This window comes from Zea mays, chromosome 2, assembly GCF_902167145.1.
Source record: "Zea mays cultivar B73 chromosome 2, Zm-B73-REFERENCE-NAM-5.0, whole genome shotgun sequence".
Classification (NCBI taxonomy): Eukaryota; Viridiplantae; Streptophyta; class Magnoliopsida; order Poales; family Poaceae; genus Zea; species Zea mays.
In genome coordinates, this window is record NC_050097.1 from 27,628,320 (window position 1) to 27,700,408 (window position 72,089).

The following is a 72,089-nucleotide window of genomic DNA, read 5'->3' on the forward strand; positions in this document are numbered from 1 at the left end:
CGGTCGTTGAGCTTTTGTTGTCGTTTGTTCTCCTGCGATCCGTGTCCGCCGAAGATGACGTTGACCTCCCTGTCGACGCGTGGGAAAGCTCCTCCTCCTCCTCCCTCCTCTTGCTGATGGGGTTGTCGTGGTTCATCTGGTCCTCCCCTTGGCGGAGGAGGAGGTAGAGGTTGGAAGGGTCGGCCGTGCCCGATGGAATGCTTGAAGTCCCGGCAGTTGCGAAGAGTGTGGCGCATGTCTTTGTGGTACGGGCACTGGGTGTCGAGGATGTCGTCCAGCGTGCGTTCGCCTCCGCGAGGTCCTCCTCGGGCGCGAGAGGCAGGTGGTCCGGCGGCGTGTACTTCTTCGCGAGGCCTCTTCTCCCATCGTTTGTCGAGTTGCTGGTTCGCGTCACGTCGTGGTGCTGCCGGTGCGGGCTTCATTCCTCCGATGAGGTCCTGGGCCCGCTCGTCGGCGGTGATGTAGAGGTCGGCTTCTCGGAACAGCTCCTCGGAGGTAGTCGGCGCCTTCTGTAGTATGGCTCGGACGAAAGCCGAGTCGTTGGATCCTCTGTAGAAGTCCTCGATCACGGCCGCCTCCGTGACCTCGGGGATACGATTTCTCATGGTCTGGAACCTTTTGAGGTACGACCGGAGAGTCTCATCCCCCCGGCGCTTGATGGATTTGAGGTCCCATGGTTGCGCCGGCTTGTCGGAGAGGGACTGGAAGTTGGCGGTGAAGCGTCGACTGAAGTCTCCCCAGTCGTCGATGCAGTGTCGGGGTAGATGTCGCAGCCACTGCAGCGCGTCTTGCCCAAGGACGATGGGCAAATACGCGGTCATCACGTCTTCGGACGCCCCGGCAGCTCGAGCAGCGGTGGTGTAGACGGCTAACCAACCCCCTGGATCCTGCTTAGGTTCATATTTGTCAACATTGGATACCTTGAAGTTGGGAGGCCATTGAATGGCCCTAAGGCGCGGAGTAAGAGCGGATACTCCGCACGTGTCCTCCTGTCGTCGGGGACGATGTCTGTCCCGGGGAGGGGAGTTGTGGTTGCGGTTCCTCGACCGTCCCCGGATGGTCCCGCCGGTTGAGGCCGTTGCCGACTCAGTTCGGGTGGCCTGGCTCTGAGCCGGGACGCCATGATCCCTGTCGTACTCCTCCCGACGGTGAATCTCGTTCTCATGCCGCCGTTCGCGCGAAGCGTTGATGGAGCTTCGTGCATCTCGGCGACTGTTGATGGCGTGTCGTAAATCGTTCGGCGGGTGAGCAAGCGGTAGAAGATGGTTGGCTGCCTGGGTGAACAGACGTCGGTAGCCCTCAGCGTCGGGAGTCCGAGGAAGTCCATCAGCTATCCGAGCTAGCACCCCTCCGACTTCGCTCGTCGTGTTCATGGCTCGGGCGAAGTCGGGATTCAGGTTGCGCCCGAAGAATGGATTCTCCTGGCGTTGCCTTGCATCTTGCTCGGCTTGTTCCTGAGCCCGTCGGCGATCACGTCGTCGGGAGTTCCTTCGTTCTCTGAAGACGCGTTCTTCTGGAGTTTCTCCTATCTCCGAGACCTCGTCTCTCGAGACAGGTTGCTCCGGATCCCGTTCTCCGGCCGCGTGATGTCGTCGAATGTTCCTGCGCCGATTCCTCCGTCGGTGGGATTCTCGTTGAGGCGGTTCTTCTCCGGGTGCGGTCGGCTCGTCGTCGGAGACGGTAGGCGACTCCGCTCTCCCGATGAAGAGGACGTCGGGGTAGAATGGTGCTGCTGTCGTGGCGACTTTCTTTCCATTCTCCTTTGAGGCCGGAGGAACGGAAAGAACAACTTGCTTCTCCCCGATCTCCTTCTTCCTCGCGATCCGTGTCCATTCTTTTGTCGGGGACGTGGATAGTGGGGTTTTCCGGGTCAACGAGCCCTCGGACCCTGACTTTCCGGAGATGATCTTTTTCCGAAGAGCTGGAGGTTGCGCTTCTTCGGTATTTTTGGAGTTCGTTGGAGGAGACTTCTTTTCCGGCAGATCCGCGATACGGTGTAGAATTCCCTCTTCATCCGCTACAGATGAGATTGTTCCGAAGCAGAATACGGATCCGGGGCGCAGGGTGATCTTGCTGTAGAAGGTGACGACCATTAAGCTAGCTTGGATCGTCGACACACCCCCTACCTGGCGCGCCAGCTGTCGGTGTTTTGGGTCCGACCGCACACCCGGGGTTGCCCCTCGAGGTGTTTTTAGGAGTAGGACGGTGTCGACGACTGTAGCAAAATGGTTCGTGCCGATCGCACGAGGAACAGTGGACAAGGTTTACAGGTTCGGGCCGCTTAGAGATGCGTAACACCCTACGTCCCGGTGAGTATGCTTGGTGAATGTGGTTACAAGAGAGCTTCTCTGGATTGAGAGTAGAGAGAGTTGACGTGGGTGGCTAAGTAATCCGGTCGATCGTTCTGAAGGGGCGCCCCCTAGGCCTTATATATTCGACCGTGGGGCAATACATGTGGATATGATAACAACAAGTAGCTAAAAGATAGTGAACCTCTTGAGTTTATCCCTGCGTAACCCTCGCCGACTTATCTTTGCATGGCTTCGTCGCATGGGGGCTCCGGCGCGGGAAAGTCGGATTTCTGTTTTGGTCATTCGCTCGACGTTGTGGGCCGTTCGGGTTTGCACCAAACCGGCCTCATGTCGATCTACTTTGCTGGTTGCTTCTCCCCAGGCCCACGAAAGAATGACCTCACGATTTATTGGGCCCTTGGGCCTTTCGTGGGGTCTTTTACTCTTTTAGTGGACCCGGGGGATATCTATCCCCCACAACGGTCTTCCCCAGACAAGTTTTTTTTTTTGAATTCTCTCTTAAACTTTAGAGATGGTAGGTCTGGGTTGGATTTAGGGATGGATCCGGATATTTATTCGGATGTCATTTTTTTTGTCTCCTTTCTTCGATTGTGAACAACTAATATATAGAATTTGCTATGTAAATTTATATTCTTGTTTTTAGCATTGAGACTATTAATCTTCACAAAAAATAAACATTAAATTCATTCTATATCTTTTTAAATAATTCATATAAAATTCGGATGTCTATCCGAATACGGATTCAGATGTTTTTTCACCTTTTTGTTGTAGGGAGAAAATAATGTACATAAAAAATTATACAAAAATTTATTTAAATACTTCGTAATATTCTTAATAACATTGCCAAAAATTAACTTTAAATTACATGTATATCTTTGCTAAAATATTAGATTTGTGATACAAGTCGGATGTTTTAGGAACATCCCTAGTTGGATTGTTTTAAACTGCTTGCTGCTGGTTATTGAGCCCTGACATGAAGGGCAGGAGACCAACCGATAGGTGGAGCCATGACTAGTCAGGTCAGCAGTCTCTGTCTCCGTGGGGTCCCACCACCACGTGCACCTGCTACCCACCTTCTGTTTGGGTGGTGTCTGGTCTATGCTGTGTGTATTGTACTGGCGCTGTGCATGCGAAACAACTTTGTTTTTCTCTCTCGTTTTTTAATATATATGCGTGTAAAAAATGCCAGGAGAAAAGTCTAGCCTGTATCTGCAGTTGTGCATTGCATGATTGGAATCAGCCTCCAAGCAAGGAGAAGGAGGATGAGATGGAAGCTTCGGAATCATTGCAGATGCAGCGAACAAATGAAAGGAAGTGCAAGTGCTAGTACGTATATAATAGTGTGGTCCAAACTCCAAATAGCACTGGCAGGCCAACTATTGGCCCAGCCATACCAAAGCCACTGAAACGAGACGAGAGGGGCCCACCACCAGCTTACCGCTGTTCGTTCCGCTAAACCATAATAAACATTATTCATCCCACCCGTTTCTGTTTGGAAGTTGAGTATTTTTTCTGTTTTCGAATAATATTGTAGTATTTAAGATACTATTATATTTTTTCAATATAGTGTTTGGTACAATCTTTAAAATTTTTGTTTTCAAAACTGCAGTTTTAGCTATGCTGTAGTATTTTCACATTTTGGAAACTTATCTCTAAACCAAAGTTTTCAATACCGTGGAAAAAAAATGTAAGTATGTCTTAGCATTTCAAAACTATAGTATTCTAAAATTGTAGTTTTCAAATACTTTATTTCCAAACAGAGCCTTTGCTAATTGGCGGATCTAGGGGGTATGCCAGGTATGCCCTAGCATACCCCACGTACACAGCGTATACACAATATATGTACAAAACAATAAACAAAATTAACATAAAAAGATGTTGTGATAATAGTCTTTTAAATTATGTTTCCTTTGTATTTAGGTTATGGCCTCATGATGTATCTAATAAATTCTTGAAATGATTTGTTGGACAGACAATACAATCATAAATTGACGATTCAATGCTTGACCGCTCGTATTCTTCACGAAATGTCGCTGCAGACTAGACTGCTTGGTAGGCTCGCGAAAAAGACAAAATGTCAAATAATTTTATTGTGGTCTTAAGTTTCTAAAGTCGAGAGGCAAGAAAGGATCGAGATTGATCAAAAACTCGGTATATTATATAATTGTTTATATATCCACATGCGACAGCTAAGAATCTAACTCGTATAAATATAACTTATTTAATCATTTTGTATTATGTTTTTTAAGTGGATGAAGATACCATAATTAAGATATTGATTGTGTCCCTTAGGAAGTCTCAGCTACATATTCATATAAATATAAGTATAATTTTGCATCTATTTATATTGTAATTTATATCCTAGATCTTGTCACTCTCTTTGAGCAACGGATGTGGAGAGCATTTCTCCGACGATGGTTTACGCGGGGACACTTCCGGTACCCTAAGGGTTAAAGGCTAGTTTGGAACCCATTTTAGATAAATTAGAATTCACTCAATAAAGTAACTTATTTAGTTTGGAATTTGACATTCCACCACTTTTCAAAGTTCAGATATAAGTCTATCTTAAATTCACGGGGTGCAAGATGAGAAATCATTTTATGCATTAGTAGAATTTGTTTCTACTATATAACTTACATGGCACTCTTCGTCTCACTCCTCTATAGTAAAAATGTAGCACATAAATATCTCCGACATCTTACTAATAATAGTATACAAATATATTTATATAAAACTGAATTAGCTTAATTGATATACGCCTAAATTACTATTATTAGAATGAAATTCGATTCCAATGATCCAAACGTGATGTAAAGGATTTTCATTTTCCCCAGGAACAATTAGTTCATTTTTCTTGAGAAAATGGAGTTATCAAACTAGCCCCATCTTTCGGCTAACCTAGCCTCCTCTGTCCCTCCGTACCAACAAGGGGTAGTACAGGAATATTGACCTGTTGTCCATCGACTACGCCTTTCGGCCTGATCTTAGGCCCTGACTCACCCTCCGTGGACGAACCTTGCGGAGGAAACCTTGGGTTTTCGGGGCATTGGATTCTCACCAATGTTTTCGTTACTCAAGCCGACATTCTCGCTTCCGCTTCGTCGACCCCCGCTTTCGCGTTTGCTAACTCTATTTTTCCAAGGGCTTCTCATTTTCACTTTCAAGGGAACATTAACTATTTTTTTTGGGAAAATGAAATCTCTTAGAAAAATGTGGTTCCTAAACTAGTCCTAAATATATAAAACTTCAGCATGAAAATGGTTGCAGGGCTCTACTCTATGTCTTTCGGTATGGTCCCGTAGCTACAGTGGTCTGCTATATATAGCGCAAACAAAATTCTTGCGGTACTTGTGCTGTCCGCCTAAAATCATATGTTATGTGAAGAGAGAAAAATATAAGTAGTTTGGATTAGAATATAGATAGAGTATGTAGTAGTTGATATAGATGGAATATGTAGAGGGATGTAGCCATGTAGGTGCGGTGGAGTGTAATATAGAGTAAGGAATTTTGGTAACTAGATTATAAATAGTGATATAGAGATTATAAATAGTGATATAGAATAAGGCTATATAGTAAATCACACTACAGAGTCTTAAAATCGTTTAATTAGCGATCTCGTTAGCGTATAGCGAGGCAAAAGGGAGGGGGACAACAAGACAGTTAGAGGTGCGAGAGTGAGAGGAGAAAGGAAGAGAGAGAGAGATGTGAGAATTTGTGTCGGCCAGACGGTGGCCCCATATGTTCAATGAAAGTTTGGGTGAAAATTTTGACGAAAATTACTGGTTTTCATCGGTGAAAATCAACAGCAGACAAATTTTATTATTTATTGTAGGGTGTTTTGTTCAGCTGACGAGAGTTAGTAATTTACTGGTTTTCATCGGCGAAAATCAACCAGCAGACAAATTTTATTATTTTTTGTAGGGTGTTTTGTTCAGCTGACGGGAGTTAGTAATTAATTTACATATGCTTTCTGGTTTCAGTTTTGCGAACTAAAATAAAGCCCCACAAAAATTATTGTAGCCCACACCAAATTATTTTTATTTGTATGTGTGGTTTCTTGATCCTCGAAGGAAAAGCTAGTACCACCTCGAGGGGAGGAACGACCAAATGAGGATAGAGATAAAATAGTCTACGTGTGATTTCGTCGTACGTTAGAATGTTAGATACAACACAAGCAGCTTCACCGTCATCTCTCGTGCATATTCCAACCGCCTGGTCTGGTCTGCCTGTCTTTCCAAATTTCAGGATTTGGTTAATGTGGTGCGTTCCCTTTAATTTGTTGAAAATAATTCATAATATTGTTGAAAGTATTATTAGTACTTAATGTGGTGCGTTCCCTTTAATTTGGTTAGTTGCACAGAGCTAGCATGATTGGTATACGTAGTAGAGCTGCTAGTACGTAGCTACAAATATACGTATACGCTCTCTCTGAATCCGCCCAACTTCACTAATAATATAAATATAATCACCCGGCGTCCGCAAAGATTTGAAGATTTGAGCGAGGTATATATATTACTTATTAGTCATGTTATAAATCAATACAATACAAAATAGATTAAAAACAGAGAAGACACATATTAAACGTAGAAAACTTCTCAAAGGCGAAGGAGAAAAAATCATAGACGCCGGTCAGCAACAATCTCACTATTTTTGGATGGTTATAGATTACAGGAGACTTACAATAAGATAACTATCTCCTACAGCTTACAAGTTTTCTTCATAATTTGAATCACAAACTCGAGAAGTCAGTCACAAGGCACCTCACGTTGCACTTCATTCCCGATCCTTCACTATATAAAGCATTCACTATATAAAGCACAAGGTTCAAGAGGATTTAAACTATGGTTATATTGGCTTCAAACATATATTGTATGAACCTAACCAGCATAATACATGTGTATCTTTGTGTTTTATATTCTGTAGCCAGTTGTCGGCGTTTCGAGACAGGGGGGTCCCTAAGCCGACGAGTGAGTGTGCTGCGTGCCCCAGCCCAGATGGGTCGAGCGCGTGGGCGAGCGCGAAGGGGGGAGAGGCGAGGCGGCCGGAGCCGAGCGTGAGAGAGGTGGAAGTCCCGCGGCCTTCGTGTTCGTCCCGCGCCCAGGTCAGGTGCGCTTGCAGTAGGGGGGTTACAAGCGTCCACGCGGGTGAGGGAAGCGAGCGGCCCCAAGAGAGCGCCTGTCCCGTCCTCGGTCCCGCGCGGCCAACCTTCTCTGAGAAGGCCCTGGTCCTTCCTTTTATAGTCGTAAGGAGAGGATCCAGGTGTACAATGGGGATGTAGCAGAGTGCTACGTGTCTAGCGGAGGGAGAGCTAGCGCCCTAGGTACATGCCAATGTGGCAGCCGGAGAGATCTGGGCACCCTGCTGGCGTGATGTCGTGGCTGTCGGAGGTGCGGCGGAGCCTGACGGAGGGACAGCTGTTGGAGCGGTCGAGTCCCTGCTGACGTTGTCCTGCTTCCGTAAGAGAGCTGGGGGCCGCCGTCGTCATAGAGCTTGTGGAGCGCCATCATTGCCCCTCTGGCGGAGCTGGCCGGATGAGACGCCGGTCTTGTTCTCCGTGACCCGAGTCGATTCGGGGTGGGATGATGATGGCGCCTCCTGTTGACGTGGCGGTCTGTGCCCTAGGCAGGGCGACGTGGGGGTTCCTCCGAAGCCGAGGTTGAGTCTGCCTCCTGTTGCCGTGGCCGAGCCCGAGCCGAGGGGTCGGGCGAGGCGGAAGTCGTTCGGCCGAGGCCAGGGCGGAGTCCGAGCCCTGGGGTCGGGCGAGGCGGAGTTTCGTCGTCTTCCGGGTCTTAGCCCGAGTCCGAGCCCTGGGGTCGGGCGAGGCGGAGTTTCGTCGTCTTCCGGGTTTTAGCCCGAGTCCGAGCCCTGGGGTCGGGCGGAGCGGAGTTCGCCGTCTTCCGGGTCTTAGCCCGAGTCCGAGCCCTGGGGTCGGGCGGAGCGGAGTTCGCCGTCTTCCGGGTCTTAGCCCGAGTCCGAGCCCTGGGGTCGGGCGGAGCGGAGTTCGCCGTGGCGCCTTTGGCAAGGCCTGATTGCCTGTCAGACTCACTCTGTCGAGTGGCACTGCAGTCGGAGTGGCGCAGGCGGCGCTGTCCTTCTGTCAGACTGGCCAGTGGAGCGGTGGAGTGATGGCGGTCACCTCGGCTCTGCCGGGGGCGCGTGTCAGGATAGAGGTGTCAGGCCACCTTTGCGTTAAATGCCCCTGCAATTTGGTCAGTCGGTGTGGTGATTTAGTCAAGGTTGCTTCTGAGCGAAGCCAAGGCCTTGGGCGAGCCGGTGATGTGTCCGCCATAAAAAGGGGGCCTCGGGCGAGACGGAAGTCTCTCGAGGTCGGCTGCCTTCGGCCGAGGCTAGGCTCGGGTGAAGCGTGATCGAGTCACTCGTGTGGACTGATCCCTGACTTAATCGTGCCCATCAGGCCTTTGCAGCTTTATGCTGATGGGGGTTACCAGCTGAGAATTAGGCGTCTTGAGGGTACCCCTAATTATGGTCCCCGACAGTAGCCCCCGAGCCTCGAAGGGAGTGTTAGCACTCGCTTGGAGGCTTTTGTCGCACTTTTTTGCAAGGGGACCAGCCTTTCTCGGTTGCATTTCGTTCCGGTGGGTGCGCGCGAGCGCACCCGCCGGGTGTAGCCCCCGAGGCCTCGGAGGAGTGGTTACACTCCTTCGAGGTCTTAATACTTCGCTTAACGCTTCGGCTGGTCTGGTCGTTCCCTCATGCGAACTGGCCGTAGCCCGGGTGCACGGTCGGGGCCCAAGCTCTCGGGCTGGTATGTTGACGCTGTCAACGATTTGGCCGGAGCCGGTTTTTGCGAGAGCAGCCCCCGAGCCTCTGCACAGGGCGAGAGGACGATCAGGGACAGACTCGGCTTTTTACATACGCCCCTACGTCGCCTTTCCGCAAGGAGGAGGGGGGGAGTGTGCCATGTTACCCTCGATGGGCACCGAACATGGTGTCTCCGGTGAGCTGCAAGCGGGTAATCCGAGTGGACGTTCGTGCCCCGTTCGTTGGGGGTCGGCTAGGGGCCCAGAGGCACGCCCAAAAGTACCTGCGGGTGATTTGCCGGACCCGGTCCCCTGGCGACGGGGTCCGAGGGCTCGATGCCTCCCTCCGATGGGATTCCGTTACAAGATCGTTCCCGCTAGTCTCGGAAATGTCCTAGGGTACCTCGGGAGCGCAGCCCGAGCCTCGGTTATGTATCGAACGTACCCCTGGTCATCCCTCGCTCGGTGTCTGAGGCGACTGTGAACCCTTCGGGGGCCAGCCTTCGAACCCCTGATCAGTAATGGGCGCGGAGCCCGAGTAGCCTGAGGCGGCCATGGAACCCTTCGGGGGGCTGGCCTTCGAACCCCTGACCAGTAGTGGGTGTCGGGCCCACGCGATCTGAGGCGACTGTTGAACCCTTCGGAGGGCCAGTCTTCGAACCCCTGATCAGTAGGGGGGGCTCGGAGCCCGGTTCCTTCGCAGAGAAGGATCCTTTTCGGGGTATCCCCCTTTCCCGGTCCCTGTTGCAAGAGATAGAGAAAGAGGAAAAAGGAAAGGGATACGAAATCGAACGACGTGGCGTACCTCTTTTTGACGCGGTTATTACGGCGAAGGCGAAGCGTCGCGCGCTTCTCCCGCCAGAGGCGCCGCGTGTCCCGCCGCGGAGTTAATGCGACGGGGCGAGTGGTTGGCGGGGCGGCCGTTGCGCGTGCGCGATCCGTTCGAGGAACGGGTCACGGGCGCACCGTCTTCACGCCGTGAGAGGAGGCTCTCTTGCTATCCCAGGATGGGACATGAGCCTGGCTGACGACGTGACTGCTGCGCCCGCCCGCCTGCCACCGCCATTACTGCCGGCCCACTTTCGGTCGCTTTGACCGACGCGCCAGGCTGGCGCTGCTGGGTCGCCTCAAGTCGCGGCATAGGCTCCGCAACCGAAGAGGCGTCACGGTGGCACAAGTGGCGGTGCGGTTGCTTGCATGCAGCAACTGGCGCGCCGGTTGCTTGACGCGTGGGCCTGGGTTCCAGGCTGGCGTGTCAGAAGTCGGAGAAGCGCGTCCATCTGGCGCGGTTGCATGCCGCCTGCATGGTTGCCCGCCCCTTCTGCCCGTTGGTCTGGGCGAAAATGGGGGGTCGCCTGTAACCGCTGGACGGTCGTGCGCACCATGCGCGGCGGTTTGGCTTCTTCTGCCCTGAGCCGGCTTGCATGACATGCGGGACCCAGCCCCCGCGTCGCAGGGGAGGGCCTTGGAGCGTGTTGGAGAAGACTCGGCCCGCGGCGCCTGGGGGCGCACGTAGGGGGAGTTGCCTTTAAAAGGAGGGGGGCTCCTTTCGTAAGGCAACCATGTCTTCTTCCTCCCTTAAGCGTCGGGTCTTCCCGTCTTCCAAGCCCCCGGATGGGGGGTATCCGCCGCCTTTCCGCCTCCTCGTTGGAGGAACGCAACTCCATGGGAGTCGGTACCTCTCAGCCATCGTTCGGCTTCAAGGATTTTCATCACGCAGCCTGGCCACACCCCGCCGCCGGCGGTCACCCAAGATGGTGACCTCCAGTTCGACGGTGGGGAAAACGGGCCAGGCCGCGGCCTCTACTCCTCCCTCGGCCTCAAGGATTTTCGTCATCCAGGCCAAGATGGAAGATGAGGCGAGTCGGGGGGCCGCCTCCGCGTGGGTCGGCTGCCCCTTTCTTCCCCCCGCGCCCGGGGGTGAAGGGCGTCCTTAAGCCCCACGGAGACTTCCTCCAGCCATGCCAGGATATGCGGGGCGCTAGGGGCCCTGGGTCCCCGTCTCCCTGCCTGAATGGCTGGTTCTCGTCCTCAGCGGGGGGGAGCCCTTCTGCTGTGACACCTCCCCCAAAGCTGCTGCTTAAGCTGCTTCGCTGTCTGGGGCAGGGGTGGTGGCCGTCGCGGTTGGAACGGGCGGCAGCGAGCCGCCCATCGTTCTTCAGTTACTCCGCAGGCCTTCCCCTTCGGAGGGGGGTTGTTCGTACCTGCGGAGGAGGGAACCGGAGTTCCGTTGGTTGTGGCATCTCGTATGCCAGTGAGTTCGTTCATTGTGGCTGTCGAGGCCTGAACGTGTATGTAATTTTGGCACGGAGCCGTGTTTTTTCCTCATTTTCGAGCACTAAGTCTCGCCTGTTTGATTATCTGAACCGCTTTACCAAGCATGAGTTGCCCCGTGCCAAGGTGACGGGTGAGGTATCCGTATCCCGGAGGCGTAGGAATCCCTCGGCCCGTTCGGCCTTGTTATGTGAGGCTCCTCTAGCTTAGTTGAAGAGACCCCTCGGCCGCCCTTCGGTGGATCGAGGCCAGGGGTAGCGATATCAGTATTAACAGAGGCGGAGTTGGCTCGAGAATGAGAACCTGGTTGGCCGGAGCCTAGTTGTGTTGTCCGTCAGCGGAGCCGACGCCAAAGTCGATCAGCCGAGGCCTCGGGTCGGGCTGGCGCCCTTGGAAGCCGGTTGACCGAGGCCCCAGGGGTGACCGGCCGAGCCGCCTGCTTGGGCCGGATTCCCGGAGGAGTCCCTGGACCGCGTCGCCGTCCGAGGCTGGGTCGGACTTTGCTGAAGACGTCGTCGATGCCGAGGGTGCTACGGCTCCCTTCAGCGTGAAGACCCGAGCCTGCAGGATCAGATCATCTTGTAGCGTGTGCTTTCTGCGGCCGCCGAGGCCAGAAAAACACACCCTCGCCGCGCTTGCGAAGCTGCGTCTTTTTTCCTCTTGTTTTGAGCATCTGGACTCTGTCGGTAACAGGGATGTTTGTGTGAGCGAGAGTTGCTTCTCGCGGAAGGGACGAGTGAGGTATCCGTATCCCAGAGGCGTGGGAATCCCTCGGCTCGGTCGGCCTTGCCGCTTACGCGTACTTTCACCCGTCCATGAGGCCCTGTCCCCGACTTAGTCGAGAAAGCTTGAAGGACTGCTTTGGCAGGAGAGCTTCCGAACGTGAAGACTTGTTCGGTCCACGGAGTCGCTTTATCCGAGCGCGAGTTACTTCTCGCAGAAGGTGATGAATGAGGTATTCGTATCCCGGAGGCGTGGGAGTCCCTCGACTCGGTCAGCCTTGGCTGCTTACGTGTACTCCGTCGTTTCCAGGATCCGCTTTCCGAGGTAGTCAAGAAGCACGAAAGAAATCCTGCTAAAAAGAGATCCTTTTTCGAGGAAAAATTCGACGCAGAGGGGGTCTCCCCCCTTTTAGCCCCCGAGGGAGGGTCGGGCTTTGCCGAGGCTAGGCCGACCCTTCCTTGACGACTAAACTTTGCGTACGTGCGAGGTATATGAACAACTTGAAAACATCTTAAGGGTAGAAGCGACGTAGCTGTTTGATGTTCCAAGCGTTGCCGTAGATCTCGCCTTGATTGTTGGCCAGCTTGTATGTTCCGGGCTTCAGAACTTTGGCGATGACGAATGGCCCTTCCCAGGGGGGCGTGAGCTTGTGCCTCCCTCGGGCGTCTTGCCGCAGCCGAAGCACCAGATCGCCCACCTGGAGGTCTCGGGACCGGACCCCTCGGGCGTGGTAGCGTCGCAGGGACTGCTGGTACCGCGCCGAGTGTAGTAAGGCCCTGTCCCGAGCCTCCTCCAGTTGGTCCAGCGATTCCTCTCGGTTAGCTTGGTTGCTTTGATCGGTGTAGGCCCTCGTCCTCGGGGAGCCGTATTCCAGGTCAGTGGGCAAGATAGCTTCAGCCCCGTAGACCAGGAAAAACGGCGTGAAACCCGTGGCACGACTCGGCGTCGTCCTTAGGCTCCAGACCACCGAGGGGAGTTCCTTCATCCATCGCTTGCCGAACTTGTTGAGGTCGTTGTAGATCCGAGGCTTGAGCCCTTGTAGAATCATGCCGTTGGCACGCTCTACTTGCCCATTCGACATGGGATGAGCCACGGCGGCCCAGTCCACCCGGATATGGTGATCCTCGCAAAAATCCAAGAATTTTTTGCCGGTGAACTGGGTTCCGTTGTCGGTGATGATGGAGTTCGGGACCCCGAAGCGATGGATGATGTTGGTGAAGAACGCCACCGCCTGCTCGGACCTGATGCTGTTCAGAGGTCGGACCTCGATCCACTTGGAGAATTTGTCGATGGCGACCAGCAGGTGCGTGTAGCCCCCGGGCGCCTTTTGCAAGGGACCGACGAGGTCCAGACCCCATACAGCGAAGGGCCAGGTTATGGGTATCGTCTGCAGAGCCTGAGCGGGCAGGTGAGTCTGCTTCGCATAGAATTGGCACCCTTCGCAGGTGCGGACAATTCTAGTGGCGTCAGCCACCGCCGTTGGCCAGTAGAAGCCTTGTCGAAAAGCATTCCCGACAAGGGCTCGGGGCGCTGCGTGGTGGCCGCAAGCCCCCGAGTGCATTTCTTGCAGCAGTTCCCGACCTTCGGCGATGGAGATGCATCGCTGGAGGATGCCCGAGGGGCTGCGGTGGTAGAGCTCCTCTTCGTCGCCCAGCAAGACGAATGACTTGGCGCGTCGCGCTACCCGCCGAGCCTCGACTTGGTCGAGGGGTAGCTCTCCTCGACGGAGATATTGCAGGTACGGGGTCTGCCAATCCTGGTCTGGCGTGGCCCCGCTCTGCCCTTCCTCGACGTTCAATGCCCCGCCCTCGGGGGCCGAGGGTACCTCGGGCCGGGCCGAGGGTGGCTCGGGCTGAACCGAGGGCCCCTCGGGCTGAGCCGAGGGTACCTCGGGCTGAGCCGAGGGTACCTCGGGCTGAGCCGAGGGTACCTCGGGCTCGGGCGCATCGTCGAGCTTGACGGAGGGTTGATGCAGATCCCGGGAGAAGACGTCCGGGGGGACTGTCGTTCGCCCCGAGGCTATCTTGGCCAGCTCGTCTGCGGTTTCGTTGTAGCGCCGAGCGATGTGGTTGAGCTCGAGCCCGAAGAACTTGTCTTCCAGGCGCCGAACCTCGTCGCAGTAGGCCTCCATCTTCGGGTCGCGGCAGTGGGAGTTCTTCATGACTTGGTCGATGACGAGCTGCGAATCACCGCGGGCGTCGAGGCGTCTGACCCCTAGCTCGATGGCGATCCGCAATCCGTTGACCAGAGCTTCGTACTCGGCCACATTGTTGGACGCCGGGAAGTGGAGGCGCAGCACGTAGCGCAAGTGCTTTCCGAGGGGCGAGATGAAGAGCAGGCCCGCACCGGCCCCCGTCTTCATCAGCGACCCGTCGAAAAACATGGTCCAGAGCTCCGGTTGGATCGGAGTCGTTGGTAGTTGGGTGTCGACCCATTCGGCCACGAAATCCGCCAACACTTGGGACTTGATGGCCTTCCGAGGGGCGAACGAGATCGTTTCGCCCATGATCTCCACCGCCCACTTTGCGATCCTGCCCGAGGCCTCTCGGCACTAGATGATCTCCCCCAGGGGGAAGGATGACACCACAGTTACCGGATGGGACTCGAAGTAGTGTCGTAGCTTCCGCCTTGTCAGGATCACAGCATACAACAGCTTTTGAACTTGTGGGTAGCGGATCTTAGTCTCGGACAGCACTTCGCTGATGAAGTAGACTGGCCTCTGAACGGGCAATGTATGCCCTTCCTCCTGCCTTTCGACCACAATCGCGGCGCTAACCACCTGAGTGGTCGCGGCGACGTAGACCAGGAGGGTTTCTCCGTCCGCCGGCGGCACCAAGACTGGCGCCTTTGTAAGGAGCGCCTTCAGGTTGCCGAGGGCTTCCTCGGCCTCAGGGGTCCAAGCGAAACATTCGGCCTTCCTTAAGAGGCGGTACAGAGGCAGACCTCTTTCGCCGAGGCGTGAGATGAAGCGGCTCAGGGCCGCGAGGCATCCCATGACCCTCTGTACCCCTTTTAAGTCCTTGATGGGTCCCATGCTGGTGATGCCCGCAATCTTCTCCGGGTTGGCTTCGATGCCTCGCTCAGAGACGATGAACCCTAGGAGCATGCCTCGGGGTACCCCGAAGACACACTTCTCAGGATTAAGCTTGACTCCTTTCGCCTTGAGACACCGGAATGTCACTTCAAGGTCGGAGAGGAGGTCGGAAGCCTTCCGTGTCTTGACTACGATGTCATCGACGTAGGCCTCGACCGTGCGACCGATGTGTTGGCCGAACACATGGTTCATGCACCGCTGGTACGTCGCGCCTGCATTCCTCAAGCCGAACGGCATGGTGACATAGCAGTACATGCCGAACGGCGTGATGAAAGAAGTCGCGAGCTGGTCGGACTCTTTCATCCGGATCTGGTGATACCCCGAGTAGGCATCGAGGAAGGACAGGGTTTCGCACCCAGCAGTGGAATCCACGATTTGGTCGATGCGAGGCAGAGGGTAGGGAACCTTCGGACATGCTTTGTTGAGACCAGTGTAGTCTACACACATCCGCCATTTCCCCCCTTTCTTCCTCACAAGCACAGGGTTGGCAAGCCATTCGGGATGGAATACCTCTTTGATGAACCCTGCCGCCATTAGCTTGTGGATCTCTTCGCCAATCGCTCTGCGCTTCTCCTCGTCGAATCGGCGCAGAGGCTGCCTGACGGGTCGGGCTCCGGCCCGAATATCCAGCGAGTGCTCGGCGACATCCCTCGGTATGCCGGGCATGTCCGAGGGACTCCACGCAAAGACGTCGGCGTTTGCGCGGAGAAAGTCGACGAACACTGCTTCCTATTTGGGGTCGAGCCCGGAACCGATCCGGATCTGCTTGGTGGTGTCGCTACCGGGGTCGAGGGGGACGGCCTTGACCGTCTCCGCTGGCTCGAAGTTGCCGGCATGGCGCTTCACGTCTGGGACCTCCTCGGAGAGGTTCTCCAGGTCGGCGATGAGGGCCTCGGACTCGGCGAGGGCCTCGGCGTACTCCACGCACTCCACGTCGCATTCGAACGCGTGTTTGTACGTGGGGCCGACAGTGATGACCCCGTTGGGGCCCGACATCTTGAGCTTCAGGTAGGTGTAGTTGGGGACGGCCATGAACTTCGCGTAGCATGGCCTCCCTAGCACGGCGTGGTAGGTTCCTCGGAACCCGACCACTTCGAACGTCAGGATCTCCCTTCGGAAGTTGGAGGGTGTCCCGAAGCGGACTGGGAGGTCGAGTCGCCCGAGGGGCTGGACGCGCTTCCCAGGGATGATCCCGTGGAAGGGCGCAGCGCCTGCTCGGACGGAGGACGGATCGACGCGCAGAAGCTTGAGGGTCTCGGCGTAGATGATGTTGAGGCAGCTGCCCCCGTCCATCAGGACCTTGGTGAGCCTGACATCGCCGACAACGGGGTCGACGACGAGCGGGTATTTCCCCGGGCTCGGCACATGGTCGGGGTGGTCGGCCCGGTCGAAAGTGATGGGCTTGTCGGACCAGTCTAGGTAGACTGGCGCCGCCACCTTCACCGAGCAGACCTCCCGGCGCTCTTGCTTGCGGTGCCGAGCCGAGGTGTTCGCCGCATGCCCTCTATAGATCATGAAGCAGTCGCGGACCTTGGGGAACCCCCCTGCTGGGTGTTCTTCGTTCTTGTCGTCGTCGTGGGCCCTGCCACTAGAGATGGCAATGGGGACCCGATCCCCGATTCCCCGCGGGGAATTCCTCTATTAGGGGATGGGGATGGGGAAATTTCTTGCCCCACGGGGATGTAAATGGGGAAAATTTCTCCCCCGACGGGTAAACGGGGACGGGGATGGGGAAGCATTCCCCATCCCCGTTCCCCGCGGGGACCCGTTAAACTTACATATGATGATGTTTTATATAATAGTTAATAATAGAAATAAATAATTATCTTGACAAGAGATCACTAGTTGTACAAATATGTTCATTTTAATGTACACATAATGATTTTTTACATCTAACAATATGTATAAGTGACAATGTTTTACATTAATAACAAATGACGTACGATCTAATTATAATTTAAGCGGGTACGGGGATCCCCGATGGGGATTTATCCCCGCGGGTAACGGGGATGGGGAAGAAATGTCCCCCGCAAATGTTCGTGGGGGATCCCGTGGGGAAATTTTTTCGTCACGGGGACGGGGATGGGGAGCTAAAACCCGACGGGGAATTCCCCGTTGCCATCCCTACCTGCCACCCTCGGCGGGTGGCCCGGCCTTGTGGAAATGACGCCGAAGCATAACGCACTCCTCGAGGGTGTGCTTGACGGGCCCCTGATGGTAGGGGCACGGCTCCTTGAGCATCTTGTCGAAGAGGTTTGCACCTCCGGGGGGCTTCCGAGGGTTCTTATACTCGGCGGCGGCGACAAGGTCCGCGTCGGCGGCGTCGCGTTTCGATTGCGACTTCTTCTTGCCTTTCTTCTTGGCGCCGCGCGGAGCAGACGCCTCGGGGGCTTCTTCCGATGGGCGGCCCTGGGGCTGCTTGTCCTTTCGGAAGATAGCCTCGACCGCCTCCTGGCCAGAGGCGAACTTGGTGGCGATGTCCATCAGCTCGCTCGCCCTGGTGGGGGTTTTGCGACCCAGCTTGCTCACCAAGTCGCGGCAAGTGGTGCCGGCGAGGAACGCGCCGATGACATCCGAGTCGGTGATGTTGGGCAGCTCGGTGCGCTGCTTCGAGAATCGCCGGATGTAGTCCCGGAGCGACTCCCCCGGCTGTTGCCGGCAGCTTCGAAGGTCCCAGGAATTCCCGGGGCGCACGTATGTGCCCTGGAAATTGCCAGCGAAGGCTTGGACCAAGTCGTCCCAGTTGGAAATCTGCCCCGGAGGCAGGTGCTCCAACCAGGCGCGAGCAGTGTCGGAGAGGAACAGGGGGAGGTTGCGGATGATGAGGTTGTCGTCGTCCGTTCCACCCAGTTGGCAGGCAAGGCGGTAGTCCGCGAGCCACAGTTCCGGTCTCGTTTCCCCCGAGTACTTTGTGATAGTAGTCGGGGTCGGAACCGGGTCGGGAATGGCGCCCGTCGGATGGCCCGACTGAAGGCCTGCGGACCGGGTGGTTCGGGCGAAGGACTCCGATCCTCCCCGCTGTCGTAGCGCCCCCCACGCCTGGGGTGGTAGCCTCGGCGCACCCTTTTGTCGAGGTGAGCCCGACGGTCGCGTCGATGGTGCTCGTTGCCGAGGTGGCCCGGGGCCGCAGGCGCGGTGTTGCGCGTGCGCCCGGTGTAGACCGAGGCTTCCCGCATGAATCGGGAAGTCGCGACATGAGGTTCCGAGGGATATCCTTGTCTCCGGGATGCAGTGCTCTCGGCCCGCCGGGCCGCAGCGCCTTCCAGGAGATTCTTGAGTTCTCCCTGGATTCGCCGACCCTCGGTGGTTGACGGCTCCGGCATCGCGCGGATGAGCATTGCTGCGGTTGCCAGGTTCTGACCGACCCCGCTGGATGCGGGCGGCGGCCTGATCCTGACATCGTTGGCGACGCGGTGCTGGAGACCTTGGGGCAGATGACGTATTTCTCCGGCCAGGGGTTGGCCCACCCATGCCTGTCCGACGTCCCGACGGATCGGCTCAAGCGCTCCTGTTCCCTCGTTGAGCCTGGCCTGCGCCTCGCGGACTTGCTCGAGTTGTGGGTCGTAACCCCCCGCCGGAGCGGGGACCACAGCTAGCTCCCGTGGGATGTCGGCGCGAGGCACCGGCCTAGGGAGATCACCATCCTCCGGCATGCCAAGATGGTTGCCTTCGGTGGGATCCCCTAGCTCGATGTGGAAACATTCGCGGCTTGGGCCGCAGCTCTCGTCACCAAGGCTGCGGCTTCCATCGGAACAGTCGGATAGACAGTAGTCACATTCGGTCATGAAGTCCCGCACGGCACTGGGGTTGCCAAGTCCGGAGAAATCCCAACCGATGCTGGGATCGTCATCTTCCTCGGACCCAGAGGGCCCGTAGGTCGAGACGTCCGTCAGTCGGTCCCAAGGCGACCGCATACAGAACCTCAGTGGGGTTGCACTCGCCTCCGTGAGAGCGCCCGCCAAAACGAGGTCGTTTGGCGGGTTGAGGCCGAGTCGAAATGACGCAAGATGGGAGTTAGTCGTTACCTTTTGGTCGACGAGGAGCGACGTAGTCACATCGGGGACTGGTTGCGCCGTCATCTCTGGTTCGAGGGCGACGTCCTGCAGGCTTTCCGCGAGCGCGCCGGCGTCGTCTTCTTGCTTAAGGTCAGCGTGCCGCGGGGGGACGGCGCTCGCCTCCGTCTCGAACGCGAGGTCGACGTCCGGCGTGCCTTCCGTCGGGGCGTCGGGGGCGTCGATTCGCTCGACGGCCGACGAAGCGCGGCCTCCCGTCTGGCCTTGACGGCTCCGCCTCCTCCTCCGTTGGCGGGGGAGAGAACGGAGCGAGCCCGAATATTGCTGTTCCACCACGCGGGGAAGACGTCGTCGATTCCACCGCCGGCGGGCGGGTTGTCGGCCGCCATTGTCGTAGTCGCGCGGCGGTGGAAGAAGTGTCATGTCGTAGCTGCCGTCGAAGGACATGAACTCGAGAGTCCCGAAACGAAGCACCGTCCCGGGCCGGAGAGGTCGCTGGAGACTGCCCATCTGGAGCTTGACGGGGAGCTGTTCGTCAGCACGCAGCAGGCCCCTACCTGGCGCGCCAACTGTCGGCGTTTCGAGACAGGGGGGTCCCTAAGCCGACGAGTGAGTGTGCTGCGTGCCCCAGCCCAGATGGGTCGAGCGCGTGGGCGAGCGCGAAGGGGGGAGAGGCGAGGCGGCCGGAGCCGAGCGTGAGAGAGGTGGAAGTCCCGCGGCCTTCGTGTTCGTCCCGCGCCCAGGTCAGGTGCGCTTGCAGTAGGGGGGTTACAAGCGTCCACGCGGGTGAGGGAAGCGAGCGGCCCCAAGAGAGCGCCTGTCCCGTCCTCGGTCCCGTGCGGCCAACCTTCTCTGAGAAGGCCCTGGTCCTTCCTTTTATAGTCGTAAGGAGAGGATCCAGGTGTACAATGGGGATGTAGGAGAGTGCTACGTGTCTAGCGGAGGGAGAGCTAGCGCCCTAGGTACATGCCAATGTGGCAGCCGGAGAGATCTGGGCACCCTGCTGGCGTGATGTCGTGGCTGTCGGAGGTGCGGCGGAGCCTGACGGAGGGACAGCTGTTGGAGCGGTCGAGTCCCTGCTGACGTTGTCCTGCTTCCGTAAGAGAGCTGGGGGCCGCCGTCGTCATAGAGCTTGTGGAGCGCCATCATTGCCCCTCTGGCGGAGCTGGCCGGATGAGACGCCGGTCTTGTTCTCCGTGACCCGAGTCGATTCGGGGTGGGATGATGATGGCGCCTCCTGTTGACGTGGCGGTCTGTGCCCTAGGCAGGGCGACGTGGGGGTTCCTCCGAAGCCGAGGTTGAGTCTGCCTCCTGTTGCCGTGGCCGAGCCCGAGCCGAGGGGTCGGGCGAGGCGGAAGTCGTTCGGCCGAGGCCAGGGCGGAGTCCGAGCCCTGGGGTCGGGCGAGGCGGAGTTTCGTCGTCTTCCGGGTCTTAGCCCGAGTCCGAGCCCTGGGGTCGGGCGAGGCGGAGTTTCGTCGTCTTCCGGGTTTTAGCCCGAGTCCGAGCCCTGGGGTCGGGCGGAGCGGAGTTCGCCGTCTTCCGGGTCTTAGCCCGAGTCCGAGCCCTGGGGTCGGGCGGAGCGGAGTTCGCCGTCTTCCGGGTCTTAGCCCGAGTCCGAGCCCTGGGGTCGGGCGGAGCGGAGTTCGCCGTGGCGCCTTTGGCAAGGCCTGATTGCCTGTCAGACTCACTCTGTCGAGTGGCACTGCAGTCGGAGTGGCGCAGGCGGCGCTGTCCTTCTGTCAGACTGGCCAGTGGAGCGGTGGAGTGATGGCGGTCACCTCGGCTCTGCCGGGGGCGCGTGTCAGGATAGAGGTGTCAGGCCACCTTTGCGTTAAATGCCCCTGCAATTTGGTCAGTCGGTGTGGTGATTTAGTCAAGGTTGCTTCTGAGCGAAGCCAAGGCCTTGGGCGAGCCGGTGATGTGTCCGCCATAAAAAGGGGGCCTCGGGCGAGACGGAAGTCTCTCGAGGTCGGCTGCCTTCGGCCGAGGCTAGGCTCGGGTGAAGCGTGATCGAGTCACTCGTGTGGACTGATCCCTGACTTAATCGTGCCCATCAGGCCTTTGCAGCTTTATGCTGATGGGGGTTACCAGCTGAGAATTAGGCGTCTTGAGGGTACCCCTAATTATGGTCCCCGACACCAGTATAAATAGGGATGACAATGGAGAATTTCCCGTTGAGAATAGCTCCCCATACTCGTTCCCACGACGAATTTCCCCCCGCGAGAATCCCCACGAACGCTTGCGGGGAAATTTCTCACCACCCCCGTTCCCCACGGGGATAAATGCTCGACGAGGATCTCCGTCCCGCTTAAATTATAATTGGGACATGCGTCCTTTGTCATTAATGCAAAATATTGTCACTTATATACATTGTTACATGTAAAAATTCATTATGTGTACATCAAAATAAACACATTTGTGCATTGAGAGATCTCTTAACAAGATAATTGTTTATTTTTATCGTTAACTAGTACACGAAAACATTGTCACATACAAGTTTAACGGGTCCTCGCGGGGAATGGGAATGTGGATAGCTTCTCTGTCTCCACCCGTCGGAGGAAGAGTTTTCCCCGTTTATATTCCCGTGAGAAATAAACTTCCCTATTCTTATCCCTAAGAGCATGTTCGGTTGTAAGAGGACCGAAGGATTAAAGAAGATTAAATCCTCTACAATTCAATTTTAAATATGAATAGATTTAATCTCTTAAATTTTTTCTAACCGAACAAGCTTTAATAGAGGAATTTTCGATGAATAACGGATCTATATTGTCATCCCTAGCTATAAATGAAACCGTAGTAACCCGTAGGGCACTTTGCTATTAGCTATACATAAGGTACTACATGCGCTCAACAACCCAACGAATTTTTTTTCCCTTCTCCATCGAAAAGATAAAATAAATTCAGACCCTTTTTCCTATAATAATAAATATACATGGAGGCGGCGCCGACGGAGTAGCTGCAGTGGTGTGGTGTCGGACAGTGAAAGGAGCACAAGACAACACTCAGGCACTCAGCTGATTGATGAGCTAGCATTGTATATACAGTACAGGTAGAGGCGTATAGCGAGCGAGCGAGCGAGCAAGCGCGCGCGCACACAGAGAGAGAGAGAGAGAGAGAGAGAGAGACAAGACAACAGCAACAGATAGACCGGGCCAAGTTCGTGAGTCCATCGTGTACATACGGCCGAGTGGCGACGCCGTCGTCTTCACCACGCACGCCGCGCCTCTTCCATAGTCTCGCTCGCCTCCATTAATTCCAATCCTCTCTCCTCCGCTAGCGCTCCACCAGCACGCACCGGCAGATGAAGAACATGGCGTCTACGACGGTACGGTGATCACCTTCATCATCACATCACTCGTTCATCGCCCGCCGGCCCGCCGGTTGTTGGTAGGCCAGGGTCAGCCACTCAGCCGAGCCAGCCATGAAGCTCGTCGTCGAGATCTCCGACGCAGCCGACCTCGCCCCCAAGGACGGCACCGCCTCCTGCAACCCCTACGTAGAGGTGGACTTCGACGACCAGCGCCAGCGCACCGCCACCAAGCCCGCCGACCGCTCCCCGTACTGGAACCAGACGCTGGTCTTCGACGTCCGCGACCCCGCGCGCTTCCCTTCCCTCCCCATCGACGTCTCCGTCTTCCACGACCGACGCCTCCAGGACCACAACGCCCTCCGCCCACAGACCTTCCTCGGCCGCGTCCGCATCAACGGCGCCTCCGTCGCGCCGTCGCCACAGGAGGCGGTCCTGCAGAGGTACCCGCTCGAGAAACGGAGCTTCTTCTCACGCGTCTCGGGCGACATCGCGATCAGGATCTACCTCGTCGGAGATGATGTCAATAATGAAAGCGTACAGGTTCCTGCTCCTCCCAACCACCACCACCACCCGCAGCAGCAGCAGCAGCAGCAGGAGTCGGTCGCGGCTGCTGCCGCCACCGGAGATCCCGAAAGGATGGTCAGGTCCGCCTTCGCACCACAGCAGCCGTCGGCGGTTGAGCAGCCAGCGGCAGCTGGGAACGGCGGGGATGAGCACGAGGCACGCCCTCCTCGCATCTTCCGCTCCGTGCCAGCAGCCGAGCCCCGCCGCGCGACGCTCCACGCTGTGGCCGCGCCTCCTCCCCCGCCCGGCCAGACGGTCGTCATGCCCAAACCCGCTGCCTCCGCCCCTCCCGGCCCCGCCTTCGGCCTGGTCGAGACCAAGCCGCCTCTGCCGGCCAAGATGGGCCCGCGCGCGGCCGCCGCCGCCGCCGCCAAGATCGCGTCCACGTACGACATGGTGGAGCCGATGACGTACCTGTACGTGAGCGTGGTGAAGGCGCGCGACCTCCCCAACATGGACGTGACCGGCGCGCTGGACCCCTACGTGGAGGTGAAGCTGGGCAACTTCAAGGGCGTGACCAAGCACCTGGACAAGAATCCCAACCCGGTGTGGCGCCAGACCTTCGCCTTCTCCCGGGAGCACCTGCAGTCCAACCTGCTGGAGGTGGCCATCAAGGACAAGGACATGATCAAGGACGACTTCGTCGGCCGCGTCCTCTTCGACATGACCGACATCCCGCAGCGCGTGCCCCCCGACAGCCCGCTCGCGCCGCAGTGGTACCGCCTCGCCGACCGCTCCGGCGAGAAGCTGCGGCACGGCGAGATCATGCTGGCGGTGTGGATCGGCACGCAGGCCGACGAGGCGTTCCCGGAAGCCTGGCACTCGGACGCGCACTCGCTGCCCTTCGAGGGCCTCTCCAACACCAGGTCCAAGGTCTACTACTCGCCCAAGCTCGCCTACCTCAAGGTGGTGGCCATCGCGGCGCAGGACGTGGTCCCCGCCGGCTCAGAGAAGGGCCGCCCGCTGGCGCCCGTCATCGCCAAGATCCAGCTCGGCTGGCAGGTCCGCCGGACGCGTCCGGGGCAGCCGCAGGGCTCCGCCAACCCCGTGTGGAACGAGGAGTTCATGTTCGTGGCGGCAGATCCGTTCGACGAGCCGCTCGTGGTGACGGTGGAGGAGCGCGTGGCGGCGGGGCGCGACGAGCCCGTGGGCCGGGTGATCATCCCCGTCCAGTTGCCGTCGTACGTGCCCCGCAACGACGTGGCCAAGTCGGTGGAGGCCAAGTGGTTCAACCTGTCCCGCGCGCTGACGGCGGACGAGGCCGCGGCGGGCGTGACCGCCGCCAAGGCGCTGTCGGAGAAGACAACCTTCTCCAGCAAGATCCACCTGCGGCTGAGCCTGGAGACGGCGTACCACGTGCTGGACGAGTCGACGCACTACAGCAGCGACCTGCAGCCGTCGGCCAAGAAGCTGCGCAAGTCCCCTATCGGCATCCTGGAGTTGGGCATCCTGAGCGCGCGGAACCTGGTGCCCATGAAGGCCAAGGAAGGGCGGCTGACGGACCCCTACTGCGTGGCCAAGTACGGGTCCAAGTGGGTGCGCACCAGGACGCTGCTCAACACGCTGGCGCCGCAGTGGAACGAGCAGTACACCTGGGAGGTGTTCGACCCCTGCACCATCGTCACCGTCGCCGTGTTCGACAACGGGTACGTCCTCGGCGGCGGCGAGGGCAGCAAGGACCAGAGGATCGGCAAGGTGCGCGTGCGGCTATCGACGCTGGAGATCGACCGCGTGTACACCCACTTCTACCCGCTGATGACGCTGACGCCCGGCGGGCTGAAGAAGACCGGCGAGCTGCACCTGGCGGTGCGGTTCACCTGCACGGCGTGGGCCAACATGCTGGGCATGTACGGCAAGCCGCTGCTGCCGAAGATGCACTACAGCCACCCCATCTCCGTGCTGCAGCTGGACTACCTCCGGTTCCAGGCGATGCAGATGGTGGCGGCGCGGCTGGGGCGCGCTGAGCCGCCGCTGCGGCGGGAGGTGGTGGAGTACATGCTGGACGTGGACTCGCACATGTTCAGCCTGCGGCGGAGCAAGGCCAACTTCTACCGGATCACCTCCCTCTTCTCGGGCGCCGTGGCGGTGGCGAAGTGGATGGAGGGCATCTGCAAGTGGAAGAACCCGCTGACGACGGTGCTGGTGCACGTGCTGTTCCTGATCCTGGTGTGCTACCCGGAGCTGATCCTGCCCACCGTGTTCCTGTACTTGTTCATGATCGGGATGTGGAACTACCGGCGGCGGCCGCGGAAGCCGCCGCACATGGACACGGTGCTGTCGCACGCGGAGTCCGGGCTGGTGCACCCGGACGAGCTGGACGAGGAGTTCGACACGTTCCCGACGAGCAAGCCCGGGGACGTGGTGCGGATGCGCTACGACCGGCTGCGCAGCGTGGCCGGGCGCGTGCAGACGGTGGTGGGCGACCTGGCCACGCAGGGGGAGAGAGCGCAGGCGCTGCTGAGCTGGAGGGACCCGAGGGCGACGGCCATCTTCATCATGCTGTCGCTGGTGGTGGCCGTGGTGCTGTACGTGACGCCCTTCCAGGTGGTGGCCGTGGTGCTGGGGCTGTACCTGCTGCGCCATCCGCGCTTCCGGAGCAAGCAGCCGTCGGTGCCATTCAACTTCTACAAGAGGCTTCCGGCCAAGTCCGACATGCTGCTCTAGCTGCGCTGCGCTGCGCTGCTCTCTGCCCTGCCTGTTGGAATTGGAACACCAAGCATGTTCCTTAGTTTCTTTTAATTTGCTCCCAATTAATTAAATTATATATTACCACGCACGAATCTCAGATAAATAAATGTAAATCCCTACCAGTACTACTCCTACATAGGAGTTGAGTTGGATCAGCAGATACCTTACCTAGCTACCTTTTTGTGTGTCAGAAGAGAAGAGAAGAGTACAGTGGTACAGTACTACTACTCTGAATAATATGAGGAACAGAATTTTCATTCAGAAGCTTCCTTCTCTTGCTGTCTCTGATTAAGCCTGTGCATAATCCTCTTCTTGTTATTATAATAAACCTGTGCATAATCCAGATTATATATAGCATGTCATGGCGTTTCTGCAGTTCGGAGTCTTGTAATGAACTCTCATGTCCTATTTCATAATGAAATAGGGGGTTAATCCCCTTTGAAAAAAAATCCAGATTATATATAATGGTCAAGCTATGATCCAAAGAGGCCTTCATGCATACTAGTAAACCATCCGACCCTTCGTATTAATAGATAGATAGATAGATACTGTATGAATCATCCATGGGACTAGTCAATATATATGATCCACAACAAAAGCTCATCCGTCATGTGGGGATCGAGACCAATTAATTAAAAGGTGGTTGATACATTCTTTTCATCTCCTTTTCTTTCATCAATCATGTGATGTTGCCTGTGCCTACAGGGGAGGGAATTGCAACTTGCAAGTCATCTATATGAACATGGAGTAGCGGTAGTTGTTGATGCATCATCCATCCACCCTTTTGGTGCATGCCCTATCGTTTTTCCCTCCATGATACGAATATAATACGATACTGTACAAGAATAAAGCTTTGCATTGAAGGTAAAAACTGCCATTGTATATTCTTTTTTCTTTCTTTCTTCTATTTTGTTTTTGCCTGTAGGCCATCTACTACAGTATATGCATCTCCTCCTGCAAGTCCAATGTGATTGATGTGGCATGGACCTTGCTTTCTTTATTTGCCGTCTTTTCAGCTGGATAGATGGCATATATATAATATTCTCTGTCTCTTTTTCATATGTGATTGATTCAAAGGTGTAGTAGGCGTACGTGTAGTCCAGCAAGCAAAGCAAAGGTCGCACACAAGACACAACAACGGAGTCTGGTCCATGGGGTATGAATGAATATAATAATAATACGCAAAGTATCATCATATATGATTCCATCGACTTCTCCCTCAACTTTAGCTTTCTCACGGATATACTATCTTTCTACTACGTAAGAAAGACATGGGCACGGAGAATAAATTAAAGTTGGCATGCCTCTGCCTGTCATTATACTAATTTAGACATTTTTTAAACTATAGTTTGATAAAAAAATAGTCTATATCAACAAAAAATAGCTAATATCTATCGTTAATGACAACCCACCGAGTGTACATGAAATTCGTAAATTTTTAAATTTTCGACGGCCAATAAACACTGAAAGTATGTATTTACTAGTGAAAATATTTTTTTTTCTTACAGCTCGTTTGGATGCCTAGAAATGGAACCTTTTCTAAGAAATAAATTTCAAGAAATGAATTATATAGAATTCAATCGACTAGAAAGTGATTCAATTCCATTATTTTTGTTTGGTTGTACAAGCAATTGAATTCCTAGAATTAAATTCTAGATGTTGTTAGGATACTTTGCACACGAAATTTGAATACAAACAAGGATCTCTTGACTTTGCATCTGCTTAAAAATGAGCATGAACAATTTACAACTATCAGAAACTATTCAGTTCACAAATAACAGTTCCACAAAGGCAAGTCACACACAACAGTTTCACTAAGTCATCAAGTTCGTACATAAAAGTACTACAAATACATCAAATCTTCACATAGCAGTTTCACAAAGCCATTAAGTTCGCACACAACAGTTTCACATAGCCATCAAGTTCGCACACAAAAGTTTCACAAAGACAAGTCCACACAATCAGTTCAACACATAGACCTAAGTTCACATATAAGTTGTTTCACTTCTTTAGCTGCATTATAAGCCACCTCTTCCTCCTTTCCATTGGGAGTGCCATCATCGACTCAAACTTGCTGCATTAGAGGTGAGGATGTCATAAAGCTCAAGTTTTGTGTCTTCATCAAGTCCCTCAACCTCTTGTAATGCGGCAAGAACTTCGGCGGAAAAGGGTAGCTTTGGACCGTCATCTTTCAATGCAGATGTAAGCATGTCAAACTTATCACACCATATAGAGTTAAATGAATCATCTGATCTTTGTCTTTTTAAACTACTCGAGAAAGATACAGAATATGGAGCATCCTTACCTCCGATATCATTCTCTTTTGCCATTTCCTTTGAACTTTCGGCTGCTGTTTTAGCACCCTCTCCATTTGCTTGGTCTTTATTGTACACTAGGCTGAGTAGATCTCAAAACTTCACAACCTTATGTCTATATCCTTTTGCTTCCTTATTCCTCTGCAAAAAAATTGTTACAAAGATACATCAACAAATAAACTTGGAATTGAAACATAAACTAAACTACAAAAATGGAATAAAATGAACTGCAAAAATCTGAACTACAAAAATTGAACAACAAAAACTAAAGATTTTGTAGTGCAAAATTTAAACTACAAAATTAAACTGAAAAAATTGAACTACAAAAAATTTCTTACCTCAACATACTCATCCCATACAGTGTCACTATCAACTTTGAGCTTGTTCTTCTCCCAATCCCATCCAAAACCACTAGTGGACAACAACCCATTAATGATATCATAGTGCTTATCAAAGGTCTTGCTACGAGAGCTAATATTTTCCTTTGTAATGGTGACATTACACTTCTCACAAACATTCTTCACAATAGCTGTGTATACATGAGACTTCCACCCATTCTGACATCTATCACTTTTATTGTAATAGTCCACAAATTTATCAAGGAGAACCTTATCCATCTCATCATTCTAAGGAACGTAGCTCCTTGTTTTCTTGTCCTACAATCAAAGAACCACACATATAAAAAATACAAACACAAAATTTCAGAAAAGACGAAGACATAGAAAACATAAGCATACAACTATGAGCTTTGGCCACGCCTCGCTTGATAATCAACAAACATTTCACTAGCTTTGGTGTCTCTAAAATCACCCCACTCATTAGTTGATTGAACATGCGTAATCAGACTCATTTCTCCTTGATTTTCAGTAGGAGCAGTAGAGATGAGACTATCAACTTCATGTATTAGAATATCGTCCATATCTCTTTGTCTATCCCTTAAAAAATTATGCAATATGTAGTAAGCATGGATGATCCTAATCTACATAGAATAATATGGCTAAGTCAATACACAATTTAAAACTAACGATTGCCCATCTCAATCAAAATATGAATACCTACTATGTTATACCTGGTTTTCTAAATCAAAATATGAGCTGGTCCTCAAGATTGCCCATCTCATCTTCAATAGCCCAAAAGTTCTCTCTATCACATTCCTAGATGTTGCATGGCGTAGGTTGACTCTCTCGCAGTAGATGGATTGTTGCCTTGAATAGCTCATTCATTCAAGTGGTACCGTGTAGATCGATACAGGGCAAGAAATCCCGGACCATTTGTATATCCAGCATCCACTAGAGAGTATTTACCACTAGGAACAACAAATGAGTCCTCTCGTGACATGGCATCACGTAGTATGCGTGAATTCGAAGCCGACCCTTCCCATCCAGCCAAGACATACAAAAACTTCATTTGTTGATCACAAACCCCTAATACATTAGTGGTGATTCGTTGCTTCCTATTTCTATACCTACCTTGATCAGTCAATGGAACATTCACATCGATACACAACAGCACTGTGCACGATTTTCGGCGGCCACAATTATTTTTGGCGGCCAGGGTCGGGCCGCCGAAAATAAGTTAATATTTTTGGCGGCATAGCTTGACCGCCGAAAATAAGCTAATTTTCGGCGGCCTCTGACACAGTTTATTTTCGGCGGCCTCTGACACAACCGCCGAAAATAGTTTCTTATTTTTGGCGGCCCTACCCTGGTCGCCGAAAATTCAGTTTTTAAAACGGCTATCCCGACTCCTCTCTTCTCTCTGTCTCTTTCTCACCCGCGCCGCTTGCTCTCCTCGACGCCGCCTCCTGCCGCGCGCCGGCCGACGCCGGCTGCCGCGACGCGTGCCGCTGCCCCTGTGTAACACCCCGTCCAATCCCTGGACCGGCGGTACTTACTCCTGGCAGCTCTCTAGGATCATATATTGTCCCCACAGACCAACACAGGTCTTTTGTGCGCACTTTGTCCTCACTCATGCACAACCGAGAAAACTTCCCGGTCGGTCACCCATCCCAAATTGCTCCAAGCCAAGCACGCTTAACTTGGAGGTTCTTTTGAGATAGGCTTCCGAAAAAGAAGATGCACCTTGTTGGCATGATTACACTATTAATTCTATTAAGCCTTGGGCCAGGACATCTCATCCTAGGGGCCAGGATATCACAATCCACCCCCCTTAGAAGACCGATGTCCTCGTCGGTCAACCCCAATCCAGGAACCTCCCCTCTTAGCCACGTCTGTGTGTCTAGTGTTGTCATATGCCATGCCATGTGACCACTCCGGGCCCACATGCTCCATGCGCCATATACCCGAACCCCCTAACCCACACACGCCCGTGAAACCGCGAGTGTCGGCTCTGATACCACTTGTAACACCCCGTCCAATCCCTGGACCGGTGGTACTTACTCCTGGCAGCTCTCTAGGATCATATATTGTCCCCACAGACCAACACAGGTCTTTTGTGCGCACTTTGTCCTCACTCATGCACAACCGAGAAAACTTCCCGGTCGGTCACCCATCCCAAATTGCTCCAAGCCAAGCACGCTTAACTTGGAGGTTCTTTTGAGATAGGCTTCCGAAAAAGAAGATGCACCTTGTTGGTATGATTACACTATTAATTCTATTAAGCCTTGGGCCAGGACATCCCATCCTAGGGGCCAGGATATCACACCCTGCCCCTGCCCCTGCCCCTGCCCCTGCCCGCGCGCGCTGCCCGCCCGCCGCGCCGCCCGCCGCCACCGCCGACCGCCCGCGTCTACTCCTTCCACCACTCCACCGTCGTCGCCAAGCTCTTCGCCATCCAAAGGTAATTTTTTTGCGTATTTTATTTCATATTTTCGACGACCGTTATTTAATTGCCGCCGAAATTAGTATATATTTGTAATTATGTTTGTTTGATTAGTGTTATTATTTAATTTGATTTCATTAATATATTAGTGGTATATGTGGTTTAATTAGGTATTAGTGGCATATTGTATTTGTGTCATTAATTTCATATTAATATTATATTATTAGTTTTACAAGTACATTATATTGGTACGTAGAATTGTTGCATTATTATGGTATATGGTAGTTAGTTTGATTTGATTAATAGTATATCATTCTATGTTTTATATATACGTAATATATTGTTTAGTGGCAGCGAGGTTATGCTGCCGAATTTTTTTTGGTTCTGCTAGCTTGTTGTGGGTTTAGAACCTATCCTTGTATATACATATAGGACCGAAACCCTTAACGAAGTTGAATAATGTTTTCACGATATGGTTCGGTTTAATAGTCTCATGCATGGCTGATGATCGTACATGGATGTACAATGGCTGGAGTAGAAATGGACGTCATTCTGATGATTGGGTAGCCAAAACCAAAGATTTTGTGGACCACGTATTCTCCTTGTCCTTAACCGGCACTGTCAGATGCCCTTGTAGGTGGCACGAAAACAATATATTTCTTAATAAGGAAAGAGTTAGTCTAGATCTTTGTCAGTTTGGATTTATGCCCAGATATGAGATGTGGAAACATCATGGTGAGGTAGTACCCAACCGGAATGTATAAGAGGAGGAGAACAACGATTGGGCTAGCGATGATGCGATGCATGAGATGCTAGATTCGCTACATCCATAATTAAACCTAAGCTCCGAGGTCCTGCCACACCAAAGGTTTCCAGATTTTTTAAACTACTAAAAGACTCTAAAGAGTCGTTGCATGAACACACAGATGTGAATATACTCGCTTTTTTGACTCGGCTCATGGCCATTAAGTCCAAGTACTTTTTCTCAAACAATTGTTACAATGAGATTTTAAAGTTATTAGAAGATGTGCTCCCAAAGCCCAATAAGTTGCCTAAAGATATGTACCATTCATAGACAATTATCAAAGGTCTCGGTATGGATTATGAGAAGATTGATGTGTGCAAAAATAATTGTATGCTTTTCATGAAGGAGCATGCGGAAGAGAAAAAATATCTGAAATGTGGACAATTTAGATTTGTGGAAGTTGTTAATGATGAGGGTGAGAAGGTGATGACAGATGTTGCACATAAGCAGCTCCGCTACTTGCCACTAACTCCTCGAGTGAAACAGATGTTTCTATCTAAAAAACCGCTATGCACATGCGATGGCACAAAGAAGGTGTCCGTGATAACGATGACCTAATTGTGTACCCTTCATATGGGGATGCATGGAAGGCTCTCGACACGTTTGATCCCGACTTTGTAGCTGATCCGAGGAATGTTCGAATCGGCCTCGCGACCAATGGCTTCACACCTTTTGATCAAATGGCATCATCATACTCATGTTGGACCATCTTTGTTATTCCATACAACCTTCCACCTTCTTTTTGTATGAAATATGAATTTATATTTCTTTGCTTAAACATTCCTGGCCCAGACTATCTTGGAAAGAACCTCAATGTCATGTTAAAACTCTTGATTGAAGAGTTGAAGGAGATTTGGAAAGGTGTTGAAGCATACGATGTTTTTAAAAAACAGATATTCAAACTTCGAGTTGCGTATTTGTGGTCGGTGCATGACTTCATGGCGCATGCTATTTTTACCGGTTGGAGTACACATGGTAGATTGACATGTCCATATTGCGGTTCAGATACAGATTGCTTTCGTCTTGCTCATGGTGGAAAGATCACTTACTTCAATTGTCATCGATGCTAGTTGCCTAGGAAACACCCCTTTAGGAGCGATAAGAAAAACTTTATAAAGAACACTGTGGTCACCAAAGGACTGCCTAAACGTCTTAACACTGCAGAAATATATGCTCAGCTGAACAACCTTGTCCTAAATGAAAAGGGGACAAGTACGAAGGATTCGGAGTGGACCACAACTAGACACATATGTGGTCTCTAGGAGCTCCCTTAAATGTCGTCATTGATTCTTGTGCACAACATTGATGTCATGCACCAAGAAAGTAATGTTTCTGAAGCCATCATACACACCTGCATGCATTTTGAAAAAAACAAAGGACAATCTGAAAGCTCAAAGAGATCTAGCAATGCTTTGTGACCGACCAACCCTAGTGCTCAATGACAACGGTAAGCCACCACGTGCCTTGTTTTCTTGCCATATAGCTATAAATTACATGTGTGCTGAACCTTCATATTGTATTGCAGGAGACATACAGGCAGGAGATGGTTAGGAAGTATGGAGAAGACTACGATTGGCGAGGAGCGCCTACCATCGACGCTGAAGTTGTGCATTCTATTGGAGGAAAGGCGCATGGACGGTATTAACTTGTGAATTTTTTCAATAATATTGGAACTATGACCGAATAGCTAATTTTCTTGTTTTCAAGATATTCTACGTTTACCGTTGTGATTGATTCGACGGAGTAGCAGCCGTAGTCAGCGCTCTGTATCTAGCATGGAGGACGCTATGAGTGAGCAGCAAGAAAAGTTTCGTGAACAGCTGCGGCAACAACAAATGACATTTCTCCAACATCAATCAGAGTACATGGTTGCTTACAACGCACAGGCGCAACAAGCAATGAACGTGAGTGTCTTATTTATTCTCAACACGCTCGATATTGGTTCTATAACTAATATATTATATTTGCAACAGTCTTGGTTTCCACAGCAGGCATAACAACAACCATTTGTTTTCCCTCAATTTCAGCCACCGATGCCTCAGTGGGGATTACATGCTCCGCCACCTCCACCTCCACATCAAGTGCTTCAATTTAGTTAAGGCTTGTCGTTTGTATCAACCTAATTTCAAATCTTTACTAAACTTGATTTTGTAGGGATCCGGGGTCATGGGCCACAACACGCCACCACCGGTGATACCAGCACCAGGAGGAGCTTATGCTGGGGTTAGTTTGACAAACAATTTGTTTGAATAGTGGTCATGCATGTAAACACTGTCGTTATTAATGTCTTCTTTTTTCTTTAGAATCCAAACCCGTTACACGACTTCGTCAACGAGTTTTTCGCTTCTGGAGGTAGTGGTCACAACTCCAATGACCCTGATATGTGATAGTTTAGTTTTGTGCTAAATTATGTGTTGTAATAGACTATTTGTGAACTTTATGTTGTATGGACTATTTGTGAACTCGGATGTTGTAATGCACTCCAACTTTATATTGTGGACTATTTGTGAATTGTGCAATTGTGGATTTAATGTTTCTGTCATTTTATTGTGATTATATTGATGATGAATTTGCTGTTATTTTGCATTTTTTTAAAAAAATTCTCTGAAATTAGTAATTTTCGGCGACCTCATTGGGCCGTCAAAAATAAGTACTATTTCCGGCAGACCTTTATTTTCGGCAGCCAGAGACCTGGCCGCCGAAAATAAGCTATTTTCGGCGACCACGAGGCAGCCGCCGAAAGTCAACTCTTATTTTCGGCGGGTGTTCTGGCGGCCGTCGAAAATAGCCTATTTTCGGTGGCTGGTACCTGGCCGCCGAAAATAAAGGCTTATTTTCGGCTGATTTTTTCTGGCGGCCAGGAACCGCCGAAAATAAGCCTAAGGCCCCTGAAAATAGTTTATTTTCGGCGGCAAAGGCCTTATTTTCGGCGGTTTCTGGCCGTCGAAAATGACTGTAGCTCCTGTAGTGATATGTGTGCCATCTAGTGCACCTAGACAGTCCTCAAACCATTGCCACTTTGGATCCTCAGGTAGAGTGGTTTCTGAATTAGGAAGCTTGATGAACTCATGACTTAAAGATAGAATCCCTCTAAGAACTTCATTGAAGTGTCGACTGATTGGTTCAAGGGACCACCCATAAGTGCTACAGATCAGCCTCATTTTGGTGTTATGACCTACTATAAGCAGAAAAATTGCAAGCTTTTCTTCTACCGACACATTTAGGGTATCATGTAGGCCACTCTTTTCTCGTAAGATGGCACTCAAGTCACTAAAAGATCTCTTAGGCGCAAACTGTCATAGCAATAGACATTTGAACCCCAGTACATATTACGTAGCATTTGTTTTCTGCACTCGACATTTCTCTCTTGAACTTCGTTAGCATCTACGATGTGTCTAGGTCTCCTCCGTTGATACCGGTTTGCAATAATAGCCATAAATAGACACAACTAATACAACAACTCACTTTCGCTTCTTTCTCTTCCTTTTAATTTCCTCTTCGTTAGTATATTGAGTTGATATCTAGAACACGTAATTTATGTGTCGGGGACCATAATTAGGGGTACCCCCAAGACTCCTAATCTCAGCTGGTAACCCCCATCAGCACAAAGCTGCAAAGGCCTGATGGGCGCAATTCAGGTCAAGGCTCTGTCCCCTCAAGGGACACGATCTCGCCTCGCCCGAGCCCAGCCTCGGGCAAAGACAGCCGACCCAGGAGGATTCACGTCTCGCCCGAGGGTCCCCTCAAGCAACGAGCGCACCTCCGACTCGCCCGAGGCCCAGCTCGGGCAGGCTTCGCGGAGAAGCAACCTTGGCCAAGACCGCCTCGCCAGCCGACCGGATCGTAGGAGCATTCAATGCAAGGATCTCCTGACACCTTATCCTGACGCGCGCTCTTCAGTCGACAGAGCCGAAGTGACCGCAGTCACTTCGCCCCTCCACTGGCTGACCTGACAAGAAAACAGCGCCGCCTACGCCGCTCCGACTGCTGTGCCACCCGTCAGGGTGAGGCTGACAGCCATCAAGTCCGACCTTAGGCACCATAGGAAGCTCCGCCTCGCCCGACCCTAGGGCTCGGACTCAACCTCGACCTCGGACGACGGACTCCGCCTCGCCCGACCCCAAGGCTCGGACTCAACCTCGACCTCGGACGACGGACTCCGCCTCGCCCGACCCCAGGGCTCGGACTCAACCTCGACCTTGGACGACGGACTCCGCCTCGCCCGACCCCAGGACTCGGACTCAACCTCGACCTCGGACAACGGTCTCCGCCTCGCCCGACCCCAGGGCTCGGACTCAACCTCGACCTTGGATGACGGACTCCGCCTCGCCCAACCCCAGGGCTCGGACTCAACCTTGACCTCGGACGACGGTCTCCGCCTCGCCCGACCCCAGGGCTCGGACTCAACCTCGACCTCGGACGACGGTCTCCGCCTCGCCCGACCCTAGGGCTTGGACTCAACCTCGACCTCGGACGACGGTCTCCGCCTCGCTCGACCCTAGGGCTCGGACTCAGCCTCGACCTCGGAGGAGCCTCCGCCTCGCCCGACCTTGGGCTCGGACCGACCACGTCGCAGGGGGCCCATCATTACCCTACCCCTAGCTAGCTCAGGCTACGGGGAACAAGACCGACGTCCCATCTGGCTCGCCCCAGTAAACAAGTAATGATGGCACCCCGCGTGCGCCATGACGCCGGCGGTTCTCAGCCCCCTACGGAAGCAAGGAGACGTCAGCAAGGACCCGACAGCTCCGACAGCTGTGCTCCTACAGGGCTCAAGCGCTCCTCCGACGGCCACGACATCACATGAACAGGGCGCCAAAACCTCTCCGACAGCCACGTCGGCATGTACATAGGACTCTGGCTTCCCTATGCTAGACACGTTAGCACATTGCTACACCCCAATTGTACACCTGGGCCTTCTCCTTACAACTATAAAAGGAAGGTCCAGGGCCCTCGTACGAGAAGGTGGCCGCGCGGGAGAACGGGCCGACGCACAAGGCTCTCGCTCTCTCTCTCTCCCTCGCGAACGCTTGTAACCCCCTACTGCAAGCGCATCCGCCCTGGGCGCAGGACAACACGAGGCCGCAGTTCCCCTTATTGTTCCCCCTTGTGCTCCGTCTCGCGCCGACCCATCTGGGTTGGGACACGCAGCAACAATTTACTCGTCGGTCCAGGGACCCCCCGGGGTCGAAACGCCGACAGTTGGCGCGCCAGGTAGGGGCCTGCTGCGTGTAGACAAATAGCTTCCCGTCAAGCTCCAGATGGGTAGTCTCCAACAACCTCTCCAGCCCGGGATGATGCTCCATTTCGGGAGTCTTTAGTTCATGTCCCTCGACGACAGCTACGATATGATACTCCTTCCTCTGCCGCGCGACAACGACAATGGCGGCCGTCAGCCCGCCCGCCGGCGGCGGAATCGACGACGTCTTCCCCGCGTGGCGGAAGAGCAACATCCGGGTCTGTCCCCGTCACCTTCCCCGCCGACGAAGGAGGAGTCGGGGCAGGCATGGCCAAGCAGGAGGCGGCACCTCGTCGGCTGTCGAGCAAGTCGACGGCGCCGGCGCCCCAACGGGGGACACGTCGGGCGTTGACCTCGCGTCTGAGACGAAGACGAGCGTCGTTTCCCCGCAACACGCCAACCCCAAGCAGATGGACGACGCCAGCACGCTTGCGAAGGACTTGCTGGGCGTTAGCCTCGTACCTGAGATGACGGTGCAGTCCGTCCCTGATGCAACTTCGTCACCATCCGTCGATCAAGAGGTACCGTCCGTTTTTCATCCTGTGCCTTTTAGATTCAGCTTCGACCCACCAAGCGACCCCGCTTCGGTGGATGCTTTCATAAAGGCATATCCGAACCTTCCGGGGGTACCATATGTGGTCAACCTGGGACCGACTGACAGCCGTCTCGACCTACGGGCCCCTGGGTTCCGAGGAAGATGACGAGCCCGACTCTGGTTGGGATTTCTCCGGGCTCGATAACCCCCATGCCATGTGGGACTTCATGACCACATGTGACTACTGCCTCTCCGATTGCTCCGATGATGGCCACAGCCTTGACGACGAGGACTGTGGCCCAAATCGCGAATGTTTCCACGTCGATCTAGGGGGTCTCGACGAAGGCAACCACCTTGGTATGCCAGAGGACGTCGATCCCCCTAGGCCTGCGCCTCGCGTTGACATCCTTTGGGAGCTAGTTGTGGTCCCAGTCCCTGCGGGGGGTCAGGACGCACAGCTCGAGCAAATCCGTGAGATGCAGGCCAGGCTCGACGAGGAAGCAGGACAACTTGTGCCGCTCCGGCAAAATATCGGGCAGGAGGGGGCAGGCCGAGCACCGGTCGGAGAAGCACGTCATCTGGCCTAGGACGTCCAGCACCACATCGCCGACGATGCCAGGGCAAGGCTGCCCCCAGCTTCTAGTGGGGTCGGCCAGAACCTGGCTGCAGCAGCAATACTACTCCGAGCGATGCCGGAACCATCCACCACCGAGGAGCGATGTATCCAGGGAGAGCTCAAGAATCTCCTGGAGGATGCTGTGGTCCGACGGGCTGAAAGGTCTGCCTCCCGAAGGCAAGGGTACCCCCGGAGCATCGCGCCGTGACTTCCCGATTCATGCGGGAAGCCTCAGTCCATACCGGGCGCACATGGGACACAGCGCCTGCGGCCCCGGGACGCCTCGGCAACGAGCACCACCGCCGCGACCGTCGAGCCCACCTCGACGATAAGGTGCGCCAAGGCTACCACCCCAGGCGTGGGGGATGCTACGACAGCGGGGAGGATCGGAGCCCCTCGCCCGAACCACCCGGTCCGCAAGCTTTCAGCCGGGCCATACGACGAGCGCCATTCCCAACCCGGTTCCGAACCCCGACTACCATCACCAAGTACTCAGGGGAGACAAGGCCGGAACTGTGGCTCGCGGACTACCGGCTGGCCTGCCAGCTGGGTGGAATGGACGATGACAACCTCATCATCGCAACCTCCCCCTGTTCCTCTCCGACGCCACCCGAGCCTGGCTCGAGCATCTGCCTCCTGCGCAGATCTCCAACTGGGACGACCTGGTCAAAGCCTTCGCCGGCAACTTCCAGGGCACATACGTGAGCCCTGGGAACTTCTGGGATCTCCGAAGCTGCCGCTAGCAGCCGAGAGAATCCCTGCGGGACTACATCCGGCGATTTTTGAAGCAGCGCATCGAGCTGCCCAACATCACCGACTCGGATGTCATCGGCGTGTTCCTCGCCGGCACCACTTGCCGCGACCTGGTGAGCAAGTTGGGTCGCAAGACCCCCACCAGGGCGAGCGAGCTGATGGACATCGCCACCAAGTTCGCCTCTGGCCAGGAGGCGGTCGAGGCCATCTTCCGGAAGGACAAGCAGCCTCAGGGGCGCCAGCCGGAAGACGTCCCCGAGGCGTCCGCTCAGCACGACACCAAGAAGAAGGGCAAGAAGAAGTTGCAAGCGAAACGCGACGTCGCCGACACAGACCTTGTCGCCGCCGCCGAGCACGGGAACCCTCGGAAGCCTCCTGGAGGCGCCAACCTGTTCGACAAGATGCTCAAGGAGTCGTGCCCCTATCATCAGGGTCCCGTCAAGCACACCCTTGAGGAGTGCGTCATGCTTCGGCGCTACTTCCACAAGGTCGGGCCACCGCGCGGAAGGTGGCAGAGCCCACGACAACAACAAGAAGGAGGGCCACAAGGCAGAAGAGTTCCCCGAGGTCCACGACTGCTTCATGGTCTACGGTGGGCAAGTGGCAAACGTCTCGGCTCGGCACCGCAAGCAAGAGCGCCGGGAGGTCTGCTCGGTGAAGGTGGCGGCGCCAGTCTATCTAGACTGGTCCGACAAGCCCATCACCTTCGACCAAGGCGACCACCCCGACCGCGTGCCGAGCCCGGAAAAGTACCCGCTCGTTGTCGATCCCGTCATCGGCAACGTCAGGCTTACCAAGGTCCTCATGGACGGAGGCAGCAGCCTCAACATCATCTACGCCGAGACCCTCGGGCTCCTGCAGATCGATCTGTCCACGATCCGGGCCAGCGCGACGCCCTTTCACGGGATCATCCCCGGGAAACGCATCCAACCCCTTGGGCAACTCGATCTGCCCGTCTGCTTTGGGACTTCCTCCAACTTCCGAAAGGAAACCCTCACGTTCGAGGTGGTCGGGTTCCGACGAACCTACCACGCAGTGCTGGGGAGACCATGCTACGCCAAGTTCATGGCCGTCCCCAACTACACCTACCTCAAGCTCAAGATGCCGGGCCGCAACGGGGTCATCACCGTCGGCTCCACATACCGACACGCGTACGAATGCGACGTGGAGTGCATGGAGTACGCCGAGGCCCTCACCGAATCCGAGGCCCTCATCGCCGACCTGGAGAGCTTTTCCAAGGAGGCGCCAGATGCGAAGCGCCACGCCGGCAACTTCGAGCCAGCAGAGGCGGTTAAGTCCGTCCCTCTCGACCCCAGCAACGACACCTCCAAGCAAGTCCGGATCGGCTCCGAGCTCGACCCCAAATAGGAAGCAGTGCTTGTCGACTTTCTCCGCGCGAACGCCGAGGTTTTTGCGTGGAGTCCCTCGGACATGCCTGGCATACCGAGGGATGTCGCCGAGCACTCGCTGGATATCCGAGCTGGAGCCCGACCCGTGAAGCAGCCTCTGCGCCGATTCGACGAAGAAAAGCGCATAGCCATAGGCGAGGAGATCCACAAGTTGATGGCTGTAGGGTTCATCAAAGAGGTATTCCATCCCGAATGGCTAGCCAACCCTGTGCTTGTGAGAAAGAAAGGCGGGAAATGGCGGATGTGTGTAGACTACACTGGTCTAAACAAAAGCATGTCCGAAGGTTCCCTACCCTCTGCCTCGCATCGATCAAATCGTGGATTCTACTGCTAGGTGCGAAACCCTATCGTTCCTCGATGCCTACTCAGGGTATCACCAAATCAGGATGAAAGAGTCCGACCAGCTCGCGACTTCTTTCATCACACCCTTTGGCATGTACTGCTACATTACTATGCCATTCGGTTTGAGGAATGCGGGTGCGACATACCAAAGGTGCATGAACCACGTGTTCGGAGAGCACATTGGTTGAACGGTCGAGGCTTACGTCGATGACATCATAGTCAAGACGAGGAAAGCCTCCGACCTCCTCCCTGACCTTGAAACGACATTCAAGTGTCTCAAGGCGAAAGGCGTAAAACTCAATCCCGAGAAGTGTGTCTTCGGAGTCCCCCGAGGCATGCTCTTGGGGTTCATCGTCTCCGAGCGGGGCATCGAGGCCAACACGGAGAAAATCGCGGCCATCACCAACATGGGGCCCATCAAGGACTTGAAAGGAGTACAGAGGGTCATGGGATGCCTTGCGGCTCTGAGCCGTTTCATCTCGCGCCTCGGCGAAAGAGGCCTACCTCTATACCGCCTCTTAAGGAAGACCGAGCGCTTCACTTGGACCCCCGAGGCCGAGGAAGCCCTCGGGAACCTAAAGGCGCTCCTTACAAGCGCGCCCATCTTGGTGCCCCCCGCTGCCGGAGAAGCCCTCTTGATCTACGTCGCCGCTACCACTCAGGTGGTCAGCGCCGCGATCGTGGTCGAGAGACGAGAAGAGGGGCACACATTGCCCGTCCAGAGGCCGGTCTACTTCATCAGTGAGGTACTGTCCGAGACCAAAATCCGCTACCCACAAATTCAGAAGCTACTGCACGCGGTAATTCTGACGCGGCGAAAGTTGCGACAGTACTTCGAGTCTCATCCGGTGACTGTGGTGTCATCCTTCCCCTGGGAGAGATCATCCAGTGCCAAGAGGCCTCGGGTAGGATTGCAAAGTGGGCGGTGGAGATCATGGGCGAGACAATCTCGTTCGCTCCTCGGAAGGCCATCAAGTCCCAAGTCTTGGCGGACTTTGTGGCTGAATGGTCGACACCCAGCTTCCAGCAGCTCTGATCCAACCGGAACTCTGGACCATGTTTTTCGATGGGTCATTGATGAAAACAGGAGCGGGCACGGGCCTGCTCTTCATCTCACCCCTCGGGAAGCACCTCCGCTACGTGCTGCGCCTCCATTTCCCGGCGTCCAACAACGTGGCCGAGTACGAGGCTCTGGTTAACGGGTTGCGCATCGCCATCGAGCTAGGGGTCCGGCGCCTCGACGCTCGGGGCGACTCGCAGCTTATCATCGATCAAGTCATGAAGAACTCCCATTGCCGCGACCCGAAGATGGAAGCCTACTACGACGAGGTTCGGCGCCTGGAGGACAAGTTCTACGGGCTCGAGCTCAACCACATCGCTGGACGATACAACGAGACTGCAGACGAGCTGGCTAAGATAGCCTCAGGGCGGACAACGGTTCCTCCAGACGTCTTCTCCTGAGACCTACATCAACCCTCAGTCAAGACCGACAACACGCCCGAGCTCGAGAAAGTCTCGGCCCTGCCCGAGGCGCCCTCGGCTGAGCCCGAGGCACCCTCGGCTTAGCCCGAGGCACCCTCGACCCCAAGGGTGAGGCACTGAGCATCGAGGAAGAGCGGAATGGGGTCCCGCCTAATCGAAACTGGCAGACCCCGTACCTACAATATCTCCACCGAGGAGAGCTACCCCTCGACAGAACCGAGGTTCGGCGATTGGCGCGACGTGCCAAGTCGTTCGTCTTGCTGGGTGATGGAAAGGAGCTCTACCACCGCAGCCCCTCAGGCATCCTCCAGCGATGCATATCCAACGCCGAAGATCAGGAGTTATTACAAGAAATACACTCGGGGGCTTGCGGTCACCACGCGGCACCTCGGGCCCTCGTTGGAAACGCCTTCCGACAGGGTTTCTACTGGCCAACCGCGGTGGCCGACGCCACTAGGATTGTACGCACCTGCCAAGGGTGTCAATTCTACGCAAGGCAGACACACCTACCCGCTCAGGCCTTGCAAACAATACCCATCACCTGGTCGTTTGCTGTGTGGGGTCTAGACCTCGTCGGTCCCTTGCAGAAGGCACCCGGGGGCTACACGCACCTGCTGGTCGCTATCGACAAATTCTCCAAGTGGATTGAGGTCCAACCCCTAAACAGCATCAGGTCCGAACAGGCTGTGGCGTTCTTCACCAACATCATCCATCGCTTCGGGGTCCCGAACTCCATCATCACCGACAACGACACCCAGTTCACTGGTAGAAAGTTCCTGGACTTCTGCGAGGACCACCACATCCGGGTGGACTGGGCCGCCGTAGCCCACCCCATGACGAATGGGCAGGTAGAACATGCCAACGACATGATTCTACAGGGACTCAAGCCGAGGATCTACAACGACCTCAACAAGTTCGGCAGGCGATGGATGAAGGAACTCCCCTCGGTGGTCTGGAGTCTGAGGACGACGCCAAGCCGAGCCACGGCTTCACGCTGTTTTTCCTAGTCTATGGGGCCGAGGCTATCTTGCCCACAGACTTAGAATACGGCTCCCCGAAGACGAGGACATACAACGACCGAAGCAACCGGACCAACCGAGAAGACTCACTGGACCAGCTGGAAGAGGCTCGGGACATAGCCTTGCTACAGTCGGCACGGTATCAGCAGTCCCTGCGACGCTACCACGCCCGAGGGGTTCGGTCCCGAGACCTCCAGGTGGGGGACTTGGTGCTTCGGCTACGACAAGACGCCCGAGGGCGCCACAAGCTCACGCCTCCCTGGGAAGGGCCGTTCATCATCGCCAAGATTTTGAAGCCTGGAACATACAAGCTGGCCAACAATCAAGGCGAGGTCTACAGCAACGCTTGGAACATCCGACAGCTACGTCGCTTCTACCCTTAAAATGTTTTCAAGTCGTTCATATACCTCGTTTACATACACAAATAAAGTCTAACCATCAAGGAAGGGTCAGCCTTGCCTCGGCAAAGCCCGACCCTCCCTCGGGGGCTAGAAGGGGGAACCCCCTCTGCGTCAAAATTTTCCTAGGAAAAAGTCTTTCTGCAAGAACATCTTTCGTGCTTTTCGACTACTTCGATAGTGGGATCCTGAAAACGACGGAGTACACGTAAGCGGCAAGGCCGACCGAGCCGAGGGACTCCTACGCCTCTAGGATACGGATACCTCACTCATCACCTTCTGCGATAAGTAACTCACGCTCGAATAAGCGATTCCGCTGGCCGAACAAGTCTTAACGCTCGAAAACTTTTCTGTCGAAACGATTTTTCGTGCCTTCTCGACTATATCGATAACAGAATCCTATGGACGAGTAAGAGTACACGTAAGCGGCAAGGCCGACCGAGCCGAGGGACTCCTACGCCTCCGGGATACAGATACCTCACTCATCACCTTCCGTGAAAAGTAACTCTCGCTCGGATAAACGATTCTACTACCGACGAACAAGTCCTGATACTCGAAACAAGGGGAAAAGAAACACAGCTTTACAACACAACGACGGTATGTTTGGGCCTCGGTAGCCACAAAAAAACATACGCATACTACAGACAAACAGATCCTGCAGGTTCAGACATCAATAGGGGGGGGGCAGCAGCACCCTCAGCGTCGACTCCACTTTCGGCGGAATCTGACCCGGCCTCGGACGGCGACACGGTCGGAGGATCTCCCCCTCGAAGGAAGACGTTGGCACCGCGCCTGGGCCATCGCCGCTAGGGTCTCCTCCAGGAACCCGGCCCAAGCAGACGGCTGGACCGGCCGCTCCGTAGCCTCAGCCAGCTGTCCCCCGAGGACACCAGCCCGGCTCATGGCCTCGGCAGCCCGACTCCAGGGTTGGTCCCACCAGTGGACGACCTGGCTAGGTTCTAGCCACCACCGCTACACCTCCTCGGCCTAGGAAGTCACCTGCTCCTGGGCCGACGAAGTTATCTTTTCGGGCCGACTCCGCCTCTGTCCGTGCTGACACCGCAGCCTCCGCTCCGGCTCATCGTAGAGCGGCCGAGGGTTTCTTTAACTGAGCAGGAGAAGCCTCGGGCGGCAAGGCCGACCGAGCCGAGGGACTCCTATGTCACACCCGGATTTCGTGGCACCAAGACCCGGGCGCGAACATAATCACCAGGTGTGCTGGGACCAAGTCTCACACATATGATGAATCATGGCACATGATCGAATGTCACATCTTTACTATATAATCAAAGTTTTATACAAAATAAATAAATATTTACATTATAAGGAGACAACGGTCCAGCAACCCAAAGTTGACTGGGAGACGATGACCTAGACCACTCGCGAACTCATCACAGCATCCTCCATGCGCCTCATCTCGTGATACCTGTTCTTGACATGTGGGGGGGGGGTGTGAGACAGCAAGAGTGAGCTCACATACGTTCATCGCTCAACAAGTTGTGGGGAATAATGTGCATGAACTCGCCAAAGGTGGGAGCTCATGTGAAGTGTAAGGCTTACCAAAGAGGATGGTTAGAGCTGAGCATTGCTTTTAAAGTTGGTCAAAATTTTATTAGCAGTTACTAAGTATAAGTAAATACCAGCCCAATTAAGTAGTAGAACAAAAGTAACAACCTCACCTGCGATGCAATGCATATGACAAATTGAGTTTAAGTTCCATAATTTAATCATGTGAGTGTCCGAGCTGCTCTTGACCGTGAGCACGGCTAGTATACCAGTTTTACACTCTGCAGAGGTTGCGCATCTTTACCCACAAGTCATGTTACCCATATGCCAAGAGACGGCCAATCCCATACACCTCTACCGAGGAGGCGAGGCAGGGTAACACTACGAGGCCTTTACAAAGTTCCACTAGCTTCAGAAAACCCGCTACAGTTTATAGGAAGCTCCAATGCAGGAATCCCTCGCATGACCGCCATCGCAGCAAAATCATCCCAAGGGCCTCCCTACACTGACCACTCCCCTACTGCCCTTGCCCCTTTCGGGTAAGGTAGTCTTCCACTAGCTTTTCTAGTTAATTGGCCAAGGGCGTCCATAAACCCTTGTGGTAGCACTGTTTTCCCGGGTGGTTCTCCATGTTCCAATTAACATAATGATCTTAACATGAACAATAAATAACAACTGATAACAAAAGTATAATCATGAATAGTGTAATCTTCATACCCAAAACCACATAAAGTAATAGCAGGTACTACCCAAAAAGTTTAGTGGAGTCAAGGTATAAAGATAACCAAACTAGGGTAACCTGTTGGGTCCCATCAAAATTAACTTATGCAGATCATTATGATTAATCAGAACATGACTGGGTAAAAAGAAGTGATCAAGGGCACAACTTGCCTAGGACTTGAGATTCCAGGTACCAGGATGATCTTCAGATGACACGTGTCCTCACTGCTAAACGTAGCTATACAGACATACATGGTATAGGCAAAATTAACATTACACCAAACATATATGCAAAATACATATTAATAATCTACATATTGAATTAAGATCATAGGAACAGGGATTGTTAATTTTTGAGTTATAGATTTTAAGTTACGGATTTCCAAAGATTCTATGTGTTTTGTACAAGATTAAATAGGATGTAAAATTTAATGTGAATTTCATGTCAAAATAGAGGTACTATGTGATAAACAACAATATTATAGAATTATAGAAACTGGAATGGGTAAATTTGGACTTCATATGAATTTTATAGGAATTAAACAAATTCTAGCATTTATTTTCACATTAAAAATCATTTTCTAATCACTTTTACTGAATTTTATAATTCTCTGGACTGGGCACAAGATAACCAGAGACCACATGGGTTATTCTACAAAAGTTTCCGAGACTCTAATCTCCCTGCCGATGGACTGCGGGTTCATTACCTAAAATCCCGAGGGTTCTTATGTGAAATGCGACGGTGAAGGGGTATCGCGGATTCTAAACCATCCGATCTAAACCAAGGGCCCAGATTAAATAGATCTCACCCGAATCAGTAAGGCATAGCAGTCGCCGGATCTAATTTCAACCGTCGAGATTTAATGAACCGGGATCAACCTGCGTCCGCACGATCTGAGATCGACGTGTGTCATTACTCCCGGCAAGGGTTACGCGATAACCGATCCGATCCGCACGATCGCGATCCAACGTCTGTCACTTGCACTACTCTCCGTCTAATCACGACCGATCATCACGACATCCACGGTCCCGACACCTTCTTCCTCCTAGGAACGTACTGACCATGGCCAGGAATGCCCATGGCGCGCAATGGCAGGTGCCGCACGACACCCGGAGACTACCAGGCTTTAGATCACGGTTTCTATGCGTCTAGAAAACATGAGGGAGTTGAACAGAGGGCTTTTTTTTGTTACCAGGGCACGAACGGAGATTTCTGGGTTGCAATGGAGGCAACAAGCACCGTCAACGAAGCGCCTGTGAGAGACTCCACGGCGCCTAGGTCCACCCTGTACGCGCGATGGCACCAACTTGGTTCCCGGCGTGCCCAGGAGGATGCCCAGACCGTGGACGAGGTCTGTGAGACGGCTGCCAGGAACCCAACACGGCGGGCAATGGATTTGCGGCGGTGCCGGAGTAGTAGAATTCGCACGCATGCCCGAATCGATGAGCCCCGCACTGAGGGTCCTGATTTTCTTGACGCCCGAGAGGCGCCTGGCCTTGGTCGGCGCGGCCGGGAAGCGGCGCACCGTGACGGCGGGCGGGGCAGCGTGCAGAGCAGACGCTTGTGTGCGAGCCGAGGTGGCTATGGCGGCGCAAGAAGGGAGGTAGTAAGAGAGATATCAGGCTTGACTTTTATGCACCATGGTGGAGTCCGCGTGGGGAAAATCGTCTAGTGGATCTCCCCGAAACACGGAGCGGTCACAGCGCGCGGTCAGTCAAAATCGCGGCGTTTGTTACGGTGCCCGGTTTCTGATCCACGAAGAGGATGGAGCTGACACAAGAGGCCCACATGGCAGCGGTTCTGGGAAAATAAAAAAAAGAAAAGATAGAGGAGTAGTGGGCTGCGCGGGTAAGGAGTTGGGCCGCCAGTGTGGTTTTCCCATGGGCCGAGGAGAGGAAGTGAGAGTGGGCTGACCAGGACAATTCGGCCCATGTGGCAGGTGGTTTTCCACCTTTTATTTTCCTATTTCCTTTTCTATTTTAGTTTTTTACTTTCCAATTCAATTTGAATATAGGTTTTGGAATTTCAGATTTTCAAATAGCTAATACCATCCTACCCCCTTAAGTTTATTATTCTCCCTATTATTTAATTATGGAAGTAATAATTGATTTCCTTTCTCATTTTCTGTTTTATTTTCATTTATAATTTGAGATCAAGTTTAAGTTACGATTTCTTTATTTCATCAAAATGCCTCACAACAAAATCATGAGCATGAGATGCACATTTCCTAGCTTTTACTCTCTTAATTAATTATGATAGTGGAAGGAAATAAAAATATTCTAAAGGTTTCAAACATTCTCAAAACCCCCTTATAAATATATTTATTTATCTACTTTATTATTATATTTTTTTCTTCTACCAATATTTGGGCATTACAAATCCTACCCCCTTAAAATAATCTCGTCCTCGAGATTTGCAAGAAAAGGGATACAATAGGTTTGGTTTAGAATTTTAGTTTCTCATTGGGTTTTGGAAATCAAAGTTTTGTTCAAGTTTTTTTTTCATAATAGTTAGTAGACGATTTGGAATATATGGATATTGTATGTCTATCCATCTATTATGTCACATGAGGCACAATTATGGCAAGGGTATAATAAGGACAGACTTCATCCAAAACTGTGGATCTTGATTCCGCTGGCGATTCAACTTGATCTTTGAAGACTTGAGTTGATGCATATCCTTCTTTGACGTGGTTGGTCTTCATTGGCCTTTCTTCTTGGAGTTGCCATCCGAGTTAAGTACATATAGTTAGGATAGCTGGGGTACACGAGGTAGGTAGGTTTGAACAAAGTTTTACTTTGCTTTTAGGACAAATGGACTAAGTAGCCTGTGAGGTAGGTCATGTTGTTTGTTCACGGACGAGTTAGTCTGTCGTTCTTAATTTAGTGCAGAGTGCAATAAGTTAAAATATGTTTTATAGGGGTAGAGTCTCATTTATTTTATCACTATCAACTGGTTAAGTGATTGACCTTAGGTTAGCTCAACTTAAGGTTAGACTTTGTTAGGTTAGATTAATCCATCACATTAGATCAGATCTAAGTTAGATTATTATGACTAGATAAGATCTCATTAATTTGGATTAGATCATGGTTGTTACTTTAGGATGAGATAAGCAAAGTTGTTAGGATAAGACGAATATGTCAAGGTGAGATGAATCTATTGAGATAAGAGAGAATCTTTTAAGCCAAGATGGATCTATTTAAAAATAGATACACTTTAATGAAGGATAATCTAGGTTGTTTAGTTATCTTATGAATTTTATTTATTTATATTTATGCCTATATGTATATGCAGATGTAATTGTGGACATTACTCCACAACTTATCACACTCAATCAAAGATCCAAATCAGGCAAGTATCATAAGAACAAACATTCAAGTGCATAGATAAAAAAATAGTTTTGTTTTTGTTCCTAAGATCAGGTCTCCTATTCCTAAAAGTCACTTTAGGTACATGATTTCAAAGTGTGAAATCCACATTTGTCTTTAGAATGAAAAGGTAAGAATAATCAGAGTAAAGCGGAATTAGATGAGAAAAGATTAAGAAAATTTTAGAAAGAATCAGAGTAGCAGAGGTAAGTATATAAGGGTCATCCAGTTCTATCTAGGTTTCGTCCTACAGCCAACATCCCTCTGATACCACTTCTGTCACACCCGGATTTCGGGGCACCAAGACCCGGGCGCGAACATAATCACCAGGTGTGCTGGGACCAAGTCTCACACATATGATGAATCATGGCACAGGATCGAATGTCACATCTTTACTATATAATCAAAGTTTTATACAAAATAAATAAATATTTACATTATAAGGAGACAACGGTCCAACAACCCAAAGTTGACTGGGAGACGACGACCTAGACCACTCGCGAACTCATCACAGCATCCTCCATGCGCCTCATCTCGTGATACCTGTTCTTGACATGTGGGGGGTGTGAGACAGCAAGAGTGAGCTCACATACGTTCATCGCTCAACAAGTTATGGGGAATAATGTGCATGAACTCGCCAAAGGTGGGAGCTCATGTGAAGTGTAAGGCTTACCAAAGAGGATGGTTAGAGCTGAGCATTGCTTTTAAAGTTGGTCAAAATTTTATTAGCAGTTACTAAGTATAAGTAAATACCAGCCCAATTAAGTAGTAGAACAAAAGTAACAACCTCACCTGCGATGCAATGCATATGACAAATTGAGTTTAAGTTCCATAATTTAATCATGTGAGTGTCCGAGCTGCTCTTGACCGTGAGCACGGCTAGTATACCAGTTTTACACTCTGCAGAGGTTGCGCATCTTTACCCACAAGTCATGTACCCATCTGCCAAGAGACGACCAATCCCATACACCTCTACCGAGGAGGCGAGGCAGGGTAACACTACGAGGCCTTTACAAAGTTCCACTAGCTTCAGAAAACCCGCTACAGTTTATAGGAAGCTCCAATGCAGGAATCCCTCGCATGACCGCCATCGCAGCAAAATCATCCAAGGGCCTCCCTACACTGACCACTCCCCTACTGCCCTTGCCCCTTTCGGGTAAGGTAGTCTTCCACTAGCTTTTCTAGTTAATTGGCCAAGGGCGTCCATAAACCGTTGTGGTAGCACTGTTTTTTCGGGTGGTTCTCCATGTTCCAATTAACATAATGATCTTAACATGAACAATAAATAACAACTGATAACAAAAGTATAATCATGAATAGTGTAATCTTCATACCCAAAACCACATAAAGTAATAGCAGGTACTACCCAAAAAGTTTAGTGGAGTCAAGGTATAAAGATAACCAAACTAGGGTAACCTGTTGGGTCCCATCAAAATTAACCTATGCAGATCATTATGATTAATCAGAACATGACTAGGTAAAAAGAAGTGATCAAGGGCACAACTTGCCTAGGACTTGAGATTCTAGGTACCAGGATGATCTTCAGATGACACGTGTCCTCACTGCTAAACGTAGCTATACAGACATACATGGTATATGCAAAATTAACATTACACCAAACATATATGCAAAATACATATTAATAATCTACATATTGAAATAAGATCACAGGAACAGGGATTGTTAATTTTTGAGTTATAGATTTTAAGTTATGGATTTCCAAAGATTTTATGTGTTTTGTACAAGATTAAATAGGATGTAAAATTTAATGTGAATTTCATGTCAAAACAGAGGTACTATGTGATAAACAATAATATTATAGAATTATGGAAACTGGAATGGGTAAATTTGGACTTCATATGAATTTTATAGGAATTAAACAAATTCTAGCATTTATTTTCACATTAAAAATCATTTTCTAATCACTTTTACTGAATTTTATAATTCTCTGGACTGGGCACAAGATAACCAGAGACCACAGGGGTTATTCTACAAAAGTTTCCGAGACTCTAATCTCCATGCCGATGGACTGCGGGTTCATTACCTAAAATCCTGAGGGTTCTTATGTGAAATGCGACGGTGAAGGGGTATCGCGGATTCTAAACCATCCGATCTAAACCAAGGGCCCAGATTAAATAGATCTCACCCGAATCGGTAAGGCATAGCAGTCGCCGGATCTAATTTCAACCGTCGAGATTTAATGAACCGGGATCACCCTGCGTCCGCACGATCTGAGATCGACGTGTGTCATTACTCCCGGCAAGGGTTACGCGATAACCGATCCGATCCGCACGATCGCGATCCAACGTCTGTCACTTGCACTACTCTCCGTCTAATCACGACCGATCATCACGACATCCACGGTCCCGACACCTTCTTCCTCCTAGGAACGTACTGACCACGGCCAGGAATGCCCATGGCGCGCAATGGCAGGTGCCGCACGACACCCGGAGACTACCAGGCTTTAGATCACGGTTTCTATGCGTCTAGACAACATGAGGGAGTTGAACAGAGGGCTTTTTTTGTTACCAGGGCACAAACGGAGATTTCTGGGTCGCAATGGAGGCAACAAGCACCGTCAACGAAGCGCCTGTGAGAGACTCCACGGCGCCTAGGTCCACCCTGTACGCGCGATGGCACCAACTTGGTTCCCGGCGTGCCCAGGAGGATGCCCAGACCGTGGACGAGGTCTGTGAGACGGCTGCCAGGAACCCAACACGGCGGGCAATGGATTTGCAGCGGTGCCGGAGTAGTAGAATTCGCACGCATGCCCGAATCGATGAGCCCCGCACTGAGGGTCCTGATTTTCTTGACGCCCGAGAGGCGCCTGGCCTTGGTCGGGGCGGCCGGGAAGCGGCGCACCGTGACGGCGGGCGGGGCAGCGTGCAGAGCAGACGCTTGTGTGCGAGCCGAGGTGGCTATGGCGGCGCAAGAAGGGAGGTAGTAAGAGAGATATCAGGCTTGACTTTTATGCACCATGGTGGAGTCCGCGTGGGGAAAATCGTCTAGTGGATCTCCCCGAAACACGGAGCGGTCACAGCGCGCGGTCAGTCAAAATCGCGGCGTTTGTTACGGTGCCCGGTTTCTGATCCACGAAGAGGATGGAGCTGACACAAGAGGCCCACATGGCAGCGGTTCTGGGAAAATAAAAAAAAGAAAAGATAGAGGAGTAGTGGGCTGCGCGGGTAAGGAGTTGGGCCGCCAGTGTGGTTTTCCCATGGGCCGAGGAGAGGAAGTGAGAGTGGGCCGACCAGGACAAATCGGCCCATGTGGCAGGTGGTTTTCCACCTTTTATTTTCCTATTTCCTTTTCTATTTTAGTTTTTTACTTTCCAATTCAATTTGAATATAGGTTTTGGAATTTCAGATTTTCAAATAGCTAATACCATCCTACCCCCTTAAGTTTATTATTCTCCCTATTATTTAATTATGGAAGTAATAATTGATTTCCTTTCTCATTTTCTGTTTTATTTTCATTTATAATTTGAGATCAAGTTTAAGTTACGATTTCTTTATTTCATCAAAATGCCTCACAACAAAATCATGAGCATGAGATGCACATTTCCTAGCTTTTACTCTCTTAATTAATTATGATAGTGGAAGGAAATAAAAATATTCTAAAGGTTTCAAACATTCTCAAAACCCCCTTATAAATATATTTATTTATCTACTTTATTATTATATTTTTTTCTTCTACCAATATTTGGGCATTACAAATCCCACCCCCTTAAAATATTCTCGTCCTCGAGATTTGCAAGAAAAGGGATACAATAGGTTTGGTTTAGAATTTTAGTTTCTCATTGGGTTTTGGAAATCAAAGTTTTGTTCAAGTTTTTTTTCATAATAGTTAGTAGACGATTTGGAATATATGGATATTGTATGTCTATCCATCTATTATGTCACATGAGGCACAATTATGGCAAGGGTATAATAAGGACAGACTTCATCCAAAACTGTGGATCTTGATTCCGCTGGCGATTCAACTTGATCTTTGAAGACTTGAGTTGATGCATATCCTTCTTTGACGTGGTTGGTCTTCATTGGCCTTTCTTCTTGGAGTTGCCATCCGAGTTAAGTACATATAGTTAGGATAGCTGGGGTACACGAGGTAGGTAGGTTTGAACAAAGCTTTACTTTGCTTTTAGGACAAATGGACTAAGTGAAAGGGAAATGTGCCCTTGGGCCATTTCTAAGTATTTTGGTGATTGAGTGCAAACACAAGTGCTTAATTGTGAATCTATGCCCATGGATGGACAAGTTGCAAATCACAAGTAAAGGTATGTTTCTAAGACTTAGTACATTGGTTTTGTGTACTAATATATTTGCCTAAGTGTTAGAAACAGGAAGAAGAAGAAAAGAAAGAAGTGGAGAGTGGCTGTGTACAGCCAAAGGCTGTTTCGGGCTGGGGCACCGGACTGTCCGGTGTGCACCGGACAGTGTCCGGTGCGCCAGACCATTGCGGAGCAAACCAGCCGCTCTCGGGTTTTTCTCCGGCGACTTCGGCTAAAATTCACCGGACTGTCCGGTGTGCACCGGACTGTCCGGTGAGCCAACGGTCGGCCGGGCCAACGGTCGGCCGTGCGATCGGCGCGCGACACGTGGCCGAGCCAACGGTCGGAAAGATACACCGGACTGTCCGGTGTGCACCGGACATGTCCGGTGCGCCAACGGCGCCCAGATCTGACTCTGACAGCAACGGTCGGATGCGCTGTTTAAGGAAACAAATCGGGCACCGGACAGTGTCCGGTGTGCATCGGACTGTCCGGTGCGCCCGACGACAGAAGGCAAGGATAGCCTTCCAGATGTGTTCTCAACGGCTCCTAGCTGCCTTGGGGCTATAAAAGGGACCCCTAGGCGCATGGAGGAGGACACCAAGCATTCCTTGAGCACTCTTGATCACTCACACATCAATCTTGCGCACTTGTTCGACATTCTAGTGATTTGAGCTCCGTTCTAGTGTGCTAGTCTCTTGAGCTCAAGTCTGGGTCTTGTGTGTGCGTATTCGCTGTGATCTTTGTGTTGTGTGTGAGTTGCTAATCCCTCCCTTACTCCGTGATTCTCTGTGAACATCTTTTGTAAGGGCGAGAGGCTCCAAGTTGTGGAGATTCCTCGCAAACGGGATTGAGAAAAGAAAAGCAAGAACACCGTGGTATTCAAGTTGATCATTGGATCACTTGAGAGGAGTTGAGTGCAACTCTCGTCCGTTGGGACGCCACAACGTGGAGTAGGCAAGTTTTGTACTTGGCCGAACCACGGGATAACCACCGTGTCATCTCTGTGATTGATTTCTTGTGGTTATTGTGTTTTGACTCCTCTCTAGCCACTTGGCCATAATTGTGCTAACACTTAACAAGTTTTGTGGCTTAAGTTTTGAAGTTTCGCAGGATCACCTATTCACCCCCCCCTCTAGGTGCTCTCAATTGGTATCGGAGCCGTTCTCTTCAAGAAAGGGACTAACCGCCCGAAGAGATGGATCCTAAAGGGAAGGGAATTGTGATCAACGACAAGGAGAAGGAGTCCTTCTTCAACGAGCCAAAGGATGACAAGTCCAATGACTCGGGCTCGGGCCACAAGCGAAAAGATGGGAAGAAGAAGAAGACAAGACGCATCAAGGAGATCGTCTACTACGACAGCGATGAGTCCTCTTCTTCCCAAAAGGACGACGACCACGACAAACAAAAGACGGTCAACTCAAACTTTTCTTTTGATTATTCACGCATTCCACATAGCTCAAATGCTCATTTGCTCCCCATTCCACTTGGCAAGCCTCCTCACTTTGATGGAGAGGACTACGGATTTTGGAGTCACAAAATGCGTACTCACCTATTTTCTCTCCATCCAAGCATTTGGGAGATTGTGGAAAGTGGAATGAAATTTGATAGCTCGGATAGCCCTTCATTCATTAATGAGCAAATCCATAAGAATGCACAAGCTACCACTGTTCTTCTAGCTTCATTGTGCAGGGATGAATATAACAAAGTAAGCGGCTTGGATAACGCCAAGCAGATCTGGGACACCCTCAAGATTTCTCATGAGGGGAATGACGTTACCTTACTCACCAAAATGGAGTTGGTGGAAGGCGAGCTTGGACGATTCGCGATGATAAGGGGCGAGGAGCCAACTCAGACATACAACCGGCTCAAGACCCTTATCAACAAAATAAGGAGCTACGGAAGCACGCGATGGACGGACCACGACGTCGTCCGACTAATGCTCAGGTCCTTTACCGTTCTTGATCCTCATTTGGTGAATAATATTCGTGAGAATCCCAGGTACACCAAAATGTCGCCCGAAGAAGTCCTAGGAAAATTCGTCAGCGGGCGAATGATGATCAAGGAGGCAAGATATGTGGACGACGCCTTGAATGGACCGATCAACGAGCCGCAACCTTTTGCTCTCAAAGCCACAAGGAGCAAGGAAGCACTACCCAGCAAGGTGGCGCAAATTGAGGCAGCCGGTCTTAATGATGAAGAAATGGCCCTCATCATCAAGAGATTCAAGACGGTGCTAAAGGGTCGCAATGGACAGCCGAGCAAGACTAAGACCAAGGGGAAGCGATCATGCTTCAAATGCGGTAAGCTTGGTCATTTTATTGCTAACTGTCCTGATAATGGAAGTGACCAGGAAAAGGGGAACAAAAGGGAGAAGAAGAAGCACTACAAGAAAGCCAAGGGCGAGGCGCATCTAGGCAAGGAGTGGGATTCGGATTGCTCCTCCTCCGACTCCGACAATGAGGGACTCGCCGCCACCGCCTTCAACAAATCGGCCCTCTTCCCCAACGAGCGTCACACGTGTCTCATGGCTAAGGAAAAGAAAGTAAGTACTCGAAACTCTACTTATGCTTCTTCTAGTGATAATGATTCTAGTGACGATGATGAAATAGACTATTCTAGTGTATTTAAAGGTCTAGATAGAATTACAATTGGCAAAATTAATGAATTAATTGATGCATTGAATGAGAAGGATAGACTCTTAGAGAAACAAGAGGATTTATTGTATGAAGAGCATGATAAATTTTTAGAAGCTCAAAAATCTCATGCTCTAGAAGTTAAAAGAAATGAGATGCTTACTTGTGAATTATCTTCATGCCATGAAACAATTTCTAAATTAAAGAGCATTAACGATGAGTTGAATGTTAAGATAGAAATAGCTAGTAAATCAACAACTTGTGTAGAAAATGTTGCTATTTGCAATAGATGTAAAGAATTTGATATTGATGCTTGTAATGAACACATAGCCTCTATTGCAAAGTTAAATAATGAAGTGGCTAGTCTTAATGTCCAACTTAAGACTAGCAAAAGTGAATTTGATAAGTTAAAATTTGCAAGGGATGCCTACACAATAGGAAGACATCCCTCAATTAAGGATGGGCTTGGCTTCAAGAGGGAAGCCAAGAACTTAACAAGCCATAAGGAGCCCATTCCCGCCAAGGAGAAAGGGAAGGCCCCTATGGCTACTAGTGCTAAAAGGAACCATGCATTTTTGTATCATGATAGAAGACAAACTAGAAATGTAAGTCATAATGCTTTTGATTCATATGTTTATGATTCTCATGCCATGTTTGCTCCTAGTTCCTCTTATGTGTATGATAGAAATGTTACTAGGAGAAATGTTGTTACTAAAAGAAATGCTATTCATCATGTGCCTAGAAGGAATGTTATTCATGCTCCTAGGAAAATAGCAAATAAACCTTCTACAATTTATTGTGCTTTGAATGCTTCATTTGCAATTTGTAGAAAGGATAGAAAAGTAATTGCTAGGAAGTTAGGGGCAAAATGCAAAGGTGATGAAACTTGCATTTGGGTCCCTAAGGAAATTGTGACTAACCTTGTAGGACCCAACAAGAGTTGGGTACCTAAGTCCCAAGCCTAATTTGCCTTGCAGGTTTATGCATCCGGGGGTTCAAGCTGGATTATTGATAGCGGATGCACAAACCATATGACGGGGAAGAAGAAGATGTTCACCTCCTACGTCAAGAATAAGGATTCCCAAGATTCAATTATATTCGGTGATGGGAATCAAGGCAAGGTAAAAGGGTTAGGTAAAATTGCGATTTCTAATGAGCATTCTATCTCTAATGTATTTTTAGTAGAAAGTCTTGGATATAATTTGCTATCTGTTAGTCAATTATGTCATATGGGGTATAACTGTCTATTTACAAATGTAGATGTGTCTGTCTTTAGAAGAAGTGATGGTTCACTAGCTTTTAAGGGTGTATTAGACGGCAAACTTTATTTAGTAGATTTTGCAAAAGAAGAGGCCGGTCTAGATGCATGCTTAATAGCTAAGACTAGCATGGGCTGGCTGTGGCATCGCCGCTTAGCACATGTGGGGATGAAGAACCTTCACAAGCTTCTAAAGGGAGAACACGTGATAGGTTTGACTAACGTGCATTTCGAAAAGGATAGACCTTGTGCAGCTTGTCAAGCAGGTAAACAAGTGGGAGGAGCGCATCACAGCAAGAACGTGATGACCACTTCAAGACCCCTGGAGCTGCTACATATGGACCTCTTCGGACCCGTCGCCTATCTGAGCATAGGAGGGAGTAAGTATGGTCTAGTTATTGTTGATGATTTTTCCCGCTTCACTTGGGTGTTCTTTTTGCAGGATAAGTCTGAAACCCAAGGGACCCTCAAGCGCTTCCTCAGGAGAGCTCAAAATGAGTTTGAGCTCAAGGTGAAGAAGATAAGGAGCGACAACGGGTCCGAATTCAAGAACCTTCAAGTGGAGGAATTTCTTGAGGAGGAAGGGATCAAGCACGAGTTCTCCGCTCCCTACACACCACAGCAAAATGGTGTGGTAGAGAGGAAGAACAGGACGCTAATCGATATGGCAAGGACAATGCTTGGAGAATTCAAGACCCCCGAGTGTTTCTGGTCGGAAGCCGTGAACACGGCTTGTCATGCCATCAACAGGGTCTACCTCCATCGCCTCCTCAAGAAGACTTCGTATGAGCTACTAACCGGTAACAAACCCAATGTATCTTACTTTCGTGTATTTGGGAGCAAGTGCTACATTCTAGTGAAGAAAGGTAGAAATTCTAAGTTTGCTCCCAAAGCTGTAGAAGGGTTTTTGTTAGGTTATGACTCAAATACAAAGGCGTATAGAGTCTTCAACAAATCATCGGGTTTGGTTGAAGTCTCTAGCGACGTTGTATTTGATGAGACTAATGGCTCTCCAAGAGAGCAAGTTGTTGATTGTGATGATGTAGATGAAGAAGATGTTCTGACGGCCGCCATACGCACCATGGCGATTGGAGAAGTGCGGCCACAGGAACAAGATGAGCAAGATGTACCATCTTCCTCAATTATGGTGCATCCCCCGACTCAAGACGATGAACAGGTTCATCAAAAGGAGGCGTGTGATCAAGGGGGAGCACAAGATGATCACGTGATAGAGGAAGAAGCGCAACCGGCACCTCCAACCCAAGTTCGAGCGACGATCCAAAGGGATCATCCCGTCGACCAAATTCTGGGTGACATTAGCAAGGGAGTAACTACTCGATCTAGATTAGTTAATTTTTGTGAGCATTACTCCTTTGTCTCTTCTATTGAGCCTTTCAGGGTAGAGGAGGCCTTGCTAGATCCGGACTGGGTGTTGGCCATGCAGGAGGAGCTCAACAACTTCAAGCGCAATGAAGTTTGGACACTGGTGCCTCGTCCGAAGCAAAATGTTGTGGGAACCAAGTGGGTGTTTCGCAACAAACAGGACGAGCACGGGGTGGTGACGAGGAACAAGGCTCGACTTGTGGCAAAAGGTTATGCCCAAGTCGCAGGTTTGGACTTTGAGGAGACTTTCGCTCCTGTGGCTAGGCTAGAGTCCATTCGTATCTTGCTAGCATATGCCGCTCACCATTCTTTCAGGTTGTTCCAAATGGATGTGAAGAGCGCTTTCCTCAACGGGCCAATCAAGGAGGAGGTGTACGTGGAGCAACCCCCTGGCTTCGAGGATGAACGGTACCCCGACCACGTGTGTAAGCTTTCTAAGGCGCTCTATGGGCTTAAGCAAGCCCCAAGAGCATGGTATGAATGCCTTAGAGACTTTTTAATTGCTAATGCTTTCAAGGTTGGGAAAGCCGATCCAACTCTTTTCACTAAGACATGTGATGGTGATTTGTTTGTGTGCCAAATTTATGTCGATGACATAATATTTGGTTCTACTAACCAAAAGTCTTGTGAAGAGTTTAGCAGGGTGATGACGCAGAAATTCGAGATGTCGATGATGGGCGAGTTGAACTACTTCCTCGGGTTCCAAGTGAAGCAACTCAAGGACGGCACCTTCATCTCCCAAACGAAGTACACGCAAGATCTGCTAAAGCGGTTTGGGATGAAGGACGCCAAGCCCGCAAAGACTCCGATGGGAACCGACGGACACACCGACCTCAACAAAGGAGGTAAGTCCGTTGATCAAAAAGCATACCGGTCAATGATAGGGTCATTACTTTACTTATGTGCTAGTAGACCGGATATTATGCTTAGCGTATGCATGTGTGCTAGATTTCAATCCGATCCTAAGGAATGTCACTTAGTGGCAGTGAAGCGAATTCTTAGATATTTGGTTGCTACACCTTGCTTCGGGCTCTGGTATCCAAAGGGGTCTACCTTTGACTTAGTTGGATACTCAGATTCCGACTATGCTGGATGTAAGGTCGATAGGAAGAGTACATCGGGGACGTGCCAATTCTTAGGAAGGTCCCTGGTGTCATGGAATTCTAAGAAACAAACTTCCGTTGCCCTATCCACCGCTGAGGCCGAGTATGTTGCCGCAGGACAGTGTTGCGCGCAACTACTTTGGATGAGGCAAACCCTCAGGGACTTTGGCTACAATCTGAGCAAAGTCCCACTCCTATGTGATAATGAGAGTGCTATCCGCATGGCGGAAAATCCTGTTGAACACAGCCGCACAAAGCACATAGACATCCGGCATCACTTTTTGAGAGACCACCAGCAAAAGGGAGATATCGAAGTGTTTCATGTTAGCACCGAGAACCAGCTAGCCGATATCTTTACCAAGCCTCTAGATGAGAAGACCTTTTGCAGGCTGCGTAGTGAGCTAAATGTCTTAGATTCGCGGAACTTGGATTGAATTGTAGCATACATGTGCTTATGCCTTTGATCATGTTCATTCTGCATTTTGTTGCTTATTATGGTGCTCAAGTTGTACAAACACTCCCTGGACCTCACAAGTCCGTTGCAAAGTGATGAACATGTTTAGGGGGAGATGTGTTACAACTTGATCCTTTGAGACTAACCATATGCTTGAGTTTGTTGTGATTTAGTCTCAAAGGAGAATTGAAAGGGAAAAGGTGGACTTGGATCATGCAAGACTTCCACTGCACTCCGATGAGAGGGTAACTCATTCCAAGTCCATCTCATGAACTCTTATTGCCATTTGCTCTTAATTGAAAATTTTGGTGAGGCAATGGGGTTATAGGGCCAAGATTGATCCCGTTTTGGTGCTTGATGCCAAAGGGGGAGAAAATAAAGGCCAAAAGCAATAAATGGATCAGCTACCACTTGAGAGATTTTGAAAATAATAGAATAGAGTTTTTGTTTTGTCAAACGCTTTTATTGTCTATTGTTGTCTCTCTTGTCAAAAGTTGGCTTCTTGTGGGGAGAAGTATTGATTATGGGAAATAGGGGGAGTTTTTGAAATCTTTGATCAATCTCTTTTGGAATGACTCTCTTTATGCTTCAACATGTGTGTTTGACTTAGAGATAGAGATTTGAGTTTGATTTGCAAAAACAAACCAAGTGGTGGCAAAGGATGATCCAAATATGCCAAAGATGAATCAAAATAAATTTGAGGTTTATTTGAAGTGATTTTGCACTTGTTCTAGTTGCTTTGTGTTGTGTTGGCATAAATCACCAAAAAGGGGGAGATTGAAAGGGAAATGTGCCCTTGGGCCATTTCTAAGTATTTTGGTGATTGAGTGCAAACACAAGTGCTTAATTGTGAATCTATGCCCATGGATGGACAAGTTGCAAATCACAAGTAAAGGTATGTTTCTAAGACTTAGTACATTGGTTTTGTGTACTAATATATTTGCCTAAGTGTTAGAAACAGGAAGAAGAAGAAAAGAAAGAAGTGGAGAGTGGCTGTGTACAGCCAAAGGCTGTTTCGGGCTGGGGCACCGGACTGTCCGGTGTGCACCGGATAGTGTCCGGTGCGCCAGACCAGCGCGGAGCAAACCAGCCGCTCTCGGGTTTTTCTCCGGCGACTTCGGCTAAAATTCACCGGACTGTCCGGTGTGCACCGGACTGTCCGGTGAGCCAACGGTCGGCCGGGCCAACGGTCGGCCGCGCGATCGGCGCGCGACACGTGGCCGAGCCAACGGTCGGAAAGATACACCGGACTGTCCGGTGTGCACCGGACATGTCCGGTGCGCCAACGGCGCCCAGATCTGACTCTGACAGCAACGGTCGGATGCGCTGTTTAAGGAAACAAATCGGGCACCGGACAGTGTCCGGTGTGCACCGGACTGTCCGGTGCGCCCGACGACAGAAGGCAAGGATAGCCTTCCAGATGTGTTCTCAACGGCTCCTAGCTGCCTTGGGGCTATAAAAGGGACCCCTAGGCGCATGGAGGAGGACACCAAGCATTCCTTGAGCACTCTTGATCACTCACACATCAATCTTGCGCACTTGTTCGACATTCTAGTGATTTGAGCTCCGTTCTAGTGTGCTAGTCTCTTGAGCTCAAGTCTGGGTCTTGTGTGTGCGTATTCGCTGTGATCTTTGTGTTGTGTGTGAGTTGCTAATCCCTCCCTTACTCCGTGATTCTCTGTGAACATCTTTTGTAAGGGCGAGAGGCTCCAAGTTGTGGAGATTCCTCGCAAACGGGATTGAGAAAAGAAAAGCAAGAACACCATGGTATCCAAGTTGATCATTGGATCACTTGAGAGGAGTTGAGTGCAACTCTCGTCCGTTGGGACGCCACAACGTGGAGTAGGCAAGTTTTGTACTTGGCCGAACCACGGGATAACCACCGTGTCATCTCTGTGATTGATTTCTTGTGGTTATTGTGTTTTGACTCCTCTCTAGCCACTTGGCCATAATTGTGCTAACACTTAACAAGTTTTGTGGCTTAAGTTTTGAAGTTTTGCAGGATCACCTATTCACCCCCCCCTCTAGGTGCTCTCACTAAGTAGCCTGTGAGGTAGGTCATGTTGTTTGTTCACGGACGAGTTAGTCTGTCGTTCTTAATTTAGTGCAGAGTGCAATAAGTTAAAATATGTTTTATAGGGGTAGAGTCTCATTTATTTTATCACTATCAACTGGTTAAGTGATTGACCTTAGGTTAGCTCAACTTAAGGTTAGACTTTGTTAGGTTAGATTAATCCATCACATTAGATCAGATCTAAGTTAGATTGTTATGACTAGATAAGATCTCATTAATTTGGATTAGATCATGGTTGTTACTTTAGGATGAGATAAGCAAAGTTGTTAGGATAAGACGAATATGTCAAGGTGAGATGAATCTATTGAGATAAGAGAGAATCTTTTAAGCCAAGATGGATCTATTTAAAAATAGATACACTTTAATGAAGGATAATCTAGGTTGTTTAGTTATCTTATGAATTTTATTTATTTATATTTATGCCTATATGTATATGCAGATGTAATTGTGGACATTACTCCACAACTTATCACACTCAATCAAAGATCCAAATCAGGCAAGTATCATAAGAACAAACATTCAAGTGCATAGATAAAAAAATAGTTTTGTTTTTGTTCCTAAGATCAGGTCTCCTATTCCTAAAAGTCACTTTAGGTACATGATTTCAAAGTGTGAAATCCACATTTGTCTTTAGAATGAAAAGGTAAGAATAATCAGAGTAAAGCGGAATTAGATGAGAAAAGATTAAGAAAAGTTTAGAAAGAATCAGAGTAGCAGAGGTAAGTATATAAGGGTCATCCAGTTCTATCTAGGTTTCGTCCTACAGCCAACATCCCTCTGATACCACTTCTGTCACACCCGGATTTCGGGGCACCAAGACCCGGGCGCGAACATAATCACCAGGTGTGCTGGGACCAAGTCTCACACATATGATGAATCATGGCACAGGATCGAATGTCACATCTTTACTATATAATCAAAGTTTTATACAAAATAAATAAATATTTACATTATAAGGAGACAACGGTCCAGCAACCCAAAGTTGACTGGGAGACGACGACCTAGACCACTCGCGAACTCATCACAGCATCCTCCATGCGCCTCATCTCGTGATACCTGTTCTTGACATGTGGGGGGTGTGAGACAGCAAGAGTGAGCTCACATACGTTCATCGCTCAACAAGTTGTGGGGAATAATGTGCATGAACTCGCCAAAGGTGGGAGCTCATGTGAAGTGTAAGGCTTACCAAAGAGGATGGTTAGAGCTGAGCATTGCTTTTAAAGTTGGTCAAAATTTTATTAGCAGTTACTAAGTATAAGTAAATACCAGCCCAATTAAGTAGTAGAACAAAAGTAACAACCTCACCTGCGATGCAATGCATATGACAAATTGAGTTTAAGTTCCATAATTTAATCATGTGAGTGTCCGAGCTGCTCTTGACCGTGAGCACGGCTAGTATACCAGTTTTACACTCTGCAGAGGTTGCGCATCTTTACCCACAAGTCATGTACCCATCTGCCAAGAGACGACCAATCCCATACACCTCTACCGAGGAGGCGAGGCAGGGTAACACTACGAGGCCTTTACAAAGTTCCACTAGCTTCAGAAAACCCGCTACAGTTTATAGGAAGCTCCAATGCAGGAATCCCTCGCATGACCGCCATCGCAGCAAAATCATCCCAAGGGCCTCCCTACACTGACCACTCCCCTACTGCCCTTGCCCCTTTCGGGTAAGGTAGTCTTCCACTAGCTTTTCTAGTTAATTGGCCAAGGGCGTCCATAAACCCTTGTGGTAGCACTGTTTTTCCGGGTGGTTCTCCATGTTCCAATTAACATAATGATCTTAACATGAACAATAAATAACAACTGATAACAAAAGTATAATCATGAATAGTGTAATCTTCATACCCAAAACCACATAAAGTAATAGCAGGTACTACCCAAAAAGTTTAGTGGAGTCAAGGTATAAAGATAACCAAACTAGGGTAACCTGTTGGGTCCCATCAAAATTAACCTATGCAGATCATTATGATTAATCAGAACATGACTAGGTAAAAAGAAGTGATCAAGGGCACAACTTGCCTAGGACTTGAGATTCTAGGTACCAGGATGATCTTCAGATGACACGTGTCCTCACTGCTAAACGTAGCTATACAGACATACATGGTATATGCAAAATTAACATTACACCAAACATATATGCAAAATACATATTAATAATCTACATATTGAAATAAGATCACAGGAACAGGGATTGTTAATTTTTGAGTTATAGATTTTAAGTTATGGATTTCCAAAGATTTTATGTGTTTTGTACAAGATTAAATAGGATGTAAAATTTAATGTGAATTTCATGTCAAAACAGAGGTACTATGTGATAAACAATAATATTATAGAATTATGGAAACTGGAATGGGTAAATTTGGACTTCATATGAATTTTATAGGAATTAAACAAATTCTAGCATTTATTTTCACATTAAAAATCATTTTCTAATCACTTTTACTGAATTTTATAATTCTCTGGACTGGGCACAAGATAACCAGAGACCACAGGGGTTATTCTACAAAAGTTTCCGAGACTCTAATCTCCCTGCCGATGGACTGCGGGTTCATTACCTAAAATCCTGAGGGTTCTTATGTGAAATGCGACGGTGAAGGGGTATCACGGATTCTAAACCATCCGATCTAAACCAAGGGCCCAGATTAAATAGATCTCACCCGAATCGGTAAGGCATAGCAGTCGCCGGATCTAATTTCAACCGTCGAGATTTAATGAACCGGGATCACCCTGCGTCCGCACGATCTGAGATCGACGTGTGTCATTACTCCCGGCAAGGGTTACGCGATAACCGATCCGATCCGCACGATCGCGATCCAACGTCTGTCACTTGCACTACTCTCCGTCTAATCACGACCGATCATCACGACATCCACGGTCCCGACACCTTCTTCCTCCTAGGAACGTACTGACCACGGCCAGGAATGCCCATGGCGCGCAATGGCAGGTGCCGCACAACACCCGGAGACTACCAGGCTTTAGATCACGGTTTCTATGCGTCTAGACAACATGAGGGAGTTGAACAGAGGGCTTTTTTTGTTACCAGGGCACAAACGGAGATTTCTGGGTCGCAATGGAGGCAACAAGCACCGTCAACGAAGCGCCTGTGAGAGACTCCACGGCGCCTAGGTCCACCCTGTACGCGCGATGGCACCAACTTGGTTCCCGGCGTGCCCAGGAGGATGCCCAGACCGTGGACGAGGTCTGTGAGACGGCTGCCAGGAACCCAACACGGCGGGCAATGGATTTGCGGCGGTGCCGGAGTAGTAGAATTCGCACGCATGCCCGAATCGATGAGCCCCGCACTGAGGGTCCTGATTTTCTTGACGCCCGAGAGGCGCCTGGCCTTGGTCGGCGCGGCCGGGAAGCGGCGCACCGTGACGGCGGGCGGGGCAGCGTGCAGAGCAGACGCTTGTGTGCGAGCCGAGGTGGCTATGGCGGCGCAAGAAGGGAGGTAGTAAGAGAGATATCAGGCTTGACTTTTATGCACCATGGTGGAGTCCGCGTGGGGAAAATCGTCTAGTGGATCTCCCCGAAACACGGAGCGGTCACAGCGCGCGGTCAGTCAAAATCGCGGTGTTTGTTACGGTGCCCGGTTTCTGATCCACGAAGAGGATGGAGCTGACACAAGAGGCCCACATGGCAGCGGTTCTGGGAAAATAAAAAAAAGAAAAGATAGAGGAGTAGTGGGCTGCGCGGGTAAGGAGTTGGGCCGCCAGTGTGGTTTTCCCATGGGCCGAGGAGAGGAAGTGAGAGTGGGCCGACCAGGACAATTCGGCCCATGTGGCAGGTGGTTTTCCACCTTTTATTTTCCTATTTCCTTTTCTATTTTAGTTTTTTACTTTCCAATTCAATTTGAATATAGGTTTTGGAATTTCAGATTTTCAAATAGCTAATACCATCCTACCCCCTTAAGTTTATTATTCTCCCTATTATTTAATTATGGAAGTAATAATTGATTTCCTTTCTCATTTTCTGTTTTATTTTCATTTATAATTTGAGATCAAGTTTAAGTTACGATTTCTTTATTTCATCAAAATGCCTCACAACAAAATCATGAGCATGAGATGCACATTTCCTAGCTTTTACTCTCTTAATTAATTATGATAGTGGAAGGAAATAAAAATATTCTAAAGGTTTCAAACATTCTCAAAACCCCCTTATAAATATATTTTATTTATCTACTTTATTATTATATTTTTTTCTTCTACCAATATTTGGGCATTACAAATCCCACCCCCTTAAAATAATCTCGTCCTCGAGATTTGCAAGAAAAGGGATACAATAGGTTTGGTTTAGAATTTTAGTTTCTCATTGGGTTTTGGAAATCAAAGTTTTGTTCAAGTTTTTTTTCATAATAGTTAGTAGACGATTTGGAATATATGGATATTGTATGTCTATCCATCTATTATGTCACATGAGGCACAATTATGGCAAGGGTATAATAAGGACAGACTTCATCCAAAACTGTGGATCTTGATTCCGCTGGCGATTCAACTTGATCTTTGAAGACTTGAGTTGATGCATATCCTTCTTTGACGTGGTTGGTCTTCATTGGCCTTTCTTCTTGGAGTTGCCATCCGAGTTAAGTACATATAGTTAGGATAGCTGGGGTACACGAGGTAGGTAGGTTTGAACAAAGCTTTACTTTGCTTTTAGGACAAATGGACTAAGTAGCCTGTGAGGTAGGTCATGTTGTTTGTTCACGGACGAGTTAGTCTGTCGTTCTTAATTTAGTGCAGAGTGCAATAAGTTAAAATATGTTTTATAGGGGTAGAGTCTCATTTATTTTATCACTATCAACTGGTTAAGTGATTGACCTTAGGTTAGCTCAACTTAAGGTTAGACTTTGTTAGGTTAGATTAATCCATCACATTAGATCAGATCTAAGTTAGATTGTTATGACTAGATAAGATCTCATTAATTTGGATTAGATCATGGTTGTTACTTTAGGATGAGATAAGCAAAGTTGTTAGGATAAGACGAATATGTCAAGGTGAGATGAATCTATTGAGATAAGAGAGAATCTTTTAAGCCAAGATGGATCTATTTAAAAATAGATACACTTTAATGAAGGATAATCTAGGTTGTTTAGTTATCTTATGAATTTTATTTATTTATATTTATGCCTATATGTATATGCAGATGTAATTGTGGACATTACTCCACAACTTATCACACTCAATCAAAGATCCAAATCAGGCAAGTATCATAAGAACAAACATTCAAGTGCATAGATAAAAAAATAGTTTTGTTTTTGTTCCTAAGATCAGGTCTCCTATTCCTAAAAGTCACTTTAGGTACATGATTTCAAAGTGTGAAATCCACATTTGTCTTTAGAATGAAAAGGTAAGAATAATCAGAGTAAAGCGGAATTAGATGAGAAAAGATTAAGAAAAGTTTAGAAAGAATCAGAGTAGCAGAGGTAAGTATATAAGGGTCATCCAGTTCTATCTAGGTTTCGTCCTACAGCCAACATCCCTCTGATACCACTTCTGTCACACCCGGATTTTGGGGCACCAAGACCCGGGCGCGAACATAATCACCAGGTGTGCTGGGACCAAGTCTCACACATATGATGAATCATGGCACATGATCGAATGTCACATCTTTACTATATAATCAAAGTTTTATACAAAATAAATAAATATTTACATTATAAGGAGACAACGGTCCAGCAACCCAAAGTTGACTGGGAGACGACGACCTAGACCACTCGCGAACTCATCACAGCATCCTCCATGCGCCTCATCTCGTGATACCTGTTCTTGACATGTGGGGGGTGTGAGACAGCAAGAGTGAGCTCACATACGTTCATCGCTCAACAAGTTGTGGGGAATAATGTGCATGAACTCGCCAAAGGTGGGAGCTCATGTGAAGTGTAAGGCTTACCAAAGAGGATGGTTAGAGCTGAACATTGCTTTTAAAGTTGGTCAAAATTTTATTAGCAGTTACTAAGTATAAGTAAATACCAGCCCAATTAAGTAGTAGAACAAAAGTAACAACCTCACCTGCGATGCAATGCATATGACAAATTGAGTTTAAGTTCCATAATTTAATCATGTGAGTGTCCGAGCTGCTCTTGACCGTGAGCACGGCTAGTATACCAGTTTTACACTCTGCAGAGGTTGCGCATCTTTACCCACAAGTCATGTACCCATCTGCCAAGAGACGACCAATCCCATACACCTCTACCGAGGAGGCGAGGCAGGGTAACACTACGAGGCCTTTACAAAGTTCCACTAGCTTCAGAAAACCCGCTACAGTTTATAGGAAGCTCCAATGTAGGAATCCCTCGCATGACCGCCATCACAGCAAAATCATCCCAAGGGCCTCCCTACACTGACCACTCCCCTACTGCCCTTGCCCCTTTCGGGTAAGGTAGTCTTCCACTAGCTTTTCTAGTTAATTGGCCAAGGGCGTCCATAAACCCTTGTGGTAGCACTGTTTTTCCGGGTGGTTCTCCATGTTCCAATTAACATAATGATCTTAACATGAACAATAAATAACAACTGATAACAAAAGTATAATCATGAATAGTGTAATCTTCATACCCAAAACCACATAAAGTAATAGCAGGTACTACCCAAAAAGTTTAGTGGAGTCAAGGTATAAAGATAACCAAACTAGGGTAACCTATTGGGTCCCATCAAAATTAACCTATGCAGATCATTATGATTAATCAGAACATGACTGGGTAAAAAGAAGTGATCAAGGGCACAACTTGCCTAGGACTTGAGATTCCAGGTACCAGGATGATCTTCAGATGACACGTGTCCTCACTGCTAAACGTAGCTATACAGACATACATGGTATATCCAAAATTAACATTACACCAAACATATATGCAAAATACATATTAATAATCTACATATTGAAATAAGATCACAGGAACAGGGATTGTTAATTTTTGAGTTATAGATTTTAAGTTATGGATTTTCTAAAGATTCTATGTGTTTTGTACAAGATTAAATAGGATGTAAAATTTAATGTGAATTTCATGTCAAAACAGAGGTACTATGTGATAAACAATAATATTATAGAATTATGGAAACTGGAATGGGTAAATTTGGACTTCATATGAATTTTATAGGAATTAAACAAATTCTAGCATTTATTTTCACATTAAAAATCATTTTCTAATCACTTTTACTGAATTTTATAATTCTCTGGACTGGGCACAAGATAACCAGAGACCACAGGGGTTATTCTACAAAAGTTTCCGAGACTCTAATCTCCCTGCCGATGGACTGCGGGTTCATTACCTAAAATCCCGAGGGTTCTTATGTGAAATGCGACGGTGAAGGGGTATCGCGGATTCTAAACCATCCGATCTAAACCAAGGGCCCAGATTAAATAGATCTCACCCGAATCGGTAAGGCATAGCAGTCGCCGGATCTAATTTCAACCGTCGAGATTTAATGAACCGGGATCACCCTGCGTCCGCACGATCTGAGATCGACGTCTGTCATTACTCCCGGCAAGGGTTACGCGATAACCGATCCGATCCGCACGATCGCGATCCAACGACTGTCACTTGCACTACTCTCCGTCTAATCACGATCGATCATCACGACATCCACGGTCCCGACACCTTCTTCCTCCTAGGAACGTACCGACCACGGCCAGGAATGCCCATGGCGCGCAATGGCAGGTGCCGCACGACACCCGGAGACTACCAGGCTTCAAATCACGGTTTCTATGCGTCTAGACAACATGAGGGAGTTGAACAGAGGGCTTTTTTTGTTACCAGGGCACGAACGGAGATTTCCGGGTCGCAATGGAGGCAACAAGCACCGTCAACGAAGCGCCTGTGAGAGACTCCACGACGCCTAGGTCCACCCTGTACGCGCGATGGCACCAACTTGGTTCCCGGCGTGCCCAGGAGGATGCCCAGACCGTGGACAAGGCCTGTGAGACGGATGCCAGGAACCCAACACGGCGGGCAATGGATTTGCGGCGGTGCCGGAGTAGTAGAATTCGCACGCATGCCCGAATCGATGAGCCCCGCACTGAGGGTCCTGATTTTCTTGACGCCCGAGAGGCGCCTGGCCTTGGTCGGCGCGGCCGGGAAGCGGCGCACCGTGACGGCGGGCGGGGCAGCGTGCAGAGCAGACGCTTGTGTGCGAGCCGAGGTGGCTATGGCGGCGCAAGAAGGGAGGTAGTAAGAGAGATATCAGGCTTGACTTTTATGCACCATGGTGGAGTCCACGTGGGGAAAATCGTCTAGTGGATCTCCCCGAAACACGGAGCGGTCGCAGCGCGCGGTCAGTCAAAATCGCGGCGTTTGTTACGGTGCCCGGTTTCTGATCCACGAAGAGGATGGAGCTGACACAAGAGGCCCACATGGCAGCGGTTCTGGGAAAATAAAAAAAAAGAAAAGGTAGAGGAGTAGTGGGCTGCGCGGGTAAGGAGTTGGGCCGCCAGTGTGGTTTTCCCATGGGCCGAGGAGAGGAAGTGAGAGTGGGCCGACCAGAACAATTCGGCCCATGTGGCAGGTGGTTTTCCACCTTTTATTTTCCTATTTCCTTTTCTATTTTAGTTTTCTACTTTCCAATTCAATTTGAATCTAGGTTTTGGAATTTCAGATTTTCAAATAGCTAATACCATCCTACCCCCTTAAGTTTATTATTCTCCCTATTATTTAATTATGGAAGTAATAATTGATTTCCTTTCTCATTTTCTGTTTTATTTTCATTTATAATTTGAGATCAAGTTTAAGTTACGATTTCTTTATTTCATCAAAATGCGTCACAACAAAATCATGAGCATGAGATGCACATTTCCTAGCTTTTACTCTCTTAATTAATTATGATAGTGGAAGGAAATAAAAATATTCTAAAGGTTTCAAACATTCTCAAAACCCCCTTATAAATATATTTATTTATCTACTTTATTATTATATTTTTTTCTTCTACCAATATTTGGGCATTACATCCTACGCCTCCGGGATACGAATACATTACTTGTCACCTTCCGCACAGGGCAACTCACACTTGGTTAAGCGGTTCGGCTAGCCGACAGGCGAGTCCTAGTGCTCGAAATGAGGAAAAAAACACGGTATTGCTCTCAAATACCTCGATGTTCAGGCCCCGATAGCCACAATGAACAGACACCGGCACTCAAGGTGCCATTACAAACGGAACTCCGGTTCCACTCTCGCAGGTACGAACAACCCCCCACATTGGAGGGCCTGCGGGATGACAAAATCCCAAGTGGCTCGCCGCCGCCCACTCCGGCTCAGCTCGCCCTCCGCCCCAGCAAGGATGATGAAGATCCTTGAAGCTGAGGACGGGGCAGAGGTCGCAGCCCAGTTTGCTTCTCCCCACCATCAAACTGGTGGTCACCGTCTTAGGTGACCATCGGCGAGGGGATGCAGCCGGGCTGCCTGATGAAAATCCTTGAAGCCGAGCGATGGCTGAAAGGTACCAACTTCCGCGAAGTTGCGCTCCTCCAACGACAGCAAGACGAAAGCAACGCGGGCGCCCTCCATCCGGGGGCTCGGAAGGTGGAAGGGCGCAATGCATGAGGGGAGTGCGAAGGCATGGCTGCCATCCAAGGGGGTCGCCCCCTTTTTAAAGGCGACTCTCCCCACTTGTGTTCTCAGCCGTCGCGGACTGAGTCTTCACCAACACGCTCCAAGGTCCTCCCCCTACGACACGGGGGCTGGGTCCCACACGTCATGCAAGCTGGCCCAGGACAGAAGAAGCCAAACCGCCACGCACGAAGCGTGTAACTGCCCAGCGGTTACGAGCGCTCCTCCATCTTCGCCTAAACCAGCGGGCGAAAAGGCGGACCGCCATGCAGGCGGCATGCAACTGCACCAAGGGGATGCACCTTTTCGACTTCGACGCGTCCAGCATGGAGGCCCAGGCCCACACGT

At 50.5% G+C, this 72,089-nt stretch overlaps 1 protein-coding gene and 1 pseudogene across 1 annotated transcript; one reads left to right on the plus strand and one right to left on the minus strand.

Moving 5' to 3' along the window:
- Nucleotides 1–21,602: 21,602 nt before the first annotated feature.
- Nucleotides 21,603–26,020, plus strand: LOC103646183 (multiple C2 and transmembrane domain-containing protein 2-like). The gene has a single exon (NM_001323290.1). The coding sequence runs from the start codon at nt 22,599–22,601 to the stop codon at nt 25,713–25,715; it is 3,117 nt and encodes a 1,038-aa protein (NP_001310219.1). The 5' UTR covers nt 21,603–22,598; the 3' UTR covers nt 25,716–26,020.
- A 1,720-nt stretch (nt 26,021–27,740) lies between these two features.
- LOC109944139 (uncharacterized) lies at nt 27,741–51,446 on the minus strand (annotated as a pseudogene).
- Between the last annotated feature and the right edge of the window lie 20,643 nt (nt 51,447–72,089).

Excerpts from the sequence above, each read along its gene's own strand:
- LOC103646183 (NM_001323290.1), top strand. The coding sequence starts at position 22,599 with ATGAAGCTCGTCGTCGAGATCTCCGACGCAGCCGACCTCGCCCCCAAG.